General features: G+C 40.6%; 1 protein-coding gene across 1 annotated transcript; it reads right to left on the bottom strand.

The window, feature by feature from the left end:
- Positions 1-41710: 41710 nt before the first annotated feature.
- On the bottom strand, positions 41711-51208 carry C1QL2 (complement C1q like 2; the record flags this gene model as incomplete). The annotated part of the gene is made up of 2 exons (XM_083353234.1): positions 50399-51208; positions 41711-41890 (listed from the first exon to the last, which is right to left on the bottom strand). Exons 1-2 carry the CDS (start codon positions 51095-51097, stop codon positions 41711-41713), a joined length of 879 nt encoding a protein of 292 aa, XP_083209360.1. The 5' UTR covers positions 51098-51208.
- Between the last annotated feature and the right edge of the window lie 20881 nt (positions 51209-72089).

Genomic DNA, 72089 nt, shown 5'->3' with positions numbered 1-72089 from the left:
AGTTCCATCTTTCAGAACCATGACAATAGATAGCTTTTACTGAGAGAACAGACAGAATAATCAACCATTCAAAATTTCACCTCCTTGCTGTTCCTTCAACACCACTGTTTTCTAAGATGCATAGCCCAGTGCTTCTCAGCTTTCTCAGTCTGTAGCATGGGAGAAATTGAGGAGTTAAAACCCAGGTATCTTAAAGTTGCCAAAGTTGAGAAACATTGGCATACCCTAAACAAGTATAACATTTGCAATTACAACCTTCCTTCCTTCCTTCCTTCCTTCCTTCCTTCCTTCCTTCCTTCCTTCCTTCCTTCCTTCCTTCCTCCAATCCATATTGGTAAGATTACTAAAACTGTTATCAACAAAGTTCTCTTACGCTGATGACTTGGCATTGGCATATAGCCACAAGGACATCGAAGTTACAGAAGGTGTACTTACACCCGACCTTACAACTCTTTTTTTGAAAAAAAATTAACTTTTCTAACCTGTAAATATGAAGTGCTTTTAATTCTGTGTGTGACCAGCCATACGCTAAATAAATACTAAAACTGTGCCATAAATGGAGTGTGACAGCTTACAAATATTTCACTACAAGCCAATGACAGAAAAGATTATTAAAAAACATGAAAAAAATGTCCTGAGATTGGACCAAGTCAAAGATCTATGTTCTCAAAAAGGTAAAATGAGCCTTGGTGGAGCAGTGGGCTAATGCCTCCTTAAGTAACACCAGCTGCCTGCAATTAGTGCAGGTTCGCATCCCACCAGGCTCAAGGTTGACTCAGCCTTCCATCCTTCCGAGGTAGGTAAAATGAGGACCCAGATTGTTGGGGGCAATTAAGCTGACTTTGTAATAATGCCGCTTGGGGTGTGTGTGAAAGCCCTAATAAGCAGGCATATACATAGAATGAAGGCTACTGCTAAGCACATTGATTTGTGCTTTAGATTGTAAGCCGCCCTGAGTCTTCAGAGAAGGGTGGGATATAAATGGGATTAAAATAAAATAAAATAAATAAATAAACCAGATGCAGAAAGAAGGTGGCCTTTCCCCCCCCCCTTCTGTTCTTTCCTAACAGCTGGAATAGGTATGCACTTCCAATTCTGGAAAAAAATACACTGCCACTGAGACTACAAAACACCGTACACCTTCCAAATTGCCGTTTTGCCTGCTGTCATTGGACTTCTCTCTTTTCATCTTTCCAATCAGTTTAGCTGCATTACATGAAGTACATTATCAGTCAATCAATCTGCAGTGGCCTGCTTTTTCTTAACAGTGCAACATCTGTCTCACTCATGTACAGACCATGAAAATAAGATGAGCAATACAAACAAAGCTCTTTGGGAGCCAAAATAAAACATTAAAACAACCGTGGTTTTTAAAATGTATATTTTTTCAAAGTGAAACAAAAGAAAATGCTCCGGAAATAAACTGAAAACCTATACTGCATAAAATAATAAAATAAAATAATAGGGAAGGGAAGGAAAAAGGAAAGGAAAGGAAAGGAAAGGAAAGGAAAGGAAAGGAAAGGAAAGGAAAGGAAAGGAAAGGAAAGGAAAGGAAAGGAAAGGAAAGGAAAGGAAAGGAAAGGAAAGGAAAGGAAAGGAAAGGAAAGGTTTGTTGTTCAGGAGATATTGTTTCTCCATCTTACAGGTGAAACTTGAAAAATTAGAATATCGTGCAAAAGCTCATTTATTTCAGTAATGCAACTTAAAAGGGGAAACTAATATATGAGATAGACTCATTACATGCAAAGCAAGATAGTTCAAGCCGTGATTTGTCATAATTGTGATGATTATGGCGTACAGCTCATGAAAACCCCAAATCCACAATCTCAGAAAATTAGAATATTACATGCAATCAATAAAACAAGGAGTGTACATAGAACAATATCGGACCTCTGAAAAGTATAAGCATGCATATGTACTCAGTACTTGGTTTGGGCCCCTTTTGCAGCAATTACTGCCTCAATGCCACGTGGCATGGAAGCTATCAGCCTGTGGCACTGCTGAGGTGTTATGGAAGACCAGGATGCTTCAATAGCGGCCTTCAATAGCGGCCTTCAGCTCTTCTGCATTGTTTGGTCTCATGTCTCTCATCTTCTCTCATCTTCTCTTGGCAATGCCCCATAGATTCTCTATGGGTTTCAGGTCAGGCGAGTTTGCTGGCCAATCAAGCACAGTAATCCCACGGTCATTGAACCAGGTTTTGGTGCTTTTGGCAGTGTGGGCAGGTGCCAAGTCCTGCTGGAAAATGAAGTCAGCATCCCCATAAAGCTCGTCTGCGGAAGGAAGCATGAAGTGCTCCAAAATCTCCTGGTAGACGGCTGCATTGACCCTGGACTTAATGAAGCACAGTGGACCAACACCAGCAGATGACATGGCTCCCCAAATCAACACAGACTGTGGAAACTTCACACTGGACTTCAAACATCTTGCAGTGTGTGCCTCTCCATTCTTCCTCCAGACTCTGGGTCCTTGGTTTCCAAATGAGATGCAAAAGTTGCTCTCATCAGAAAAGAGGACTTTGGACCACTGAGCAACAGACCAGGTCTGTTTTTCTTTAGCCCAGGTAAGACGCTTCTGACGTTGTTTGTTGTTCAGGAGCAGCTTGACAAGAGGAATATGACATTTGAAGCCCATGTCCAGGATCTGTCTGTGTGTGGTGGCTCTTGATGCACTGACTCCAGCCTCAGTCCACTCCTTGTGAAAGTCCCCAACACTTTTGAATGGCCTTTTCCTGACAATCCTCTCCAGGCTGCGGTCATCCCTGCTGCTTGTGCACCTTTTTCTTCCACACTTTTTTCTTCCACATAACTTTCTATTAATGTGCTTTGATACAGCACTTTGGAAACATCCAACTTCTTTTGCAATTACCTTTTGAGGCTTTCCCTCCTTATGGAGGGTGTCAGTGATGATTTTCTGCACAACTGTCAGGTCAGCAGTCTTCCCCATGATTGTGATTCCTACTGAACCAGACTGAGAGACCATTTAAAGGCTCAGGAACCCTTTGCAGGTGTTATGGCTTAATTAGCTGATTAGAGTGCGACACTTTGAGCCTAGAATATTGCACCTTTTCACAATATTCTAATTTTCTGAGATTGTGGATTTGGGGTTTTCATGAGCTCTAAGCCATAATCATCACAATTATGACAAATAATGGCTTGAACTATCTTGCTTTGCATGTAATGAGTCTATCTCATACTGTATATTAGTTTCCCCTTTTAAGTTGCATTACTGAAATATATGAACTTTTGCACAATATTCTAATTTTTCAAGTTTCACCTGTATTCATGCAATGCAAAGCCTATTCCTTTTTTTCATATACCCCTCCCCACTTCTCCCTGACCTCTGTAAACAAGCCAACAGAGTTTCACTTTTCATTACCTATTATGTGTGGTCTAACCAATTGTGGGATGGAAGATATCCAAAAATGTAGAAGCTTTTTTATTCACCTTTGGTTTTGAGCAAGGAAGAAAGCATTTGTGGCATAAAACATATGGCCATTCTCTGCATAGAGTGGTTGACCAATCATTGTTCATTGTTATTATTCATAATCATTGTAATAACACAAGCTCTGGTTAAATACCATCCTTGAGTTATTATGTATGTGTGTATCTCTAAATCACCAACAAGACCTTTGATGGGAATAGTCTTATTCTAAACAGACTGAATAAAAACGGTGATGTCCACTCCACAAGGTAACATGTCTTGGATGCTGATTCCCCATGAGGACTAGAATCATGCTTTATTGTGATAAGCCACAGTAACAGAATCTTGCAAGTTTCCCTATGTGTTCCCTTCTATCCTTCTTATACTGTATCTCAGGGAATCTGGAGGAAGCCAGTCTCTTTCTAATATTTTCCTATCCTCAGGGGGTAGGGAGGGAGGGAGAAGGGAGGGGGAGGGGGGACTGTTAAAGATAAAATGTATGTTAAAACTTTTCAATAAAAAAATATTTTCCTATCCTCCTGGGCTTAATGTATCCTTCTTTGGATGTCCACTCCAAAGTCATGTCCATAGGTCTCTAACCTAAATATTTCCCCTTTTGAGAGTAGTAAAACTGCAACTCCCCTTCATACAGGTAGTCCTCAACTTACAACAGTTCATTTAGTGACCATTGAAAGTTACAATGGCACTGAAAAAAGTGACATTATGACTGTTTTTCACACTTATGACAATTGCGAAACTGGAACTCCCCTATATACAAATGGTCTTCAACTTACAACAGTTCATTTAGAGACCATTCAAAGTTACAATGGCCCTGAAAAATATGACTTACAACAGTTTTTCAAAATTATGACTGTGGCAACATCCCTGAGGTCATATGATCAAAATTCAGATGCTTGGCAACTGCTTCATGTTTATGATGGTTGCAATGTCCCAGGATCAGGTAACCACCTTTGGCGACCTTCTGACAAGCAAAGGCAATGGGAAAGCCAAATTCACTTAAGAGCCGTGTTACTAACCTAACAACTGCAGTGATTTTCACTTAAAAACTGTGGCAAGAAAAGTTGTAGAATGGAGCAAAACTCGCTTAACAAATGTCTCACTTAGCAACAGAAAATTTAGGCCCAATTGTGGTCGTAAGTCGAGGCCTGCCTGTAGTCCCATGTTTCCTGATCAATCCTGATTCTCAACGAGAAGAACGAAGCCTCCGTTCTTCAGCTGGTCAGTCGGGCAAAGGACTGCCGCGCATGATAGCCGTGACATAATTATTCTACTGTACATTTTAAACGGAAGGTTGTTTTTCTTTCCTCGTTGCCTCCTAATTCGTCTGTGGGGGCTGTTTTGATGCAAGGTTAAACAAATTATCTGAATTCTTGACAGTCCTCTTCCTGCCATTTCCCCATTAGGCACTTCTGCCAGCATAGAGGCTGCTTAGTAACAACCATCAGATCTCATTACTGTTGCATTCCGATTGCCGGGAAGCTGGCAAAGGCATTGTTAACTCCCTATACACTGCCCTGCTCCTGCTGTGGCCACATGTAGGAATCAAGACAGTAATAATAACTCCACTCGGCATTTACTACCCAGCCCGTGGGATCTATATTTTGCCCCCACCCCGGCCTCTTGTCTCCATGGGCAAGGACAGCATGCTTCCAGTACTACCACTGTCTCTTTGCCTGATCCAAGTGTCAGCTAATCTAAGCATTCAGCTTGATTAAAGAACAAGTGGATGGAGCTCTCCTGCCTTTATTAGAAGGAGTCACTTGAACTGATTATCGGGAGCTCCATTTCAAGAGAGACCACAGAGATCAGGGCATGTCTTTTATCCTGCTGATATTCTGCACTCTCCCAATCAAGCATGTCCACGGTTATAAATCAGCCCGTGTGAGATAACTGGATAGCCATCGCATAACCTTTTGCAGCTACTATTTTCAGATGATTATAGGACATTGAAATAAGCTAATTTGTTGGGGGGGGGCAGGCAAAGGTGACTCAGGAAGGTTTTGATGAATTCAAACCCAAAATGGTTCTCGGTCATAATTTGAGCATATCTGGTGATCCTGTGTAATCTGCATCTGAGCCCTAACCCTCATTTTGGGTAAAACATCAAGAAAAAGGTTCAACAAGTAATGCGTTTCATGATGGTCGTGGATTGGTTGAAAACATGTGTTGGGGCCTCATCCGGATCCAAAGATTTCCTTGAATAGAGGGATCTTCTTCTTCTTCTCCTTCTCCTTCTCCTTCTCCTTCTCCTTCTTCTTCTTCTTCTTCTTCTTCTTCTTCTTCTTCTTCTTCTTCTTCTTCTTCTTCTTCTTCTTCTTCTTCTTCTTCTTCTTCTTCTTGTGCTGTGGCAGGGGGGCTGCTTGTTGGCAAAGCAGTCCCCATTTGGCTCATTCCGGGGCATCTTCAGGGGTGATGCTCATGCATTTCATGTCCTCCTGGATGAGATCCATCCACTGTTTCTCAGTCCCTGAATAGAGGAATCATTTGGCAGTAAATGGTTTGACAAAAGACTGTATTTGGGTGTTGAGTCTCAGCTGAAGCTGAAGAAAACTTAGGATCTATGTCTAAGGTTTAGGAGGGGGCAACCTCCATTGGCTCAACAGCTAAGGAAGGCCTAGTGTATATGGTACATTGGAGATACCCATTCAGACTGCTATCAGGCCCTGACCTTCCTTCAGAGAAAGGGCTGGTGTCAACTCTACAATGAACCTGGCTGCAGCCACTTTTTTCGTACTGGGTTGCCACAAGAAGGGGAGGAGGGGAGATGGTATTTCTGGTAATTTAAACATGAGCAATTCTTGTGGGAACCAAGGCCATTCCCATGCCAGAAAGAAGGAGGAGGATCGTTGAGTCAGAAACCCACCGAGGTGTTCTGTTGGGTAGCATGAATAGAGGGATGGGAATTGTTACATTGTATTACTTTGATTATTGGAGGGGAAGTTTAGATCTGGTTTCACTTTTGACCATGCCGATATTATGTATCCAATAAACATGTTCTTTGAGGAATTTTCCTGCCTCAGAGTTCTGATTTGTTTGGTCTCTGAACCCTGACAGCTGGAAGTATTGGTTCCCTCTGGGGATAGTTGTGGCCTCAGGACTGCTCATTTTGCACCCTTGCCATGAAGGTTTATGTATCAACAGCCCACGAATGGCCAAGTCTGTCCTTTTTGTGAAAGCTTGGAAGAATCATACAAAAAAATTGATTAATGCTCAGAAGAATGCTCATTATTATTTTTTTTAAAAAAAAGTGTAACTGGGAGGCAATGTCTTCTGCAGTTTTAATCTCATGAATCTCAATTGCTGCTTAACTCATATGTCTGTAAAAATAAAGCATGGATTGGGGGCAAAAATGCCGCAAGCCTTCAGTGACCTCATTCCAAAGAAGCAAAGCCCCAGAGAGCTGTTATTACGTTAGTTCAGGATCTAATCCATCATTTCCAGGTTCATTTGGGGCAGGTTTTTAGGAGTGAATGTGAGGGGACACATTTATGCATATCAATCAGTCAATAATAAACAGAACTTACTCACAAACTGATGTGGCATAAAGAAAAAGAAGATAATTTTACAGAATTGTCCTGATGCCATACTGGCTAGGAAGAATAAGAAAATCTTTGATATAATAACATACAGCAGTCAAACATAATATTTAACTTTGGCTGTTTTCAAGACCGCAACAGTGGCCAGAGTAGAAAACAAGTCCTACTCATATTATGTCATGCAGATGCTTAATAGCAACCTGGACAGTAAGTAGCTTGTCTGAGGTCATCATTTGTCCAAATAATGTGTGTTCTGCTCACCTTAGAGCTTCCCGATTATTATTTATTACTATTTTGCTAGAAAGCACAGAATATGGAAGAAATGCAGATAAAGTATTTGAAATGGGAATTAAATTCAGATTTTCAGGTCAAAAAAATAAATCTCCCCTTAGCCCTTTGCCAGTTTAATTCAAACCCAAACAAGTGGTGTACAGGTGTGGATATTTGCATGCATGCACGTGCAAATATGCTTACACATACCATAGTCAAGGAAGAAAGAAAGGTGAGAAAGCAGGGAGGAGGAGGAGGAGGAGGAGGAGGAGGAGGAGGATGACTTAGGAAGAAAATGGAGAATTCCATGATTGTTATCCCACTAAAGGTAAAGGTAAAGGTTCCCCTGCACATGCGTGCTAGTCGTTTCCAACTCTAGGGGCCGGTGCTCATCTCCGTTTCAAAGCCGAAGAGCCAGCGCTTGTCTGAGGACGTCTCCGTGGTCATGTGGCCGGCATGACTAGATGCCAATGGCGCAAGGAACGCTGTTACCTTCCCATCGTAGCGGTCCCTATTTTTCTACTTGCATTTTTTACGTGCTTTCGAACTGCTAGGTTGGCAGTTCCACTACCCCGCTACCAACTAGAAAAGAATAGGAGAGAAAGCAACACTGAGCAAAGACCTGCATTAACAAGGAGGATCTTTGTGGGTGGAAATTTGGTTGCAACCACAATGCCTGTATGTCCTGCACCTTTGTAAGTAGTCTTCCCAGACCGGAACTTGTGAATGTCTTATCTGAGTTTTCTCCTTTCTTAAATGTCACTGCATCATTCTACTGAACTTCACAATGCTCTCCTAGCATCCCACCACACCTGAATGTGCCACGCACAGTTTTTAACAGCTCCAGTATCCTGAATGTTTAAGCATGTCAGTAGATGTGACAGGCTTCTTGCAGAGCCAAAGGGAAAAAAGAAAACAAGCAGGTATAAAGCATGCATCTGTCCCCTTCATCAGCATGCATGAAATGCATCACAAAACACTGCCTCCATGCTAAAGAGGCCAAAGCACAGGAGAAGAATTGCTCCAATTAATATTGATAGGAAGCACTTTTGACATGGATAAAGTGCAAATCAACATGACCCATGGGGGAGGTGATTAGCAATGATGATTGTGTCTGAGGTGCAGTATTCATTGTCTTAGGGGTCTTCAAGATAACAAGTCTACAATAAAAGATGCCAGATTCTATGACCAGAATATGCAGATTATGTTTCAATCATGTATTCTATAATGGAAAATAGCTGCCTCCATCTACATCCATAGGCTCCATTTTGAAGGTCCAGTTCACAGTATAAAATGAAGGATTAGATGCCTGACAATTCCACCATACATGTTCCATGTTGTGCAAGTTTCTAATTCTTATGGATGTTGTGACCAGTCTACTTATGATTTCTAGCATTCTAGGCAAAGAAGGGTCTTCTTCCCTAATGGGGCTCTGCAGATCTTCAAAGTGCTTTATTCTGGTGAAGATTCAAAGAAACCTCCTGAAACTGCTTCCCCAAGAAACGTGGCCTCCTTCTAAAAGTAGAGCAACCATTTGTCTTAATCTTGCTGACTTTACTTACCTTCTTTGACACTTGCTACAATTACAGCAGACTTCTGCACAATTGCAGTGTCTGCTCAGAGGTTTCTTTGGGCATTGCAAATGCTGAAAGAGGCAAAGAAGAGATTTCAAAGCAATACGGACCACCTATCCCAACGGCACTTTTTCAAAAGGCAACTGGACTTTCTGTTTTTCCTTGAAGATGTTTCACTTCTTATCCAAGAAGTTTCTTCAGTTCCAGAACTAAAGAACTGAAGAAGCTTCTTGGGTGAGAAGTGAAATGTCTTCAAAGAAAAACAAAGAAAGTCCAAAGTTGCCTTTTGAAAAAGCGCCTTTGGGACATGACTTGGATGATTGAGAATCTCCACAGACATACAGATCACCTAGCACCTCATCAGGCCCAAACTTTGTCTCTTTTGAGATACAAGGACCCTTCACACATGAAGTGCTTTATGGAAGTGAATCAAAGCGGTCTTGTTCCCTAACAATAGTTCTCAATTTCCTGTGAACATCGAAAGACTCACCAATGGCCTATCAGATCTTGGTATACATTTTTCCCTGGGTTTTCTGTCATTTACTCAGATAATATTAGGACAGATTATCTGATGCTGTAGTTTATCTAGGTGACAGATCAAACTTGCTTCTATCAAGTCATCCATGTGCCAAAGAAGTAGTATCATTTCATGCTTCTTTTAATAAAACCATTATTTTGCTTCTAAATCATTCTGTGTAATCTTATAAGCATCTGATTGTGTCAGGACCCCTTCAAAGTCATATTTTCAGAGCTCTGCCATTCTGACAGGAGTGGGGAGGTTTCACTCTATTGGAAGGGGGGCTCACGAATGTATTTCCTTGACTTTGTTCTCTCTCTGCCTTTTGATGTATCACTTTGAGTGTGAAGAGGGGGAGAAATGTGCCAGGGGCCACCTGCCTTATCTCTGAGCCATTATAAAAAGAAGACACAGTGCCTGGGAATCATCTCTTATAGTTCTGGTTCCCATAACAATTTCACACCTGTGGATTGGCTGAAGATGCACTCGACAGTTGGACATTGGGGAGGGGTTCTCAAAAGGAAACATTAACGTAACAGTTTGCGTGGGAATCCCTCAGATCTTGCCTTGCCTTTCTGCTTTCACTGACTCTTAATAAAAGTTCCTGTTTGAAACAATGCCTGTTTCAGGAGTTCCACTTTCTTGGGAGTACTAGCTGAGGCAGGACCTTACATTTTGTATCTTCAGTGAAGGTATCTAACTACACCGTCTTTGGTCAGCATGTCTTTTATCCCCTTGGATTTCTCTAAATATCAGGGACTTATCCAATGATTCTTGCCTTTGCATTGTGTGTCCAAAATAGTTAAGCTTTAGCTTCATTATTAGTGCTTCCAGTAAGAAAGCAGCCTGGCTTTCTTTGTCTATTATTGATTAATTTCTTGTTCTTGCAGTCTAAGTTATTTACAATTTCCTCCAGCCCTACAGTTCAAGGGCCTCCATTTTTCTTTGTTTATCCTTTCTGATAGTCCAACTTTATTGTCATATGCTACAACCTGAAAACCACCACTTTTATTTGCAATGCAATATCTCTACACTCCGTATTTTGTCTAGGCTTGTCATTGGCTTTCTCTCAGATAACAGATGTCTTTATTTCATTACCATCTCTATGAATTTTTAAGCCTAGGAGGACCACAACTGTTCACTTCTTTTCCACCTATTTACATTGGATTGGTATTGTTCGGCAATATATTTTTAAAGAAAATATTGAACAGTCACTTATCTTTTGCACTCTCTTCTTTCTTCTTAGCAAAAGATCCCTTAAGCCTTCAAAATATTACCACTAACATATTTGAGATTGTGGATATTTCTCCCAGAAATTTCCATTCCAATATTTTAGAGATTCTCAGTCATCCAGCTCATGGTTGTCCCAAAGGTACTTTTTCAAAAGGCAAATGACTTTCTGCGTTTTTCCTTGAAGATGTTTCACTTCTCATCCAAGAAGCTTCTTCAGTTCTAATGCAATTCTAGTGCAATTCAGGTGATCCTCCACATGACAACTCTCAGAAAGAGTGCTAATGACCAAATGACTGCAAGGAATATAAATCCTTCCATTCTTCACCATTCAATTGGAACTGAAGAAGCTTTTTGGATGAGAAGCGAAATGTCTTCAAGCAAAAAAAAAGAAAGTCTAATTGCCTTTTGAAAAAGCACCTTTAGGATTCCTATATTTCTTTAGTCCAATATCTTTCATGATGTATTCTGCATATAAGTTAAATAAATAAAGTGATATTTCCAACCTTGGCATACTTTTTCCTCAGATTTGAAGCATGAAAAGGCTCCATATTCAGCCATTTTTTTCCTGATCCTGACATATATTTTTTTCAAAAGGAACATGAGGCAGTCCAATATACCCATTTTTAAGGTTATTCACAATGTTTACTGTTTACTGTTTATTAAATTTGTATACCGCCCTTCTCCCGAAGGACTCAGGGCGGTTAACAGGGCATATATAAATAACAATACAAAAATTAAAAAGGAATTAAACAAATGCCCAATTTAAAAAAAGTTACAATAACAATAAAACAATAAAAGACCCATTAAAAAACCCTAACATTCCCCATCAGGCCAGACCAGCTAATTCAAATAAGTGGGTCTTCAGCCCGCGCCGGAAGGAGCGAAGTTCCAATGCCATCCGGAGCTCAACCGGCAGTTGGTTCCATAACGCAATGTGTAGTAGTTAAGGGTTATTCACAATGTGTTATAGTTTCAGAGTCAAAAGCTTTTGTAGAATCAATAAAGCAAAAAAATGAGTTTTTGGAATCCTTTGCCTTTTTATTGCCCATTCGTTATTAACAATGTGATTTCAGATATATTTGCCTCTTCTAAATCCAGCTTGTACTTGTGGCAATTCTTATTTCATATATCATGAAAGTCTGGATGATAAAAACTTGAGCATTATCTCACCAGCATGAAAAGTGTAAGAATGCTCAGGCTACTGAACAATAAGTGTAATTCTTCATTAGCCTGTGCGTTCGTTAGTACTGCCCTTTCTTCAATCAATCAGAATAAAGCTGGAAGAGACTTGGAAGTCTTCTAGTCCAGCCCCCTGCTCAAGCAGGAGATCCCATACCACTTCAGCTAGATGGCTGTCCAGACTTTTCTTAGAAACCCCACAACTTCTGAACTGTTCCACAGATTAATTGTCCTCACTGTTAGGAAGTTTCTCCTTAATTTCAAGTTGCTTCTCTCCTTGATTAGTTTCCATCCATTGCTTCTTGTCATGCCTTCTTATGCTTTGGAATATTGGTTGACTCCCTTCTTCTTTGTGGCAGCCCCTGAGATATTGGAACACTGCTTATCATGTCATCCCTCATCCTTCTTTTCTCTAAACTAGCCATAACCAATTCTTCATATGTCTTTGTCTCCATCACCTTAGTTGTTCTTCTCTGCACTTTTTCCAAAGTCTCAACATCTTTTTTTTTGTTGTAAAACTGGATGCAGTATTCCAGGTGTGGTCTTAATAAGGCTTTATAAAGCGGTACTAATATGTTCACGTGATTTTGATTCTATGCCTCTGTTTATACAACCAAGGATTGTATTAGATTTGGGAGCCTGCTTGATACTTCTTGATACTACAGTGCAAACTGATCTTTGATTTATTTTTTTTACAAGACCTTGAAAACTGCTGTTTTCTGTACCTGTTTACAAACTGTAAGCAGCATTTCACTTATAATTTGCAAGGTTTCAAACAATTTGGCAGGTATTTTAGTGATATTTACAACTCCATTATTGGTAGTACTGTATTTATTAGAGCCCTAATATAGTTATAGAGACATGTTAGCATCACTGAACTTTCCTTTTGCCTCTGATCACATCAGCAGCTGGACCTCCGAAATCCAGCCATATCATAATCCACTCTCATTGCCAGAGAATAGAATAGAATAGAATAGAATAGAATAGAATAGAATAGAATAGAATAGAATAGAATAGAATAGAATAGAATAGAATAGAATAGAATAGAATAGAATACTTTATTGATCAAGTGTGATTGGATACTCAAGGAATTTGTCTCCTGTGCATAAGCTCTCAAAGTTTGTTTTGCTCTTCCCCAGCAGCTTTTTGGATACTCTTGAACTGGGTGCCTCATCTTCCAGTAACAAGTTGACCTTGCTGTGGTTGTGAATGTTCATTTGGCTTTCATGGCAGACCATTGGAGCAAGTTGTATTTTCATTCTCCAGTGGATCGTATTTTGTCTCAATCTTCTTATGTGATTTGCCCATCATCAGTGACTCTTGTGGGAATATTCATTCCCCACAGTATAACTCATAAAGTCATTGGGATGTGCAAAACTCTTCACTCCTAGTGATAATGATCCAAGAAAGACCCTCAACTTATTAATTGGCATATAACATATTGCTATACACAGGTATTGGATTGAGAATTTCATGATATATTTAAGAAAAATAGAACCTAATACCAGCAGTAATATAATTAAACTGGCTTCCAAAACTCTAGATCAGGGGTGTCAAACTGCCAGCCAGTGAGCCGGATGCATCTTAGCAAAACCATGCCCATCCCATTGCCAGCAATGGCAAAAAAGTCGCAATACATCGTGACACGTCACATGACGTTGTGAGTTTGACACCCCTGCTCTAGATGATCTCCCATAGGAACTTCGTGTAGATGCTTAAAAGGAGAAGATATTTTTTTTAAAAAAGGCTTTGTGGGATCTCTGATGACATTAGAACCTGAGCAACACACCAAGGCCCATACTTGTCAAATGGCCCAATAAGAAATTATAAGTGGTAGAATAGGAGACTTCTAGTCTAGGACAATTAACTGGCAGTGCAAATTGTAGATGGGCACATTGGCATGGGCCATCTTAAGCTATTGTACATTGACACTATGTCACCATCATACTTCAGTTCATGGCTTGAGCAGAGCCCCCATCTTATAGCTCTGAATTCTAGAACCAACATTTTTGCATCGTTCCCAAATTCATAACAGAAGCTTAGGAAATGTGTCATACTTTTAGCTTCCTGTGCCCTCCTTTTTAGCTACTGGTTTGTTTTCTCTGCTAGTCAGATTATCACACAGCATATGTTGAAATATGCACTACTTTATTTTAAACTTCCTGATAACATTTAATTACACTTCAGCTCTGCAGTGTCCTGCCATTAGCAGGGCATATATATTTTTAAAACAAGTTTTATTGGTTTTTCAGTTAAAATCTACATATTTAGAAAGCATCATGATGACTGGGCAATCAGGGATTCAGTAACAGAGTTTTCAGTACATAATTCAGGTTACATTACCAAAACATCCTTCTCAATTTCCCTTAACATTTCATACAACCAGTTTAAACTAATAAATTTCTAGAAATAGCATGGTCAGTTGAAAAATTTGCCAATTCAATTTCAATGAGATATATCTATGTCCTGTTATTAAAGTTTACCTAATTTTAATTTTATTATTCAAATTTAGCCTTTAACATCCCAAATAATATTCACAACCCAAATTTCCTTTATTTCATTACAGCAAAAACTATAGCATCTAACATGTACACAGTGGCTGAGTAGCTATGTTCTACCTAATAAACACTGTCTGTTTCACATCCTAATACATCACATGTTACTGACAGGACCACAGCCTATGTTTATCAATCTACAACTATTTATCCACAACCAGATTCTGTTTTAAATTTTAGCTAATTCTTAGTTCTTAAATAGAATAATCAAACATCTTTTAACATCAAACGTGGGATCTATAAACCAAATTTCCATTATGTCAGTGCACAAATTAAAATGTCTAAAATAAGCCTAATAGATACATAAATACATTCTAGTTCTATCTCATAAACATTTTCTATTTTGAATCTTGATAGATCACTGATAACTAAAAGGACAGCCTTTAATGGTTCTCTAAGAACTCACTTTTTAAATCTAACTCTGGATTTTTTTTATTTATTTATTTATTTTTTTATTTATTTTTTGCCAATCAGGTTTCCAGACCAAGGCCTTTGAATTGCCAGATAGGTCTCCCTTTGCTCCAATACATATTATTTGAATCAAAGGAGGCCATCTAGCCATCAGTGGTCCACAAAAACCAAACCATTTGTAATCATTATGTTGTTGCCCTGTTCTAGTCTCTGTATTTGCTCTAAAAAAAATTTCTTCAGTTCGGTTTGGATTTCTCTTCATCTGCTTTAAATAGAGAGTCTTATCCAATTTTGTAATTAATGCTTGGCTATCCAGGCTTTCAGGAAACTGTCTTTGTTGATCTTCCACGTCCTCTATATTAACATCACTATATTGCACATTAAGTTTCCCATAGTATGTTGTTGGTCCTTAAGGTTATTTGCCATAGTGATAGTTCCTTGTACTTTTAAAGTTGTCGGTTCTTTGGATAATTGTTGCTTATATTCCTCTGTCTCAATAGTAATATCTTCCAATTTTGTTATATTCTGAAGTGTAAATTCTTTAGATGCAGTCTGGGTTTCAATTTGTGACTTAAGGTTGGCATGTAAATTATTAAATCTGGAGATAGACATCTCAGTGACTCTGTAGATTGTTTCAAGTATAAGGTTATAGTCAAGTGAGGTTTGTGGCTGATCCTTCTCCATTTTGTAATAATTATAAATAGTCCTTGGTGGAGGCTATTTTTCAAACAAAAATCAGTAAGAGTCCACCTTCACAAGTCTAAGCCAAATTCATCTCCAGCTGTTTCAGGTTTTTATCTTAATGCCAAGGTCAGTCCAAAATGTAAGCAAGCTTGTTTGACAATAGTATTCACTAGATATCCCCAGAGTACTTCAAATCCTTTTCAGACAGTATGTTTTTATTTATTTCTTCTTTTTTTGTCCCCTTTTTTAGACTACCGTATTTTCCGGCGTATAAGACGACTGGGCGTATAAAACGACCCCCCAACTTTTAACATGATTTTCAGTCTTATAGAAGAGAATTGGAAAGGAGGACGAATGGGGGCAATGCAGGACAGTTGAGGCAGCATCCCCGAGGACTCCTTAGGAGCCAGGGAGCGATGCTGCCTCAAGAGGGAAGAGCCTCGGGCGGGAGCTGGCAGGGCAGTCCTGCACACGCGCGCACTCCCCAGCTGCTAAGGAGCAGCCGGGGAGTGCGTGCGTGCGCAGGACTGCCCTGCCAGCTCCCGCCAGATGCCAGACACTGATTTTCCGGCGTATAAGACGACTGGGCGTATAAGACAACCCCCCAACTTTTGAGGTGATTTTCATGGGTTAAAAAGTCATCTTATACGCCGGAAAATACTGTAATAAGTAGAATAGTCCATTTCTGTAAATATGGGAACTTTGGGCCAAAAGTAGAAAGGCAGTAAGTCTAATAAATCAGTATAATTTAGTAGAAGGCTGTTTCTTTTCTCTCCCAATGTAAACAAAGGCCACTCTTAAGGACGGTGGGGAAAAGAAATCCCTTCCCTCTCTCCTCACAGGGGGAAGCAAATTCAAGAAGCTTTTGGCAGGGAAAGTAGACAATTAGGAAAACAAGAAGGCAATTCTCACCCAGTTTTCAAGTGTTTTCAAGTGCTTTGTTGTGCTTTTGGCTTCAGCAGGAAACGGCTAAATGATGGGCCATGGGAGTGGCCTATCCTTTCTTCTTCAGTTCTGAGAGTAGCTCCAAGCCGACGGGAGGGCTGCCGCCCTTCTACTGCCGACTGGAAAGACCTTTCCCCCGCTCATCACCCCTCCAGGGTGACTTTCGACCCCTTTACAGGGGGCCCCTGATGAAGAAATCCAGGTGACACGAGGAGCAATTCCCTCGCACGTCTGGGAACACTGAAAATCCGGAACCGGAAGCATCAGGGCATATTTTTAAAGAAACATTTTTGAAACCTTATCACTGTTTGATGAACCCTTTCTGAAATCTCAAAGTTCAGATATTATCCCATAGCAAAATAATTTAACACAGCAACAACTCTTCTTCTCCAACCCTTCTTTCACTACGTGTGATATTTTTCAGTGAAACCAAGATTGTAAGTGACCTCAAGAAATAAATTAGAGGGGAGGGGGAGAAGAAGAAAAAATACACCACTGAAACTCAAAAAAAAAGATGACTGAACATTAAAAGATATTTAAGGACTAAATGAGTGGAAGTGGCCATAGAAAGCCAATGTTGTCTGCAGTGGCCCAGCATAACAAAATATTGGGGGAAAATGTCTTCTAGTCTCTGGACTACTCCAATTCAAACGTCCATATAATCAATACTTTAAAATGGCATTCAAGATCCAGAATCAATGTTACAATAATGACATACTGTTTGTTTTAGTCATAAAGTATCATCCTGTGCAAAAACAACTGTGATAAATGAAACAGTGAATTTATATACATGGCAGCAGCTTCCAGTGTAGACCAGTTTGGAATTATTTATCTTGTGTCTTCTTAAAGCCATGCATGGACCAGAATAGTAATACTCAGAATTAAGGTTCTTGCCAGAACTACTTGGGGAATTTATCCACTCCTTTTCTGTACTATTCATCTAATGTTGTCTCTTGCTCACTATAACTCTACAAGCAAATGGACATGACAATTGAATCAAACAATCAAATGCACACCAAACCCAAAGCCTCAAATCTTTCAAAGAAAAGATCCTGGTTAGGAGCAGGAGAAAAACAATAGATTCACATTCAAATTAATGCAGCTGCACAATGAAGTTGAGCAGCATCACCAAGGAATAGACTACCAGTCCTGGAATAACTTGGAAGGATTTGCAAGGCATGAATTACTAATGCAATTGAGTCTGGTTTCACTCTCATTTCAGCCCATGTCATTCCCACATTTCTGTTCTGCTCTGCAGAGCTTCTGGAAAATGTCATGCTTGAGGGAACTACTAATGAAAAAAACCCATCTGATGAGCTCTCTCTCTCTTAATTTTTCTCATTCAGGGCACCCATTTTTGCCTATAAAACATGCAGGTCTATGAACCATTTATATTCATGCTAAGGAAATATCCATTACTTCAATTGTAAAAGATATAGATATCTATTATCTATGGTCTATGGACTTGAGAGTATTTCTCTTGCTACTAATATTGTTCCTTCCTTATAAATGGGAATGATGCCATGTTTCTCTTATACCAGTATATACTTTTAACCCAATCTTGGGCTATATTAAAGATGTAGCATTCACATTTCAGTATAGACATTTGATCATCTCTACTGATCCTGCTAGCAAGTTACACAACATTGGGGATGTAACCTGATCACATTTGATGTTATAATTTTACAGTGTTGGCCAAAGCTGTTGCTCTGTACGCTGCCAGTTTTGACAGTTTTGTGATTCTTATGTAGCCAATGACTCTTCAACAGGCAGATTAGTTTTAAGATGCATTAGGCATCATAGATATCACTTGCTTCCATGTTTTTAATGCTTGATATTTGTCATCAAGATCGTACATCTGTGCCAAGCAAAGCCATAAATTACTGGCTCCACCTTGCTGGTAGGAATATTCAGATCCTCAAAACCACTGTCCAGTTTAGCTAAGCGCTTTTTAGGGATGCTGTCCCTCTGTTTGTTTTTAAGAATTAAAAAAAATGAATAAATATTCATCAGAATTGGTAGGTAAAGAAGAGGAATGCACTTCTTCAAACTGCACAAGACAAGTGAAATCTCTTTTACCCCTTTGTTTAAATGCTAAAAATGCTGGCATGCTTTTTAATCCTTCCTTATAAATTGCCAGCAAAGGAAAAAGTTGCTTTACAAAGAATCAAGTGCTGCAGATTTTAAATTTTAAATTCTTTTGAGGGAAGCCTAAGAATAGATGTTGCTTGTGAATAGGAATCCACTCTCAGGGGATTTGTCTTTTCAAGCTCTTTTATATTCCTACTAGCTGGATTAACCTTCTACGCCCCCATTCCCAAAATGACCTGGTGTGCTGCTTGATTGCACTCCTGACATCAACATTTGCTTCCTGTTCCCTGGTCACCTGATTTGGAAATGTTCTCTCTAAGTCATCTATTTATTTATTCTGCACTGCCTTGTCTCACTATCAAAGCTGACACCAGTCAGAGCATAGAAGAACTCAAAAAAATAGTGCAAGATTGGAAGACGTGGAAACACCAAGCCCATAGAATCGCCAAGAGTCAGACACAACTGCATGGACATCATCATCACCTTGTCTAGTTGTATCTTAAAAAGGGATGACTGGGGAGAGCAGCTGTCTTGTATTCACTAGATTAGATTCTTTTTCTATCTAGTCCTTGTTTGTCTACACCACAGGTCTGCAACCTGCGGCTCCGGAGCCACATGCAGCTCTTTCAGCCGTCTCCTGCGGCTCCCAGTCCTCTGCTATGTGTACTCCAAAAAAAAAAGTGAGACTAAAAAAGTTCAACCAATCAATTCAAATATGCAGGGTAGGTGCATATCTCGCCTTGGCTCCACTCTTCAGTCAAACTCTGTTCTGCGCATGCGCGCATGTACTCCCATGCGCACACATTTTTTGCGGCTCCCAGTTTTTCCTTTTGTGAGGGAACCGGTTCCGAGTGGCTCTTTCACTGTTTCAGGTTGCTGACCCCTGGTCTACACCGATAGGCAACAGGTTTTCAAGGTCTCAGGCAGAACATGTCACATCAGGTGTTTTGTGAAGCTTTTACCAAAATTGAAAGCTTTTCTACATAAAGCAGGTGCTTTGCTTGCCATTGAACTGTCTCAATAAAGGAGAATATTTGTAGCTCAGGGTTGAAATGAGGGGTCCTTGGTGTTCTCTGAGCTTGGTTGTTTTCTTGAAGATGTTTCATTACCCAAGCTAGGTAACCTCATCAGCACTGAAACATCTGCAAGAAAACAACCAAGCTCAGACAGCACCAAGGACGCCCTCATTAAGCTGTCTCACCACTGCCACAGTGCTAATATGAAGCACCTCTTAATGAACTGCTTTCTTCCTTAAACTCGGGAAATAGAATTCAGTAACTCTGAGCAACCGGTTGCCAAGAGCCATGGAAATGAATCCAAACACAACTGGAGACGGAAGCCATGATGTGGTAACCTGTGACAAATATAAGCAAGCATTTTTCAAGATGCATTTTTTACTCTAAGACTCAATATCCAGTGCTCCAGAGGATTTGGCCAAAGACCTAACTACTGCAAACTGTCAGTGGACCCATTTGTAGGAAATCTTCATCAACAATTTATCATCTGGAAACAATTAGGAGTTTGAGTATTAAATCTCAGGAGACAAAGGCACTTGAAAAAGAGAGCAAGCAGATTGTTTAATGTTTAAAGTCATTTTTATGGGCCAAAACAAGCACATTTGTAAGGGAGAAGGATATTAATGCTGCTTGCAGAGCAAGAGATACTTATCCTTTTTACAAGTCACTCACTGCCATTGAAAAAGACTAATAGATCAAAATGCAACTAATAAATGAATGTTCAGATTATTGTCGCATGGATGTGTTTGTGGCTGACAAAATCCATTATTTTCCATCCTAGGTATTATGCTAAAAATCTCAAGAATATTCTACAGTGGTCTGAGAAGATGCATGTTATTACTCCTTTTTAATCCCATTTATCATGTATAGTGAAAACTATAGGCAATAACTTGCAACACTGAAGCTATGAACTATAAGTCAGGCAAAGCAGCAGCTAAAATTACTATCAAATTAATTTATTTTACATGCCAATTAATTCTGTTAGGCTAGCAAAAGAACTGTAAATGACTGATATACCACACATATGGAATATTTTTAAACATCAGTGTTGCAGCTATCGTCTGTTAGCTGCCTGTATAACAAAGAAGTGAATTTGGGGTAACAGAAATGCAATATATTCTGCAATTGTTCCTTTATAAAAAAAATAGTTTATTTTCCTGTTTACTGAGAAAAATACATGTACATAAGGAAAGATAAATAATTATAATGGGTGGCATAAAGAAATGCCATTTTATTGCTAGAAATTTTCCTTTGCTCACAGAATGGCGATGCTGACCATTCTAAATAACTTTCAGAAACTGGAAAGCTCTCTGCCTTTTCTTCCTCCTCCTCCTCCTGCTCCTCCTCCTCCTCCTCCTCCTCCTCCTCCTCCTCCTCTGGTTAAACTCTAAACATAGGATCTCATGCCTGGGACTATCCCTCCACAAAGATAGTCATTGCATTGAGTGGCCAATTTAGAGAATTTTGACACAAGGACACAAATTAGTACCCAAAATAGTATCAATCCTTAAATGTGGATAATCAAGTTACACCTAGTACAGGGGTAGGCAACCTTGGCTCTTTTATGACTCATGGACTTCAACTCCCAAAATTCCTGAGCCAACTTCTGGGAGTTGAAGTCCATGAGTCATAAAAGAGCCGAGGTTGCCTACCCCTGACCTAGTACAACTCTGTCTGCACAGATATTTCAATTGCTCCACCTGAGAACCTTTTTGATGGGATGCAAGGAGCAATCCTTCACAAAGTGATACAGCAGTCATCGTTAGAAACAATTAATATTACAACAGCTTGATCTGAGGGAGAATGTGGGGTTGCTTCTGCTCCAGCCAGCTACTCCTAAGCCCCAGTGTATCCTTTCCTGCATTCCTGCATTTCTGCCCTCATTACTGTCCAGTATAGAGCCCATAACAGAAACTGGTACTTCCCAATTGCATTAGCCTGCTAATAAATACAAGGCAGCTTTCGGATGGTGGAAAGGTATAAAGTATAAACATCTGTATAAAAAAGGTATAAAAATCTGAGATGATTTCCCATGGAAAGTATTATACTTTACATAATACTTTCCATGGGAACTCATCTCAGATAAGCTATACATTTAAAAAAAATGTCCATAAGGGAAACCTAAAGCAAGATGCAGTGACAACATCAAGTATTGCGGACCCAACTGGCAAAGGAAAGCTCAAGACCGTATGGGTTGGAAACATGTAAAAGAGGCCTCCATCCTGCAGTGGCTAGACAATGGCTAGAATGATGATGAATGATGAAGCTATACAAGAACTCCTTCCTCGCGAGTGACAATAGGCTCTTCCAAATGGCCGTATTAGTGTGCTTTCCACCAGCCCTTATGTTAGCCAGTTGTCAACCCCTGTTTTGCCACAGTAACAAAGTCATCAAATGGCCCTATCTTTACTGATTTAATGCGGGTCAATTTCTGGAAAGAAATTGGTGGATTATCCTGACCCTGTTTACCTTTTTGTTCACCACACTGTCATCTGCCAGCCAGAAAAGCAAACACCAATGACTCTCTTGCAGGGGCGTCAAACTCGCAACGTCCCATGACGTGTCGTGATGTATCACGGCTTTTTCCACATTGCCGGCAATGGGGTGGGCGCAGTTTCGGCATGACACGTCCAGCCCACAGGCCAGGAGTTTGACACCCCTGCTCTATTGTGACTGTAAGCAAGCATGATGAATTTAGTTACCTGTGCTATTGCCCAATTAACAGGTGGCAGGTATACAAGGAAGCATAGGGTAAAACAGGAGGGGGCTCCCTTGAGGCACCTATTCATCAAGTACATGTGGCATGTCAATTAGTTATTTCCAAACATAAAACTTGCAGAGTTCTGAACAAGGAATAAACCTATGATCAGAACTAGCCCTTCAGACAGGTAGCAGGTGCATAGAATAGCTGCAGGGTCAAATGGAAGGAAGCAGTAGACTACAAGCAAGCTTTTGTCCTTGATTATACTTAAGTGAGGATAGTGCTGGCAGCAAGTGTCCAATAAGTCCAGCCCTCATCTTGGCATCCCCTAGAGCAGAGGTAGGCAATCTTGGCTCTTTTATGACTCGTGGACTTCAACTCCCAGAATTCCTGAGCCAGCCAGTCATAAAAGAGCCAAGGTTGCCTACCCCTGCCCCAGAGGTAACAAAAGGATGGTCTTGGAGAACATATTGTTGTGATTGACACATGGGTCCACCAAACCAGAAATGACCTATTTTAATCATTATTTTTAAACTTGAACAAAGACCAACAGTAAGCAGCCGCCGCTAAGGCTTGGGAATGAGACAAAGCAAAGTCATGAGAATGTGCCTAGCAGGAAAAAGTGGTTTGTTGTTGTTGTTGTTGTTGGTTGCGAAGTCGTGTCCGACCCATCGCGACCCTATGGACAACGTTCCTCCAGGCCTTCCTGTCCTCTACCATCTTCTGGAGTCCATTTAAGTTCACGCCTACTGCTTCAGTGACTCCATCCAGCCACCTCACTCTCTGTCATCCCCTTCTTCTCTTGCCCTCAATCTTTCCCAGCATTAGGCTCTTCTCCCGTGAGTCCTTCCTTCTCATTAGGTGGCCAAAGTATTTGAGTTTTAGCTTCAGGATCTGGCCTTCTAAAGAGCAGTCAGGGTTGATCTCCACTAGGACTGACCGGTTTGAGCGAGGCCCAAACCAGTAACAATGGTTTCTTCTTTCCCATCACTGAACAGAAGTAGAATATCCAGTGTTTTCAGTATTGCTTTTATTTTAAACTCATTTACTCTCAACATATTGTAGCAGATTCAAGGGCATACAAAGAGTTTATAGTTGTATGTTATGTGTGTTATGCAAACTGCAGTTCCAAGAGTAGTTTCATCTGTTTAAATAGCACTAGAAAAACTATATGCTTTCCCCAGCACAATTATCCTCTTTGTCTTTTATATTTACCCTGATAAATGTCATTAATACATACAAAACTGTCCTAGATCTCCTCCTTCCTCTCTCTCCCTCCCCAATAGACCCCATTTATCTTTTCTAGATAGATTCATTGAAAGGTTTGTTGTTAAAAGTAGTCAACTGTAGCAACTTTTACTGAGTTTACAGATTGCTCTGGACTTTGAAAAGCATGTAGCAATATCTTCCTAGCCCTGGAAGAGTTAACTGGGAGTAGTGTCTCTTTCTTATTCTGTGCTGCAGTATTGCATTACAGTACATAATGTCAATAAGAATTCCTTGCTTTGTCAGATATGGTGGCTTCAGTGTTAATGAGACTTTGCATTTTAATTGAGCACAAAAGAAGCACTGCAGACTATTGACTTGATTAACACCAATATTCTTGTAATGTTCCTACCCAAGCCAAGCCCTCCTCAGACAATTAATTTAATGTGGTAGCTGATGCTAGTTGATGCTCAGATCTCTTCAGAACTCCAAATCATGGTGGGATGTAATCCGGAGGTCTCCAACTTGGTGCCCTCCAGATGTGTTGTCCTTCAAACTCACATCATTTCCATCCAGTATAGTCTTTGGACATGCCAGCTGAGGATTATGAGAGACTATAGACCAATACATTTACAAAGCAAAGTATCATATAGGGAACAGCATATTTAAAGAGATTTTATTCTGTAACAAACAGTACCCAGTAAATAACTGCTGTTCAATTGACCTATAGAAATAGAATAGAATATACTATAAAATAAGATATAAGTATGTAGTTATCAACTGGGATTATCTAGTAGATCTGTGAGAAGATCCAAGTGAGTGATTTAGTTCAAAGGAAAAATAATCAAATCACTCCTCCAAATTGAATTTTGAATCTATGGGTGTGTTCTGATTGGGTGGGGGTGTGTTCTGAGTGGATGGGCTGGTCTCAGCTGCCAGCTCCAGACCTGAGCTGGTGAGTTGTGCTGCTTTTGTTCGGCTTCGTGTTTGTGGTGGTGCCATGTTTTTATAGTGTGTGTCAGTTTGCTTATTGTGTGGTTTGGAGGGGAGTATACGAAATCCCATGCACCACCTGCCCCACCACATACATCGGACAGACCAACAGAAGAATAAGTGCACGCATTGAAGAGCACAAAAACTCACTCAGAAAGGGAGAACAAACTTCATCCCTGGTCCAACACTTTGAAGCCACGGGACATGAAATTGATTTTAAAAAAACCAAAACTATCGCCAAAATTGAACATTTTAACAACAGAATAATCAGAGAAGCCATTGAGATAGAAAAACGCCCCCACAGCATGAATAAATGAGATGATACCTCTCGCCTACCAGCCATTTGGAAACCCGCCTTGATTGACAGACGAGGCCCAACCACCAAGAATGATACCAGACCTAAACTCATGATAACATCACATGACATCACCACCACACAACCATTCAAAAAGCAAATCCGAACCCACAATGATAACGAGGCACAACCACAAAACAGAAACCTAACTACAGCTGCAACATCAGCCACTTTAAACCCCTCCAAACCACACAATAAGCAAACTGACACCCAGTATAAAAACATGGCACCACCACAAACACGAAGACGAACAAAAGCAGCACAACTCACCAGCTCAGGTCTGGAGCTGTCAGCTGAGACCAGCCCATCCACTCAGAACACACCCCCACCCAATCAGAACACACCCACCATTCAAAACACACTCCCACCCAATCAGAACACACTTGGTCCCCCACCCAATCAGAGCACACCTCCACCCACAGAACACACCCCCTCTGGCAGTTTAAAAAAGAGGAACAAAAGGCCACATGCTTCTCCCAGAAGAAGGAAGCTAAAGCCACCAGCCTGATGATGACGGATGGGATTCCGTCGAAACGTTGCGCCTACACCTTTAGTTCTACACGGGAAAAAACCCGAATAACCAAAGATCCACATACAAACACCCGCGAAAACCGACGTTTTGACAAGATCCCACTCGTCATCTTCAGGCTGGTGTCAATTTTCAGTCCAGCTTTCAGTATATGGTAGGATTTTTCCCTAGGCTTTTGAGATGAGAAACATTTGCCATAGTGAAAGATGTTCCACCAAATTCAGATCAAAGTTCATATCTAGAAAGCAAGAAACCAAAATCTTCATAGAGAAGGAAGTTTTGTTGATTAAAATGAAAACAATGTAAATTGTACTCTTGCTAATATGCAGAACTTATTTCCCCAAACTCCAGCCTCCTTGGATTGGGTTCAGACTTAATCCTAGTTAAAGTAAGCTGATTTTAAATTCATGAGACTTAACTCTAATCTATTCTGTTTTAGAGCTAATCCTTATTCCTGCTTGTCCCAGCACAAAGATGAGTCACCTACAGTTTTGGGAGGGTGGGAATAGCCCAGACTAAACCTGGAAGTGGGAAGGAAAATTCCACCTAAATTTTCTTGCTGCACATCAAAGTAGAATGGACTTCCGGAAGTGGCATCCACACAGAGAACCGGTTGTTCACGTATTTGAATCCCACCACTGCATGAATGGCAGAGGGAGAGACTCATTGGAATCCACCAAAGTGGGGCCTTCTTAAACACTGTATAGATAGGACACCTGCCCATCGTTGTGGCTCAAGTGGAGAAAGTTGAAATCCAGAAAAGGTTTTCTTCAGCTAGACGGTGTGTGAACAGGAGACGAGCAGCTGAAGGCTGCAGTGCAGAAAAGCCCTTACATTTTGATTCAATCCACTGAAATTATGAGGAACTTATTTCAGAGAACTTGCTCAGGAAAGCAATTTCTGCTGATTTTTACCAAAAGGCTAAGTCTGCCTAAGATCGTAGTTTCATCTTGATTAATAGCAACTACTCCTCTGTGCAAAAGGAGCATTTTTCTAAAATTCATTTTACCAGGAAGTACAAACAAATGAATGGTTTTGTTTTGTTTTCATTTCCTAAAATGGCTAAAACATATCCACTAATGGTACCATTGTGTTCGATTTCTGTTTGCTCCGAGATCATCCATCTTAGCTAAGAAAATATTTTGATCTAAATATTAGAAGGCAGGAAAAATTTCCTCTTTCGTACCCACATCAAGCAGCGCTCCTGATTATAATTTGCATCGCCAATTAAAGCCTTCCCAGGAGTTCAATAGGGAGGAGAAAGAGGAGACTGCCAAATACGCAATTAAGAAATAACTTAAAACCTTAGACACATTTGGACAATGTGCATACGTAAATCCAGTAACCTTAAAACCTTCAGTGTGCTTCTGAATGGAGCAGAGATGGGGGAAGAATTGTCCCTCACATTTTTTTTCCCTTGTTAACAAAATAAAGACAGCAGGTGGTTCAACAGAAGCAGACAAGAAGTCTCCCAATACCAGTTTGATCTCGTGTTCAAGGCACCAAGCTAGAAACTGGCAGACCATGAGTTCTAGTCCTGCCTTAGCTGTGAAAACCAGCTGGGTGAATTTGAGCCAATCGCTGTCTCTCAGCCAAGTTCCCCTCACTGGGTTGTTTCTGTGGGGAAAATAGCAGGAAAGAAGGAGCATTGTCTGTATGTTCGCCACCTTGAGTTATTTATAAAAATAATAAAGGCAAGATACAAATAAATTTAATTCATTAATTAATTATTAAATTAAAACCACAATGAGAAAGTGTTTAGATAGGCTAATTCCTCAACACAGGTGTGTTTCTATCTAGGCATTCATTTCCATCCAGCCCCTCATTGTCTGCACAATGATAGAAAAAGTAATCCAACACCATTTGGATAGGAGCATCAAATATAGAGAATCTCTAAGAAAAAGTATTTGGTTTCAGGCCAATGAAATGAACAGGATTCTGGGAAGATGCTAACAGTTAAATTGATAAAAAGAAAAAAAGGTGTTTGATTATTTCTTTACTTACTTACTTACTTACTTACTTACTTACTTATTTTCTGTGCAGATTCAGCTTAGCCTGATTCTGAACCTGAAGCAGTGTATCATTAAAACTTGAAACCAAGAGAATCACAAAGGGAGAGGCATGAGGATCCTTAAATCTTTGTTCAGTTCTTAGATAGGCAAGAGACAATAATGTTGTTGAAAAAGACCCTTAAAGAGGATATTCCAGCTACAGGAAATGTAGCTTCATCATGTAAATTAATCTTGCAAAAACCCAATATTATTTTGGATAGCAATAGCACTTAGACTTATATACCACTTCACAGTGCTTTACCGCCCTCTCTAAAAAGCTTACAGAGTCAGTGTATTGTCGCCCAACAATCTGGGTCCTCATTTTACTGACCTCAAAATGTTGGAAAGCTGAGTCAACCTTGAGCCGGTGAGACTCGAACTGCTGGCAGCCGGCAATCTGCAGAAGTAGCCTGCAGTACTGCATTCTAACCACTGCACCACCACACTCTTATCATATTATTTCAGGTTATCAACTCATAAATATTTCTCAGGGATGAGATATAAGCAGTTAAGTAAATATTAAGGTTAGCAAGATTATAAAAGAAGCTGAAACTACTTCCGTTATCCATATGGGACCACTAGGCTTTCTTCTGTGACGTTGAAATAGGTTTATTAAGCAATTTACAGTACTTTACATCTCTCGCTTTAAAATGCACTCTTTATTTCATTGTGTGAATTCTGTGCCGTCCTAAACCACCTTTGTAACCTTTTGACGTGGTCTTCCATATTTTAACCTGTAATAGAACTGTGCTCTCATACAAAAAGAGAAAAATTGCCTTTTGCTTCAAATTATTTAAAGACACATGCTGTGCATTGATGTCATATGTCCTCAGGGAAGTCTGAACGCTTTAAAAAAACAACAACCGAACTCTTAAATGTATCTAGTAAACTGCTAGGCTAATGCTTTAACTAAAACAGAGATACACAAGGGGATTTTTAAAATATAGAGCTGTCATTCACAACACAGTTTTGCTTGCATGGGTTTTTTTTCAGGCAGACTCACTAAATGTTATATACAAAGGACTCGGATGGGGCTCCCCCATTGTATGTCCTCAGCAACTTCCTAGTTTCCATTTATCTGCTTGATACATACCTACGTCTGTACTCTAAACCCCAGTCCCAAAATCCTGCTACGTAAGAGTTTAAATATTCTCAGTATAAACAGCTGATTACTGAGCAATTACAAAAGGACAGATTCATCTGCAGCTCTTAACAGGCATATTGCTGTATCAAATGTTGGAAATCACTGAGGAAAGCAAGTCTCTCTCACTTGACGTCTTCCCCTTGGGATTTTCAGAATTCCACTTATACAGAGTCAGAAAGTCCCTTACATAGTATTTAATAGGCAGCACTGAATATGGAAAAGAATCCAACTAGCACTAAGGTGGTAGGCCAGTGAGTTTGCCAATTGTAATGGTATGTGAGAATGGCCTTGGAAGATAAGAAGAAGAACCACAGACTAGACAACCATCATGCAAAAGACATCTCAGCCCAAGGAAATAGAGGGAACATGGGGAACCTCTCAGAAATTACCCTCCATAGTTTCATTTTTATTTAAAACATTTACATAGCTCTTTACCTTCTAACCGACTCTGATAGATTTCTGGAAAGCAGAAGGAGGGGAGAGATGCATTCACAGGCTTGCAGGATGCTGTTATTGTAATATTACAATAAAGGTAGTGTACTCTTGGTTTGTGCTGCTTGTCTGAAGTACCTCCAAGGACTGTTGCCTTGTATACCTGTAATCTAGTCGTGCATCTCTCCTCCATAAGGAAATTAGAAGACTGTGTACTCTTTTACTTCAACTCCAGGTATGCCGATATTTATGTTTTGATCACAGGGTTTGAAAAAAAAATAGTAATGCAAAATAAAGTTGGGGAGGACCAGTTATGAGCTTTTTCATCTTTGCCAGTTGTTGCCAGTTCTGCCAGGCTGTTGGACTTAGAAAGTATCTGTGAGGATCAAGACAACCAGGAGTTCCTTACTAAGGAAGTAGCAGAGAGTTAGGAATTCAGAAGAATATGGAGAAGCAACGCAAGATAAGGGTTGAGAGCCAGTCCAGAGACACAGAGCAGCTACTTAGCCACTGTCTGGCCTTGCCATAGATGCAAAAGGATCCTTTTTCATAGATGCAAAAGGATTCTCAGGCGGCAAATGTATTAGAAGAATAGGAAGAGGGGGGCTAAATTTGAATCTTTGCTTATAAATTACACTTGGCTGACACTTTATTGAGCAAATGGATAACACAACTTGAGTGGAGAGAACATTTGAAGTTCCGAAGAGGTTACTTTTTACCCAGTGAAGTATTTTGTCTAAGAACAAGATATGCAAAAATGCAAGTAATCTAAATGCAAGAACATACTTCTTGAACAGTACGTAACATCTGAAGTTTCTGCTTCAGATTTTCCTTGGAGATTTATTCCAACAGCATCATGGAAGTGACTTTGCTTAGTGGATTTTTCTTTTCTTCTCTAGCATACTATCAGCCTTTTGTTTGCTTTACCTGATGGTAGAAAACAGATTTTCTTTTTTAACCTATTAAATGTTGGAGAATGCCCTGTGGACATGTGACTCACAAAAGGAGGAGTGTGAATCAGTAACAAATGGAGTCTCTTCTGAATTATTAGTTTGGTATAATATTCCCATACCTATCAACTTAGTCTGATCCAAATCGAACACCAAAAGGGAATCCTGATTTGAACAGAATATATTTAGTGTATATATTAGATGATATCTCTTTAGACTGAGCATTGAAAATATGAAGATAATTATTGGATACTTAAAGTAAAATATCACATACTATTTCCAAAGAATTAAAAACATAAAGGTGTTTTCTGAAATATACTCAAAAGACCAAAGTTTAAAAAAAAACCCTAAAAGCATTATTCTCGTTACTTTTACATAAACTTTCAAGGAAACACTTAGAGTGGGTTCTCACCAAGATAACACTGTTGGATTTCATAATGTTGTTTTCTTATTGGATATTGCACCCAAATTATTGGTCTGTGAATCAAACTGGATTAGACACAAATGAATCCCATTTTACTACTAAGAATCATAAACAGTTGGCATAGCTTCTGTTTTAGAAGAAAAGTTTTTTCTGAAAAAGAATATTGTCCTTAGCATTTATTGTCTCTGCTCACTTCTTTACCCACAGACTGCAAAAATTTTATTTACTTTATTTATTTTATTTATTATTTATTTACAAACGTATCCAATTTATACAGCCATCTATTTCACCAACAGCCACTCTGAGTGGTGCACAACCATCAGATAACAAACAGCAAATAAAAACAAAAATATAAAATATAAAAATCCTAATTAATAAATACCAAAAGAGCTAAAAATGCAAACTATAGACCAGGAAGGATGAAAATGGCCACCTCAACAATGGAGCCATCTGAATAATAGACACGTGCACATCTGTATGGTTCATTTTGCATGAAGAATGTGCACAGAGAGAGGGGGGGACATACAGCATTTAGACACAAGGATACACTGACCTGGCCTTGGTCATAATGGCCAACTCAGTTGGTGGCTGAGAGATGCTGTGTCTTCCCCACACTATCACAAAGAGCTTCTGGGAAGAAGAGAAGCAAGCAACAGGGAACCAAGAGATCAGTTGTGTAAACTCTTATCAGAGTAGCAATAAGCATTTTTGTTGCTTTCCTAGGGGTAAACCAGCTTCATAATTAGGGCTTGGATGATCAGTTGAAAAAGAGATACCTGGCCAAGATGGTGCAAGCTTCATTCTGACATTGATAATGTGCAGATATATAGATATATAGATCGGGGCAGGGTGCCACCACAAGCTTGTGACTTCCCATTGCCTCATCAATCCATCATCCATTTAACTACTGACACCTTGGCAGCAGCTCACCATCAACCATGCATCTGAATTGCAAGGCAACGGTTGCACCAGGGAATACAGATTGGAAAATCTAAGATTCAAATGCGGTTAAGTATTGTGAACAGCAATTCCCTCGCAAGGTATCTTCATTGCCCTTTTGCCAAGGGGGAACAGTCGGGTCTTTTGTTAGAAGTACAAATTGCTCCTTAATACAAAAGGATAAAGCAACTCCTTAGAATTCCTCCAGGCTCCCTATAATGCTGCCGCATGTCAATTTTAATTTTTTTGAAATTTAAAGTGAGGGCTTTGTGCCTAAGCTCCGACTTGTCACAAGGAGGAGTGGAATAAGTCAGAAAGGATTAGAAAACCTGGTGGGGATTGTGCATCTGTAGCAATTATGCTTCATTTGGATCTCTCAAATCTTCCTTTTCAAGCCGTATTCAGGGAATGCACAACTGACAAGATAGGAGATATTCTTAAGCATGTCAGCACATCCTACATTTGGAGAGGAGTATATTCATTTGTCCCTACAGGAGATAATTGGTTACATAATGTTGAAAAAGAGAAAGAGAGAAAGGGCCATTCTGCATACTAAGTCCATACCTAGGGTCAGAGTTACCAATTTGTATAATCCTGAACTAGCTCAGGATTTATTTATTTTTTAAAAAATCTATTTGAATCCATCAGACAGAGCAGTCAAGGAAAGGTTCCAGTGGGATCAGAAACCAATTTTTGGTTCACTTAAGAGTAGATTGGATTTGGATTCAAATGCAGCTTCAAGAGTAGAATGAGGCCAAATTCCCATATGCATAAGAGAATTTCTGAGGGTTTTCAACCTGCTTCTGGAAATACCTTTGCTGGCCAGTTGCTTGCTAGCAAATGTATCAAAACAAAGAAAACAGGTTTTCCACACGGATAACGTATTTTCAGAATGAATGAACGTTTGACAACCAAGAAAGTATATCATTCAGAAGACGATGAAACATTTGGGTTTTTTAGTTTTAGGATGCTTGAATTTTGTCCTGTGTTTCTAGACACAATCTCACTCGGCGACTTATTCCTTACCTTCAGTCTCCTAGTTGTGAGAAACACCAAACTGACATCATCATTGACCGTGTCGAGTAAAAATAAGTAAAAGGTCTTTTTCCCATTCACATACAGTATGTAGATATTCTGCAAGGTCAGTCAGGACCACTATTTATAATATAGCTCTAACTTTCTCTCTCATTCATTCTGAACTGGAAATAAAAATATGTGTAGGAGAGTGTTTTATCCAGCAGGGATTGCAGTTTATTTATTTATTATTTATTTTATTTATTATTGGGACTTATATGCCGCCCTATCTCCTGAAGGACTCAGGGCGGCTAACAACAATAAAATACAATAATACAAAAGTTAAAAAGAAATTAAATTAATAGCCCCAGTAGAATAAATTAAAATTAAGTTAAAAATTAAAAACATAATTAAAATCCCTGTCAGTCCAGGTCAGCCTGATGGAAAAGGAGTGTTTTGAGGCTGCAGCGAAAGGACCAGAGATCCGGAGCCATCCGAAGCTCAAGGAGGAGTTGGTTCCATAGGGCTGGCGCTCCCACAGAGAAGGCCCTCCCCCTGGGGGTCACCAGCCGACATTGTCTAGCCTACGGCACCCTGAGGAGGCCCTCTCTGTGTGAGCGCACTGGGCGATGGGAAGTCGTTCCCGGCAGCAGACGGTCCTGCAAGTATCCCAGGCCTAAGCCATGTAGGGCTTTAAAGGTAGGTACCAGCACCTTAAAGTTAGGAAAGCTGGAAGTAGCTTGACAGGGTCTCCCTCCTAAGATACTTTCATAGTGTCATTTTACAACTTTGAAATAAAATTTGCAGGTATTTGAAATAACAGAAAATTTTTCAACTCCTGTTTAACAGAATCAAAAGTGAGGTGTGTATGTGCCTATATCACTGAGATTTTTTTAAAAAAAATCTTCAGCTCTCTGATGAAAATGAAGACAGGGCATCTTTCACAAATATAATAATAAATAATATACCTTTGTCTGATAAGCCAAATGGAAACGATAGCATAGGAATGAATCCCTTCCATCTTGATTGAACAACATTGTGCAAGAATTGTATGAGAAGCTTTCAAGTCCAGAATGAAAAACCAGGTGATACCCAGATCCACCAACAAAAGGGTCTGGCACATCCCCTGCTATCTGATCATTTTAAAAGTACAAATATGCTTCCTCGTGGCTCCTTTCCTGTGCAATACTTCACCTTATGGCTGCATAGCCATCAGCTTTTTTATCCAGAGTGCATCTCTTTTCTGATTTCTGCCTGTTTCTGCTTTCTTGCTTGACTTCTGCCTTGAAGGTTCCACTTCCTTATTTCCATTTGTGACATACAGCAATGGCCTGATCACCTCTTCACCATTTCTGTATGGAAATATGATGCTTCCTTAAGGAAGTTGTGAAAGGGAAGCCACCATTTTAAAATGCATCTGTGCATGGCTAATTTGAGAGTTGCTTTTCCCACATGGAGATAGGAACCTTTCGTTATCACTTGGTTATGCCTCTTTGCCTGAGCTTTGAAACTGAATTAGTTACTTCTGTTTGACTCCCTTACTTTAGTCTTTGTGGATTGAAGACTAGCTCCTCCTCAATCCCCAGTTCAGTTTTCTTTTCCCATTGGCCCCATGTTCAGGTTAACAGTTACTCATGGTTAACTGAATCACATTTTATTCAACTGTTATGGTTTTGAACAATACAGTCATAAGTTATTAACACGGACTTGGTTCAAACAACCTTCTTGACTAAGAAGTGGTTAACTAAAACATGCTTTAGTATGGAATGAAACCACAACTATTGGTACCTTTCGATGAAGAACTTTTGCTGTTTTTCCTCTTGAAATGAGACTTGGCCCCAGATCTTCATGCTTCAGGTGTTTTTTATTTATTTATTTTTGCTTTGGTCTTAACGCAGTGGGCCTTATTTTCTCTTTCCAAAAAAAAATGGCCCACTGCCCACTTTTGGAGATTTCTGGTATTACAAATGCCCTTTTTCACCTGCTGTGGTCCCCACCACCTGCTCTGTGCCTGATAGAAATGTATCACACAAACCGCCTTTGAAAATTTCTCCCTCTTCTCTGTGCTCCCTACAAGTCAGTGGAAAAAGAGAGAGCTGTAGGGATGAGTGCTTGGGTTGTGTGCTGCCACCACGTGGCTGTTCTTGGGAAATTACCAATATGCTAATTGGGTCTACCAGTACCTTCCCCCTTTGTGATGTATTTCCTGTCCTGCTCATGATGCTGTATTGGGATCCACCCTTTCTGGGTTGGACTTCCTCCTTCTCCTTGTTCCCTTGTGTTCCATCCTCCATTGTAACATCTGAACACAAGCCATGTGGACAGTAATCCTGTTACTATCTTTCAACCTTAAAGCTCCATCCAGATTCACCTGACCACACCTTCTCTGCTGTAACCACCTTCTACATGCAAAATAAAGGTATTTCAGATGAACCAGGTGCTTTATGAGTTCACTGTCTGGAAAGGGCCGTTAAATGTGACTAAATTCGCTTAAACAGACTAACGTGTCTTAACAAGGAATTAAAATCACGATCACAACGTGTTTGATCCAGAACAGGTTGGGTTCTCAACAGGTCCCTAAAATGTGATGCTGCAAATTACTAGTTTGGAATGGACAATTTCATTAAAAGTAAGTAATCTTCCTTCCCCCCCCCCCTTTGAATTTAGCTCCTGTTGACTTCATGGACACGTCCATGTCACACATGTTTTTGGTAACAACACAGAAGTGGTTGCCGCTACCTTCCAGGTTTTTTTCTCTTTAATCCACCTTTTAGTCCCAAAATGTCCCTCAGGATTCACAGCTATCCATTCAACCCAAAGATGGTTGGCCACATGGAGTCACCAGGTGAGGATTCCTCATTAGTTGACATTAACCATAAGCCGCCTGCAACGTCATTCCATCATGGGAGAAGGAAAAGGCCCAGGAAAAATGAGATCAAAAATGAGATCAAAAAAGAAAAGAAGGTGTGACCTAGTTCAGTGGTTTCAGTCTTGGACTTTTGTCCTTATTAATTGCTATGGGCTTTAAAAGCCAATTACTTCACTTGAGAAGCACACAACCAACATCTTCCTTTCCCCCCCATACACACACACACAAAAACACACACACACTTTTTACTTCCTCTGGCTTAAACATGTTTTTATATTCCTCATATGTAAAAGCAAAACAATCACAATCCTCCTCCAATTAACAAAAAATAAAAGTAAATAAATGCCCTTGTTCCCAGTCCATTATCTAAAACTCATGGAAGTATCTTGTCTACAGTACAAGAATAAAATGAAATTTGCCTCTGTAGTGCTGATGCCCTACTGGGAATAAGATCATCTATCTACACATGTCTGAGAGAGAAAAGGGGAAAAAAAAGGGACATCCCTAGTCCAGGGGTAGGCAACCTTGGCTCTTTTATGACTCGTGGACTTCAACTCCCAGAATTCCTGAGTCAGCTATGCTGACTCAGGAATTCTGGGAGTTGAAGTCCACGAGTCATAAAAGAGCCGAGGTTGCCTACCCCTGCCCTAGTCAATGATGGATTTTTCCCATTCAGCTGCCTTCTGACTATAAAACTGTTTGGATGACATTATGACCAGTTGTGTTAAGAGAACGTATCATCCCCTCCCCAAAGCTGCAAGGTCCTAGCTTGGACAAAAGCCCCATTCAAAGAGAACTAGAATTGTTCAGAAGTTGTCAAGAAGTGCAGCTCAGATGCAGTGGAACAACCCATTTCCCAAAGGTCAAGCCCATTACTTGGAGCAATTATCTTCGATTAGAAGAGATCTACAACCTGGATGAATAAGACAGGGCAATGATAACACATCACATGGACATCATATGGAGGCCAATTAGTTATTTCATCCAAGGATCCACTGATACAGGAGCTGAAATGAATCGGGAACCTAGACTTTCAGAATGCGAACTCAACAGCTCGAAACATTGTATATAAGGCATGCAATATGAATCTACATATTTCTTCCCAATATTTAAATATTTTGCTTTGTCTGAATCAGGATGTAAGCTTTGTCTGTCTGTGTATGTATATGGGTGTTTCTCCTCTCTCTCTCTCTCTCTCTCTCTCTCTCTCTCTCTCTCTCTCTCTCTCTGTGTGTGTGTGTGTGTGTGTGTGTGTGTGTGTGTGTGTGTGTTTGTACCTTCCTCTCATAGTTACTGTAATTCCTGGTGACTTCTGGCACTGTTCTTGACATGATTTCAGTAGAGGTTAGGGTTATGGTCTTAACATCCCCTGTGCTATTTTTTAAAATATAAATCTGAGCTGAGGCACTTGGGAAGCTCTAATCAAAGCTATCACTGAGTCATCCCGTTCATGCCTGATTCCTCTCCCTTTATATTCCTACATTAACAGACAAAGTAGCATAGCAGGTAAAGAGCCCTAAAGTAGCACTGCTAGCTTCTGCAGACAAAGTAATGCTTTGGTTCCTCACATCTCGTATCCATGCTGGCTATTTAGTCCTTTATGGCAGCTTAACCTTGGCGTCTATTTTTCTTTCTCGTCAGAATGTGTGTGTTTTTAAGTCTCCAGTGGCGGAAATGTTCCCTGGGGGCATTATTCCATTGCATTTTTATTTATTTTTTTACACTTTTCCCTTAGTGCTAAAATTACATTAGCCTTCCTTGAGTTCCAAAGTTATAAGTTTCCCCCCTTCACATAATATGGTGGGACAGAGACCTTAGGATTGGGAAAGGCGAATATTGTTTTCAGAAGTCAGTTGAGGGGAAATGGACGAGCAGCACCCAAACTTACGTGTATGACGATATATAATACCTACAGCAATACTGATATAACAAATGTTGAATACTTGAAAAAATATTTACATTTCATTGGTTAGTTTGTGGTATATTAAAGGAACTGTGAAAAATAAAATAAATAAATAATAAAAACAAACAAGCAAGCTAATAAAAAAAAAGGTCAGTTGAGACTTCTATGCACAAAAATGGAAAGATACCTTAATTCCCACACAATGGATGACTGGCTGCAAAAGCTGATGGAATTAGCAGAGGTGGCTAAATTGACTGCTTTAATTAAAGAAAAGAATACAATTAAATTCGTTTGTATTGGAAACTGCTTCTGGACTTTATGTTGGAGGTAGAAAAAAAAAGAAACTTTGATTTTGGGTTTTGCTGATTGGATAGGATTGTTGTTAGAGGAATGGCTAATACATATTAAAAGTTGAGGTTGTATGGTATTGCCTTATTCTACTGCATTAAAAAGAGTCGGAAGTCAATGCTTTTTTTTCTTTCCCCTTTTACCCTACACTTTTCACTTCCCTTTTTCCTCCTCATTTTCCCATCATTTTATTTTATTTATTTATTTATTTATTTTATTTTATTAGTTTTTATAAACCGCCCTTCTCCCGAGGGACTCGGGGCGGTGTACAGAGGAAGGAATGTATACAGATTTTCTTTCTTTTTTAAAAATTTCATATTTTGATTAAGGAATAAAACTTGCTTTAAACAAGGAGACTTCTCTTTGGTTTCTTAAAAATCAAAAACACTAGAACTTACAGACCTTTTGCCAAGGAGAGAACAAAAACAAAAGGAAATGACTATAGGTAGTCCTCATTTAGCAACTACAGTGGGGACCAGCAATTCAGCTGTTAAGCAAAGCAGTTGCTCAGTGAAACCTCGATTGTGCTTACAATCTTATTTTCAGCTTTCTTTTGCTTTACAGAGCTTTGAAGGTCATAAATGCAAGGATTTATCACAAAATTACTATCACTGTCGTAACTGCGAAAGGTCAATAAATGAGGCAGTTGCTTAATGAAAGGTCCATGTATTACATCTCAGTTTAAAACAGAACAAAAGGACTTATCAAAACAAAATGATATGGCAAGAAGGGAGTTGTGCCCAACACATTCCACTCATGTGTAAGACAACCAATTTCTACAATATGGCCTTGAGCGTATACCTACTATTTACAAGGAGAACATCAAGACTTGCTTTGAAGCCCGGAGCTTCCTAGAGAAACAGAGGGCTTCTGGCATGAAATCAAAGGGGTTGTCAAGCATGGGTGTGAGAAGCGACTGCCAAAGGTCAAGAAACAGAAGAAAGCAAAATGGGTGTCAGAACAAATAAGGGAAATTGCCAGGAAGAGACGAGAAGGCACAGCCAAGAAAGACAAAGATCTCAGGAAGAAACTTTAAAAAGAATTTCAGAGAGTTATTAGAAGAGAGTAGAAGCAGCATTACAATGACAGGATAAAGACCCTCTTTGAGGCAGATATGTGAAATATAAATAAATAAAAGTGAAGACATTGAAGATGGAAACTGACATGCAAAAACAAAGAAAATCTTCTAAATATCTCCAACTTAAGATGCCAATGGGCAGGTGGTAATGAATTCAAAGGAGATCAAACAAAGATGAAAGGAGTATATTGAAAGTCTATGCAGGGAGGATGAAAAACATCCAAGATAATTTAGAAGAATTTTCTTCTGACAAAAATGCCTACAACTAAAAGATTACGTTAGATCAGCATTCAGATCCTTACCAAGTCAGATGACTATAAAATTTAATGGGATAGATCTATGGAAATAGGGCAAAGGAATCTGTGAAGTTTTTAACCAAACTATGTCAGTAAATCTAAAGAATCCTATGATAGCCAAGAGTGGGGGGAAATCAGTCTAATATCCATACCCCAAAAAGGAGACTTATCAGAATACGCAAATGATTATATAATATTTCACATGCTAAAAAAAAACAACGCTTAGGATAATCTAATGTGGATTACAGCCCTGCATGGAGAGGGGGATACCAGATCTTCCATCTGGGCTCGAGAAAAGGGGAAGGCACAAATTACATTATTGCTAATCCATGCTGGATAACTGAGAAAAGCAAAGAATAAAGCCAAAGAAGTCAATAAAGCACTTCAGTAATATAAAAAGAACTTCCATTGTGTCAATCATGTCAAACTGCGGAATGTCTTGGAGAAAATGGGAATCCTAGCACATCCCATTGTCCTCATGCATATCTTAGATTTAAGTTAAGAGGCCACAAACCAGACAGAACATGGCAAAACAGACTGACTGCAGATTAGCAAAGGAGTTCAATGTATATGCTGAGTATAAACCGAGGAAAGTCAGAGTATAAGAAGTTGAATGTGGATTTAAAAGCGGAAGTAGAAACATTAATAACCTGCATTATGCTGATGATATTACAGTGATTCCTAAAATGCAGGTGATTTACAAGGTCCAGTACCTTAGTGAAAAAAAATGGAGCTAATATCAAATATAAGCAAAGCCAACTAATAACAACAGATACAACCTCTGGCTGTACAATTGGCAATGAAGTTGTTAAAGTGACAGCTAGCGTTTGCATTTTAGGACCAATTATCACTTGTAAAAGAATATAGTAAGCAGTCAAGAAATACACAACAGGTTAAGAATAGGGCACTAACTTCTGAAAAAGAACAGTTGGTGGTGGGGGGGAAAGATTGACTATGAAACCACAAAAAAATCTAATGAAATACTTAAGACTTTATCAGATAATTTCAAAACAAATACAATAAATTATGGAAATAAAGCAAGACTTGAAATGTAGAAAAACTGACAACTTTCTAAGCTGAGATTTATTGTGACAATAAAACTGAATACCTAAAATGAATTTAAACAAAATACATATATAAAAATCAATCAACCTATAATTCAGAAATCTCACTCAAGGCACAAGTAACCAGGTTCAGCTTATCACAGTTTGGTCACACTACAGAAATATTAACTTGAGAAATCCATTATTCTGGTAAAGATAGAAGAAAAGAGAAAAAAGATGAATAACAACAAGGAGGGTGGGAGTAATTTATAGAAGTGATGGGTGTACTCTTAGAAGAAATGAAGAACCACTTTGAGGAGAACCCAGTTATTCTGTCATGTGGTAGCTAAGAATCAATGCCAACCTGATGAGAAATAAAAATCAGATCACCTGCCCTTGATCTAGATCCTTGAAGGACAGTATTCCATATATTTCTACATTTACATACACATATGCATAAAGAAAGGGACGCGGTGGCTCAGTGGGCTAGGACACTGAGCTTGTCGATCAACTTCCCAGGTACCCTTTACTCAGTGGTGGGATTCAGATAAGTGAACAACCGGTTCTCTGTGTGGATGCCACTTCCAGAAGTCCATTCTGGGCCTGGGCAACAAAAAATTAGCTACCGGTTCTGCCAAACTGGTGCAAACTGGCTGAATCACACCATTGCCTTTACCCCCCAAAAGCCATTGAAGTCAAACAACTCTTTGATGCTTTGGGTCACACCACCAAATATGCATGCTATATAAAATTAAGGAAACCTCATTCAACTTCCCCCAGCCGTTCCTCTTTCCCTTTTACAACGCCACTATAGGAACACAGCAGAAAACCCTTCTCAAAAAAAGATAATTTAATATGAGATTTCCTTTTCTTTTTCTTCATTCACGTAGAGACAGAAGATTAAACTTTGTTAATGTCATCACCCAGACAAGATTTGCATTGCACATGGGTGGATGATACAAATGATATAGAAACATAAACATATATATATACTGTATATATATATATATATATACATGTTCATATATATATAAAACCAAAGTGATTATGCTCACGTTCCCTATATACAAAGCAGTCTAGAAACAGGAATTCTCTCCTATCCTCCAAGTAATAAAGAAAAATAATAAAGTGCAAGGATTCACCCCTTTTTTTACTTTGCCTATTGTGATTTTTGCCTTGGATTCTTTCAAACATACCAAACATACCTAGATTGGTTTCAAGCAGGTGACTGCGATGTGCAGTGATTAAAGGAGGGTTCAGAGGTCAATAGCTTCGGAGCCACTTATTTAATCAGAGAAGGCCTTATAACCCAATAGCAAAGCATTTGTTTTGTCCATATGAAGCTGGAGGCTTAATCACTAAAACCTTTCCAATAGGAGAAATGTCAGACTTCTTGTGAATTTGGAGAGCTAAATTTGAAACTTCTTGACATGCTGATGGTGCAGACACTCGGGTTTCTGTGCAGTGCAATTTTTACAATTAATCTGTCAGGGAAAAAAAACATGATATTGTTGAATCCCAGCACTGATTTTGAAGCACAGCTACTCACTTAAATGTGGCTATACATTTTCATGACATTAAATGGCATTGGCAAAGGTGTTTGAGACTCTCTACCTGGATCAAGGGACTACGTATAAATAAGTTTTACAACCAGGGTTTTATTGGCGCTAGGCTGCCCTTTTCACCACGGTGGGATTCTACATACACGTTTTTAAATCTGTGCTCCGTGAGCGGACCAATCCGTGGTGCCAATTACCCTACGAATCCTTTCTGACCTTTCTTGTCTCTTTTAGTGAGCAACAGAACACAGAGACACACACACCAGTGGCTAGAAGGATGTCACTGTCTCTCTTTCAAATGGCAATCAAGGTACAATACAACTTGCAATGTGACATGACCTGAAGAGCAGACCCCACACACACACCAAAGAGAAGGCATGGCGGGGACAAGGCAATGGACCACGGCTTGGATGCTTGGCTGTCAATCAGGATACAAAAGGAAGCCAGAGAAAGTGCTGTATTTATTGTTGTTGCCTCCGTGGGCTTTGCCTCCATCCAGCTTGACATAAACTTCGTCTCCCGAGTCCAGGTGGAGCACTACACTGTTGCTGGCGTAGTCATAATTCTGGTCCGCATCCTGAGCGATGGCGCTGGCTCTCACCTGCAAAGCACATCATGCCAAGAAGGAAGAGGGGTTCAGATCTCTGTCCTGTAAATTCCCCCACCACTGTCATTGCACCGCTCAACCCTCTTCTCCCTGCCATCAGTATTTTTATTTATAATTAAACCATAATAAAACCACCATAATACAGAGCCATGGAATCGCAATGGGATAGGTCTTATAATTCAATATCTAAGGAAGCTAACCATCTAACTGCTTCTGGTATGGCTGCGATGAGGTCATCCCAGGAGCCTTGAAATTTCCTGAGGGGACATTCTTGAACTTTATGTGTCATAGTTTGTTCCGGTGCACCGCAGTGGCATTGCGGGCTCTCGGCCCACCTAAAGAACTTTGCCTTCAGGCGGCTCCATGTTAATAATAATAATAATAATAATAATAATAATAATAATAATAATAATAATAATAATGTTTTGGGAGGCAACTGCATTCCTGGTTTTGTTGGCTTTCTGTGATCTGTTTGCTTGTGGTTATTGAAAGTCTCCCATCTTAATCACCATTCTTCATCTAGACTGTAAGACTGTAGTATGTTATTCCAAATTGGTTTCCTAGACTTAAGACTGGTGAGAGTTAGAGAGTCTAATATTTTATGTATTGGAAGATCTCTAGGAGTCGATAGCCTGTTTATCTTGCCATCGGCTCCTAGAGATGCTGCTAGGATATCAATCCTTATATGCAAGTCCTGTTAAGCGAACCCAGTGGTTCTTTCCTCCAGTGGCAAAGCCAGGGATCAGTAAGGCAGTGACATGTCCCAGCAGGTCGAATTTAAAGGATGCTCAAACAAAGCCTAAAGTGTTTGAACAAGAACCCCAAAATGGTTCCTGAGTTGAAAAGGAAGACAAAGCTCCAGAGCTACCCGTTTGCATCAAATTGCCTTACTCTGATCCTCCCTTGATATTAATCTCTGCCCTTGTCTCCTACTCATATCTATTTCATTTCCATCACAGCCTCCCCCTCTTTTGACTCCTCTTTAATCTTCTAGCCAACTGTTTCTTAGGTTTTGCTCCATGTTCATTCCTATTAATAATCATTTCCATCATGCTCCGGGTGGCCCCCGACCTTCGCTCCTTCCGGCGCGATTTAAAAACTTATTTATTTGAACAATCTGGCCTGGTCTGATGGGTTTGGGGTTGGATTTAGTTTTAACACAGTTTTATTATTGTATTATATTGGGCATAATTATTTAATTCTTTTTATCTCTTTTTAACTTTTGTATTTATATTTTGATATTCATTGCCCTGTACACTGCCCTGAGTCCTTCGGGAGAAGGGCGGTATAAAAATTTAATAAATAAAATAAATAAATAAATATTCTTTTTTCCCTTAATCAGCCCTCTGAAAAAAGAACACCGAATGTGACAGTAGAAGACATGCAGCTTAACCTCTTTTCAGGGAAGTATTTCTTTCACTTGTCCTTCTGCAACCCATCCTGGATCTTTGTTAAAGTCTTCAGTGACAAGAGATTCTCTAATGTCTCCCAGTCTTCTCTTTTCCACCTGCTTCCCCGAGCTGGCTTTTTAAATCCCCTTTCCCTTGCTGTCTGCTTCTCCTCTTTCAGCACCATCATTTCTATCTATTACTCCATTGTATTTGGGCTTTCCCAATTTTATCTCTCTGTTAATCTGGCTCTCCTCTTTTTATTTTGACTGCTTCCTTCTCTCCCTCATATTTTCAATCCTTTCAGTTTCATTTCCTAATTAAGCATGACTTACTCTGAAGAGGTATTTATGGTTTATTTTAAAGTTTTCTTGCTGCTTCATCCAATCGTCCTATTTACGACAAATCATAGCAATGCAAAAGACTCTACCCCAGTTTTCTGTATTTCTTTATGAACAAATTAGTTGGTACCTTTCACTCCTCTGAGCAAAATTGGAAACAAACGTGCTTTGCTTCATTTTGCTAATTCCAGGGCAATTCCTTAGTTAGCCTTTTGCTTCTTTAGTTACATTTCTCTTGCAATAATCCAAAAATCCAATACCAATGGTGCATTAATAAGGTGAGAACACTTATCTTTTTTGCCTTTTCTATAACCAGCTTGACTATGCATGAAATCAACTCTTGGACTCCACATCCTCATGCCAATTTCTTTTTCTCGATCTCCTCTCTTGTGCCTTTTATTCTCCTCCTTCCTTATAACCAGCCTCATCATCACTTTCCAGTTCCCCACATTTCATTCTCTGCACCTCCTCATGTGCACATCAGCCCACATCCACCATAACTGATCAATAGCTCAAGCCATTATGTGATGGATTTTCTTTCCTCCCCCCAAATTAATGCCATCTGCACCCCTAATTTTCATCATCCTGCCTAACCTAATCTAGTCTTCCTAAAGCTAAAAGAGACCATCAGTCCAATCATAAAAGTGTCATAGCAAGTATCTGAATGGATTCACATAATAATCCCCAGAGGAATCACATCTTTGTAGGGGCCAACCACATCTATGTAGGACTTTTTGTTATCTAACTCTCTCTCTAGCAACTGCCTGGACAGGTCTATGTTGTTGTTTTGACAACATTTTTGGAAGTTCTTACGTTCTTCCTAGGGCTGAAATTGACTAGAACACCCAGTTTCCCTGTTTCTAGCCTTTAATCACTGTCACAAACTGACTCTACCAGTTACTGTTTGTTGAATTATGGTCAGAAACAACTATAATTTATTAGATGAATACAGCAGGGATTTTCCTTTTGCCTCCAGGCACTTATGCAATGTATGCACAAACATACAATGAACAGTTGAAAAGCCTGAGATGTTGAGAATGAACTTCATTCATTGGTTGCATCACAATCCACATATACTCCCTGCCTACCTGGTGGGCTTTAGGGAGCTATCCATGGTTCTGGAAAAGAGTTTATGGGAATCTGCCACAAAACCAGGCAAAGCCATAGAATAAGCCACAGGTGTAGAGATTTATAGGACGTGACTGAAAATGATGGGAATATCCCTTTCCCCCATCCTCTGTACTGAAAGCATTTGTCAGTTAAAAAAACAAGATGATGACATTTTTCCATTCTTGGATCAAAGAAATATGCACACACACACACACACACAATACACACATACAAATACACACAGTTCATATCAAAATCTTACAATGATCCAGAAATAATAATACAGGATATGATACTGCACAAAAAAAGAAGTTAGTGGCCATGGGAGAAAGAAATCTTATGACAATAAAAGTCAGATTAGTAAAGTTCATTGAGAAGTACTAAAATTGTTACAATCAGCATTTATAGGATCTACCATGAGTAAGAGATGACGTTTTATAAAAAAAATATAAGACAGAGACTATTATGAAAACATTAGCATAGCCCAGCTCACCTATGTCAGAGACAGTTCAACTAATGCAACAATATTTTTATTCTTTGTTCATAACCCAAGTAACTAGGGTGGAGAGGTATATTGCTCTCATACTATTTATACTATATGAGCATGATGGTTGATATTTATTGATATCTGTATTTCACTGTAGTCCAAGCTTGTGGCCATCAATACACAAATCCAGAAAATAATTTTTAATCCCACAAAACCTCTAAAATTAAAAATGTTCTAGGAAATGAATGCTTGGTGGGCAAAAGAAAAGATACTGGGTGATCTCAGGCTTTCGACTGAAGTGACTGTCCCTGGCATGGAGAGAAAATAATTACTTCCCTTTCAGTCTATAGCATACCCTGAATACACAATAATAAATGAATGGCTTCCCTTTCTTCCCAGCTCTGTGCTTTATTTCCTTCAGTTCCACTCTGGAGTCCAAAGAATTGGATTCAGGATAGAAAACTCATTAACGCAAAGCTTAGGGTCTTGGATGATGGACTCCAGGCCTTCATCATCAACAACAGCATCATATTCACCGTACAATTATAGATAGAGCCCCAATAAAGTCAAATTTAGGGTCTCTATCACAGAATGGAATCCCAGAGAAAAACCTAAAATTCTAATAATTGGTAATAGTGGTTCCCTGTCTAATTTGGCTAGTGGCTATGTAATTTAAAGACTCTTCTTTATGTACAGAGCGTGATTATGCATCATCATGTGATAAAACAGGGGTGTCAAACCCGTGACGTCACGTGATGTATCATGAGATATCGCAACTTTTTTTCCATTGCCGGCAATGCGGTGGGTGCGGTTTCGGCATGACACATCCGGCCCGCGGGCTGGCAGTTTGACACCCCTGTGATAAAGGGTTAGATTTGTTTAGATCCTTTTATACGAAGGTGTGTTTTTGTTTAGCCAAAGCAGTATAAAACATTTGTAGTTAATAAATAAGCAAATAAACAAGTACATTTGCCACAAGCGTTCAACTTATTGGAGAAATATATGAGGCCCTTTCTAAAAGGAGCAACATTGGACTTCTGGGGAAGAAATGGTGAACTGAAAATGGCTCCTTTAAAAATGGAGCTGAAGACTCCTTATTCAGGAGCAAGCAAAGCAGATCAGCTCTTTGAAATTCCTGTCCAGACAAGGAGATGACTTGGATCACTCACAACTGTACAGACAGTTGCCCCTCATGAGGACACTGTGGGATAGAAGCTGTGGGTGCTCTTAAGAAGTTGTGGGTTTTTAAGAAGAGATTGGGCAGCCATTTGTCTGAAATGGTATAGGGTTTCCTGCTTGAGCAGGGGTTGGACTAGATGACCTCCAAGGTCCCTTCCAGTTCTGTTATTCTTTTATTCTTAAAGATATATCCAATGGGTTTAGAGCTCTTGGAGACAAAGGAATACCATCTCCACCTAAATTGTGGTCAGAGCCTTAATGGACACAGAGTTAACATATTTCCTTTCTAATCACGTTTGGAGATTGCTTATTAATTGTTTTTCAGATATTAGGAATCTTCATAACAACAAATTTTTATAACACTTGGTGAGTTTCCTTCAGTCCTTAGTGAAAGCTTAAAATGCAAGTTTAACGACTTTTTTTTTTAGTAAACAGCAAAAGGGTGATTAGAACTTTGATTTTGGAAAGTTAAGAACTGACTAAGGATCCAGATGGATTTAGAAGAAGAATTTGTTTTGAAATTAAATATAACAATCCTTCCCATGGGAAAATGCTGTTGTTTTGAATTCTAAAAAAAAAAGAATGGACATAGAAAGTTGGAAGATTATATTTAAAGGAAAAGAACACTTAAATTTGATTTACTAATGCACAGCGAAGCAAAATAATTTAACACTGGAGGATATTTCTGAACAAAGGATCCATTTTAAGAGTGTCTGCCACTATACATAGATTATAATGGAAGATGATATGGAAGAAGAACTAGTTTTGAAAGTGGATTTTAAAATGATGGGCTACAAGAAGTATGAAAAGATTCTACACAGGGTAAGCAAATGAAACAGACTGATGTCATAGTAATTAAAAGGGATATATACAAATAATAAACCAAAAGATTGATCTAGATAACTTTTCCATATTGGATTTACAAAAAAGACTTGTTAAAATTTTTAAGAATTTTGTGAGATGGTATAAAGAAAAAAAATTAAAAGAAATCAAATTCAAGGATATTATTTGAAGTGATTAAATATGTTCATTAAAAGTAAAAGGAAGGAATTATATTTGGTTTATTTGATCAAGGTTAAAATAGATATGTTGGTCTCTCTGGTAATCTTTAATGGACTTTTGCTGACATCTGAACTGAACAAAAAGGTTTTAAAGATTTTTTTATAGATAAGAGATGAGATATTGAGAAGAGATCATTTGTGGTATTTTAAGAGAAGCTGCTAAGTTGTTAAAATTGTTTATACTGTGATGAAGGGGAAAATATTTCTTTATATATATATATATTCTTTTCCTTCACTATATATTATTTTTTTCTTTCAATTTTATTTTTTTTATTTTTTTTCTGCACTTATTTTTTATTTTTATTCTTTTAGTTTTTCAGTTTGTATCTTTAGTTGTAATTATTATACAAAAACAAAAGCCATAATATCAGCCTGTCTCTCCACACATTATCCACCTGCTCTCCTCTACAAACAGTAGTAAAGGAGCCGTCCATCCACCTCTCTCCATTCAGCATTCTCATAGGGTTACTGTGATGGAAGTAAAATGGAGAAACCCGTGTACTATAAGTTACCTTGAATTACAAGAAAAAAGGCAGAATGTTAAACAAATAGGGATTGCCAACATCCCAATGTGATTGTTCTCACAACTAGGGTACATGGCACACTAAAGCCATAGACATCTTACAATCATAGTAATCCATGCAGGAACTGTAAAGAGAATTATGTTTACGTTACTGTGTTACTCCTAAATGTTGCTCCTGGAATAAGATATATCCATTAATGAATGGCTATATTCTTGGGGCAAGTGTAACATCTGTTCCAGATTTTGCGGATTCTTAACTGGATTTGTAACTGCCTTTTAAATAAAGAATTGTCTCTCAGGTGGCATCAAGAAATATCTCACCTCCCTCCCAATCCCCCACCCCCACCCTAACCCCCCAATCCTGCTCTCTTGTTTGCTATTGCATGCAAGTCAATAATAAACAGTCATTGATAAAAACATCCCTAAGTCTTAAGTGCCACATTTTGCTGGAAAGGATTCTCTGCTAAAGGATCCTTCCCTTTCCTGATGTGAGTATGTCTCCATCCCCAACTTAGAGGTAAGATCTGGACGAGCAAACATCTCCGTGAAAGAGCCTAAATGACTTTTGCTACAGATTAGTTTGACTGCTTTCCATCCAGCCTTGAATCAGCAGAAATTACATCTGCTTCAGGGTTTCTACTGTCAGTTCCTATCCTCTACTAATGTCTCTGACATCTCTCCAAGGTGAAGTGTGTCAGAGCCTTACAGGTTTTTGCCTATCTTGGTCCTGTCTTTGGACAATGTTTGCAGTGGGGAAAGAGTACTTCAGCATTTATTTGGCTAAGCCTGATTCATCATGGGCTACAGACAAGATGAAGGCAGTGACTGCAGAATACTTCAGGGTGTGCCTGAATCACGGGCACACAGAGAAAACCTCTTTCTCCAAATTCACAAATATAAATGGCAGAAGTGGAAAGAAAGATATGTGTAATTATAATGCAGTTACAAAAATTATTCTATAATTTTTATTGGAAGTTCTATAAAGTTGGAAGAAACTTCCAATCTTTCCTGGTCCAAATCCTGATGAAGTCGGAAAGCCACTAGTACTACAATGCTCTCCTTGCTTAAAAAACCCCAAAAGAGCCTTGGTGGAGCAGTGGGCTAATGCCTCCTTAAGTAACACCAGCTGCCTGCAATTAGTGCAGGTTCGCATCCCACCAGGCTCAAGGTTGACTCAGCCTTCCATCCTTCCGAGGTAGGTAAAATGAGGACCCAGATTGTTGGGGGCAATTAAGCTGACTTTGTAATAATGCCGCTTGGGTGTGTGTGTGTGTGAAAGCCCTAATAAGCAGGCATATAGATAGAATGAAGGCTACTGCTAAGCTTGTAAGCCGCCCTGAGTCTTCAGAGAAGGGCGGGATATAAATGGAATTAAAATAAAATAAAAAATAAAAAATAAATCTTTCTAAAGTGAAGTCTCCCTAGTCCCATTCTGGAGGGAAGCCCCCCTGGGTGGCAAGTTAGGCACTTGCTCTCCTTGAACTGAAATTGTCCCGCCAGGCAGCATTCCCTCATTCCATTGGAAGGAGATCCTGACATTTAAAGAAAAGAAGGGAAACTTGGCCTTCAAAGATGACATTTAAACGGGAAGAAGGGACTCAATTATTCACCTGAAGGAAGAATAGCTGCATACACACGCACACGCACACACACACACCATAAAAATGATTTCTTGAGGATTTAACTACATGTGACATTTAACATATAAGTAAAATACTTGGATAAAACTGCAAGACTGTGAGAGCACCTGTAAATAAAGTCACCCATTCAGAAGGATAAATAAGGAAAGAAAGTTGATCTCTCCTTTCAGTTACCTTAATCTTCAAATTATAAGGAGCAACATTGCAAATTCTCAAGATCCAGCTGATTGGTGATTTGGGAGTCTCTTGAGTCAAAAACTCCCCATCGTCAATGGCCATATTTTCTACTTTTGGAATCTTATGGATTCCCTTTAGACCAAGAGTTCCGGCAGCCTTTTTACACATGCAGACTAGCTTTTCAAGTATTGATTTTTTTAAAAAAAATGTTTTGGCATGGAAACTGAGATTGAAAACAAGTTCTGCTGTGCCTGTGCCAAGAAGTTCCAACCTGGATTTCATATTGCCACGTGGCTGAATTACTCCCTTTCCCCCACCCAATAAGTGTCAGATCTCAGGTTCTGCCAGGCAAGAGGATCTGTCCTCACCTGCCTCCCTTTAGCACGTGGGGACTCAAGCCCGGAGCCACGCCCCCCCGCCCCGCCCAACAGGTCCGTCTAGGGCAGCGTTTCCCAACCTTAGGAACTTGAAGATGCGTGGACTTCAACTCCCAGAATTCCCCAGCCAGCATAGCTGGCTGGGGAATTCTGGGAATTGAAGTCCACGCATCTTCAAGTTCCTAAGGTTGGGAAACGCTGGCCTAGGGTTGCACCCACCTGCCCGTTCTTGCAGAGGTCTGCCCACATGCTGGTGCCGTCACCGCCGCGCATGAGGATGTGATAGGTGAAGAAGTAGATGCCGCGCACCTGGCAGGTGAACTTCCCCGTGCCGGGCTCGTAGTGGTTCCCCACGTTGGTCACCACGTCGTCAAATTTGAGCACTTCGTAGCCCTCGTGGGGGCTCTTCAGGCCCACGTAGAAGGCGATCCTGGGGCCGCTGAAGACAGCGCTCAGCGCGCCGGTTACCTCGCCTCCCGGCGGCGGGCTGCTACTACCACTCACGCCCGACCCGGCTACTCCCACGGTAGTCGCTGCTCCGGGCGGTCCGATTCGGGACATCGATAGGCCCGGGAGTCCGGGCTTCCCCGAATCCCCTCTCTCTCCAGGGGGACCCCTCGGGCCCGGTGGGCCCGGCTCCCCTGGAGGCCCCCTTGGTCCCGGCTTGCCCGGGCGGCCAGGATCCCCCTTGGGACCCGGGAAGAAGGGCGGCAGGGGGGAAGGCGGATGGGCGCTCAGCTCCTGCAGGGCCTCCAGAGCGGCGGTGCTCCCGGGACGGCCGGAGGGCCCGGCGGCCACGCTGCTGGCGCTGTAGGGGTCGCAGATCATGCGGCAGGTGCCCATCATCTCGTAGTGAGCGCGGGCGGCGGAGGGCCCCTGCAGCAGGATGGGAAGGGCGATGAGCAGGATGAGGCCCATGGCCAGGGCGATCCCGACGGCGGCCACCAGACGCTTCCTCCTCTGCCAGAAGCGGGCCACCAGCGCCAACAGGTCTCCCTTGTCAGGCGAGGGAATGGTGGCTTCTTTGGACGGCGATTCTGCCTGCGGGGGTGGAGAGCGGCAGAGAAAGGGAAAGGGTCACGAAAGAAGCCTTACTTTCCACCCGGGCTCCTCCTCAGAGGGGAAGAGAAGGGAGAAGGCAGGAGGCGGCGGCGGCGATGCCGTCCATCCCTCCGGATGAGAGGAGAACCGGGACGGGCTGACACAAAAGCAGCCGAGCAGAAGCCAGCTCCCTCTTTCCCCCCCCCACTCCTTCCACCTCAGTCCCCCCTCCTCCTCCTCCTCCTCCTCCTCCTCCTCTTCTTGCCGGCTTGCTCCCTTGACTCTTTCCCCGGGGTTGCGGACCGGACTCACGCAGCCGCTTCCCTGACCGATCCCAGCATCCAATCGCGCCGCGTTCCAGCTCCAGCGGACTGGCGAGCTCCCCGGCAGGCGAAGCTGCGCAGCGACGCTCCCGCTCGGCCGGTTCTTTAGATCCTCCTCCTCCTCCTCCTCCTCCTCCTCCTCTTCCCTTCCCCCCACAACCCACCCCCACCCCGCCACTTTGCACGGCCGCCAGAACACCACGTCCCCCCTTCCCTTCTGCTTCAATAAGGAGCCAGCAGAAAAGAGCCCCCTTTTTGCCTCCTCCGAGGCTTTGCGCTCCTCCGGGTTCCCTCCGGGATCCCCCAGAAGTTCCCTCCGCCCCCGGAGAGGCTTCGTCCTCCCTTGGCCGGCGGCGAGATGCTCGTCGTCGAGGGCTTAGCGCAGCCGACGGCCTTTCCCGCCTCTCTCTCTCTCTCTCTCTCTCTCTCTCTCTCTCTCTCTCTCTCTCTCTCTCTCTCTCTCTCTCTCTCTCTCTCTCTCTCTCTCTCTCTCTCTCTCTCTCTCTCTCTCTCTCTCTCTCTCTCTGCCACGACTCTCCAACCGGGGTGGTGGGGGGGGGAGAGAGTTTTCCATGGGGCGGGATGGAGGGCAGGATGGAGACGCTCCCGTCAGCCTTCCCCCTCTCGCCGAGGGAAGGAGAGCCCGGGGCTGCTTGCGGGAACGGCTGCTTTCTTTCTTCCTTCTTGAGCCATTCCGGAAACTTTGGGCCTTTTCTTTTCTTTCTCTGGCTTCTCTCTTCACTTCTTCTCCACTACCCCCTCTTTCCCCCCCCCCTCAATTTGCCTCACCTCAACCGGCTCGCTCTCTTCCTCGCGCTCTCCCGCTCCCTCTTCCTCCGCGCACCGGGTAAATGGGCTGGACTTGCAAAGAGCGCATCGTCCTAAGGCTGCTTTTCTCTGAACGTCGCCCTGGATCTGCAGGAAGATTGGCTGGGGGGGGAGGGAGGGGGGAGACCGGCTGTCCTGGGGAGCTCCGAACCTGCCCTTTGTGGCCGCGACGTCTCTTCTTCGCTCTGCCGACTTCGACGGAGCTTTTTTCCGGCTAACCCGATCTTGACTCGCCTGTTGCGCAAAAGGCAGCCGTGTGGGTCGGTCTGAAGCTAGGAGCGTCGCGCCAGCGCAAGACATTGATTCGTCCCCAAACCCTGTAGAAGCCTAATGAGGAACCGCCTATACAATCCGACACAGGTTTACCTGTAAGGAAGCTTCTCTGAATCCACTGCGGCATGCATCTGAACAGAAATGCGTACAATTGCACCCCGAGTTAAAAACAAGTGTCAAAACAATTCAGGACTTACCAGGACTGCAGTGCCTCTAATACCGGGGAACCAGAGAGTTTAGGTAGCTCCTTAGCCAAATCTTTCTCTCCATACACTGCTGGGATAACTAATTGCCGACTCTCAGCATCTTTAGCAGGTCACCCCCTCAGCAGAGCCACAAAGACCAGTGTGTTTTTGTTGTGGCATGGCTTGCTCTAGTCTAGGCAAAAGCCAACTTTGTGCCACAAGTGAGAAGCATGCAGCTCTTTGGAAATCTGATAGAAGAAGATGATGTTAGATAGATAGATAGATAGATAGATAGATAGATAGATAGATAGATAGATAGATAGATAGATAGATAGATAGATAGATAGATAATAGGTGGATGGATGAACAATACTAGAAGGAAATAATGATCATTTGATGATGGAGAAGCTTAGTGCTGAAGGAACACGAGTATGTCCCTGTTTATTCCTCTACCCCTGTTGCTTTGGGGAATTAAATTTATTTGCTCTCTGTATCATTGCTTCCCTCCTCCCATATGTGATTAATCAGCAGCAGGCAGCTTCGTTTTGCAGCATATTTTTACAGCTGCTGCAGCAGTTCAATTTAAAATGCAATGCAATGACAGAAATTGCTGCCAAGGATCCTGTTGGCCACTGGTACACTAGAAGTCTGGTTGCAATTACTTGACTTCTCTACGTGGGTGAAACAGCTTAGATCCAAGGAGTGTAACTTCACAGATGCAAACAGCCTCTTGCTGCTGTGCTGAAATTATCATGCAAAGAAGAAATGGCCCCCGTAGCACATTTCTCCATATAGTTGCACACATCCATTGAGACAATCTTGTTCCAGTGCAAATAAATTGTATAGAAAAGTTTCATGTCTCCTCCAGCTTTTTCTTCTGCCTTTATTTGATTTATCACTTTGTTGCTTGTATGTATACTGAGAGCTTATGCACCTTTTGTGTCCTATCACATTTCCCCAATAAAGCTATTCTGTTCTATTCTATTCTATTCTATTCTATTCTATTCTATTCTATTCTATTCTACTCTACTCTACTCTACTCTACTCTACTCTACTCTACTCTACTCTACTTGAAGAAAGCTGTTTTACATCTGATGCTCAGGAATTTAGTAGTCTTCCAACAGGAAGAGGAACCACATGGGCACAGGATGTCCTGTTGTTTGGAAATATAAGAACTTAATGATTTAGTAGTTAAATTATTCAAGTTTTCATTTTACTTTAGATATTTATCTGAGAAAAGTGTCTAGATTAAGTTGTAAAACCATAAAGTCAGTCCCTGCTTACCACCTAAGAAGACATTATTCAAAAGGGGGGAAAACATGAGTGGGGGAAAGAAAATAAGAAAACCAATAATTAATTTTATGTAGGAATTATAAAATAGTTGTACTATTATATGAGTCTGAGAATACCTTTTTAATGACAAACGATCAGCCCTTTTATCACAATAGCTGGAATGGATACAAATCCATGGGAGACAACTTACAGCAGCTGAATACTAGCCAAGATTGACCCTGCTGGGATTCCAAGGATAGACAAGCTTGGACCTTGCAAATGTCAAAATTCTGTGTAAAATGTCCAATTGTGACTGATGTTAGAAGGTTCTGAGCCTAAATTTGGAAAATGCTAGCTTGTTACTTTCACCTGAAAGGTTTGTTAGCATTTCATCTCTGTTGTTAAACTTCTCCCTTTTTATTGTTAATAGCTTATCCTGTTTTGCTGTGTTGTTCATTGTATATGCTGTTTTTGGCTTTGTCACCAAATATAACATATTTAATATTCAGAGGGCAGAGGCATCGAAACCTATTGAGTGAAGTGACCCTGATTCACAGAAACTGACTAGGCATGACAAGGCACAGCCAGGCAGCAATGACTAACACTAGCATTTTCCCCAAAACTTTGGTCCTTTATATATTCAGTCATAGCCAGTGCCTTGCAAAACAATTCTCCTGGGTATTTTTCCTACAGCGTCAAGGTCTGAATGCAAATGTCTCATCTGTCATTGCGCATGCCTCTCTCCAGGACTGTAGTCTCCCTGGCTTTCCCTGACGAGGGAACTTTTGGCTGTAGCATTTGCCAGTTGGGAAAAATGTAGGCAGGAAATTCAAAGAGACTTCAAGGAGATCCCAGCAGTAGCCTTCTTCGCGACCTCCCATTCTGTGCAGGGAAATGCAAGTGAAATTTTCAAGCACCTGGAGAAGAAGATAGCACAGAAGCCTCTTTCTCAAGGGAGGAAACATCTGATAAATGATGATTTCCACAGTATTAAACAACCGTGAGTTGAAGATGCAACTTACCTGATTATGGTAGAATACAGATTACTTTCTAAATCAACAGGCAGCAAGACAGAGGCTCCCCGAAAGGCCTCCTTCCACCGTTTAATTAATTTTTAATATTGTTTTAATCATTCTTGCCCCTTGTAAGATTTAACTTTTATATACTGTTTTTATGTTTTAATATCTTACTGTACTCTACCAGAGTCCCTCTGTGAGGGTGATGGGGGGGGGTTTCCAAAATGTTATAAAATAGATAGATAGATAGATAGATAGATAGATAGATAGATAGATAGATAGATAATAGATAGATAGATAGATAGATAGATAGATGATAGATAGATAGATGATAGATAGATAGATAGATAGATAGATAGATAGATAGATAGATAGATAGATAGAAAATAGATAGATAGATGATAGATAATAGAGATGAAAGAGAGAGGGGAGATGGATGAGAGAGAGAGAGATGATAGATAGATAGATAGATAGATAGATAGATAGATAGATAGATAGATAGATAGATAGATAGATAGATAGATAATAGAGAGAGGGGGATGGATGATAGAGATAGATAGATAGATAGATAGATAGATAGATAGATAGATAGATAGATAGATAGATAGATAGATAGATGAAAGAGAGGGGGATGGATGATAGAGATAGATAGATATAGAGATGATAGATAGATAGATAGATAGATAGATAGATAGATAGATAGATAGATAGATAATAGGGAAAGAGAGAATTTTATTTAATTTATTATTTTTTCTGTTTAAATATTTCATGATTCTTTTAAAAAATAAAAAATCTAAAACACATTTGCTGTGTTGAATTAGCTGAACATGTGCAGAAGTTGAACACATGCACTCAGGCCTTTCAAAAATGTTGCCTCCCCAAGTGTGATCTCCAATGTTTGAAGGTTAGAGCTAGAATTAGGGTCAGAAGTGTTGGTCAGCAACACCAGATGAAGGATTTGCAAAAGAGAATTGATAGGTGTGGGAGTTTACATAGTTTGTCATGGATGCAGTTCCCCCTTGTATATTATTTACATTATTAAGTTTGGGAATATACTTATGGCACACTTAGATTTGATTTCTTGTTTCTTGTTTTCCTGCAAAATTATAGAGTAAGGCTTGGTATTTAGCTAAGTTGCCTGCTTTTGTCAGATTTGTCACATTTTGTGCCTGAAAAAAAGCAAAAAAGAATTCTAAATTAAGGGCAGCATTAAGAGGCATTCAAGACTTTGAATCTCCTAGTTGATGATGAAATTTGACAATTTCCTGTTTGTTCAAGAACTGGAAATCTTCACTCATATACCTGTTCATCGATTAACTCTACCATCAAGACAAACCAGGTTAGGTGATAAAACGACACCTAATAATTTCATGACTGAGCGGATTGGTATTGCCAAATCTGTATAGCAATGTGGCATTGTGATACAATGGCTGCATTAAGTCATTTCATCACTAGTCATAGCATCTTCTGGCATCAAGAGCCATGGTGGCGCAGTGGTTAGAATGCAGTATTGCTGGCTAATTCTGCTGAGTGCCAGGGGTTCAATACTGACTGGCTCAAGGTTGACTCAGCCTTCCATCCTTCTGAGGTCAGTAAAATGAGGACCCAGATTTTAGGAGACAATATGCTGATTCTGTAAACTACCTAGAGAGGGCTATAAAGCACTATGAAGTGGTATATAAGTCTCTTGCTATGATCTTGTCATCGTTGTGCTGATAAAACTATAATAAGAACAAGCTTTAGATCCTCTTAATGATGTCTGAATTATGCTACAAAGTCATGAACAAGCTTGTCTAGTCAGGAAGAGTACTGTTAAATCAAAATCTTTGAATGCTCAAATTCTAGGTGCAATCATGACATTTTGAAACAAAATTCCTACCATTCTGGTTAAAAAGCACTTGGTCAAAAATCTCTTTTTGATGTGTCTGCCTGACCCTCCTATGATCCACTCTTAGACAATCCTGAAAAATGGAAATAATTGATTCACCAGATGTGAAGCGAGCGGGGGACGATGGATGGTGATGATGGGAGCACAGTTCCATTTGTCCCCATTTTTGTGCTGAAAAGAAATCAATCTGCTAATTGTTTTGATTTTTTTAACGATCCTAAAGGCAGGCTCATACATAATCAAAGGAAGGCAAAATGCCTGAAGACTGGATAAGTTTAGAGCTGGATATAAACAGCATTCAAATCCATTCTTAGTTCAAGCAGCACCATGATACCATAGAAGTTCCTTGAAAAATAGCAGTTTCTTTCCTTATTTCTGTTAAGAGTTTCTACTTTGATTTTTCCAATAATTTACTGTATGAAAGTTAGCTTATACTCTGTAAGGGTATAATGTCCCCCCACCTCGCTTTTAATGAGGATCTATGAAAAAAAATACATTGTCATTATTTTCCTAGTAGCACGAATAAACTTGTTTGCAAACGAGTTTTGTGTTCCTATTATGTCGTCCTGTCCACGTTTCCTTGGCCAACACGGAAAGTTATATTTCAAGGGTTTGCTCCCAAATAATCATATATAAAATTGCAACCTTCCTAAATTCCCAGTCAGATCACAGACAAAACAATATACAGTACATACTACCAAGTCCTCGCAGAAAATCTGCCAAGACAAAACATTGCATTTGTAAAAGAATGCAGTCAAATGATCAAGGTAACATGAATTTGCGCATGTCCAAGATGGCTCTCCGCTGGCTTTGAGCTTTTTAGTACGGTACAGTTTTCGGCTCTGCTGGGTGGCCATGGGGCTTTCTGCTATCATTTTGCCATCTACTGCCACCCTCCATTGTCCCATGTTACCGTTACCGTTTTACTCTATATGCCAGCGTATACCTCTGGAGAACTTTACTCACTGCGAGATTCCCCCCTCTCGTAGGAGTGTCCCATCTGTTTTAAAGAAGATCTTTCTTGATGACGGGCTATGGGACCCTGAGAGATGGCATGCTGCAAAGAGGGGTTTGATTTCTCTATTTTGTTTAATTCTTTTTTAATCTTTGTATTCTATGGTTTTTTTTAATTTTTTATTGTTGTGAGCCACCCTGAGCCCTTAGGGAGAAGGGCGGCAAATAAATTTAATTTAATAATAATAATAATAATAATAATAATAATAATAATAATAATAATAATAATAAAGCAAAGATGCAAAAGAAGGGGTTTTTTTGTGACCCTTTGAGGTCCAGGGGCACTGTATGACTTTGGAGAGGGTGTCATGGGTATTGTAAAAAAAAAATGGTCATCCTGGGAGAGGGTTCACTGTTTCAGAAAATCTATGCGGTGTGGATGGTCCTCAAAAAAAAGTTCCTTTTTTCAGAAGGCAATTTGTGAGGTTGATTTTCAGGAACCTAAGGAGGAGAACCTAAGGGATGTGGTGGTTCAGTGGGTTAGGACGCTGAGCTTGTCGATCAGAAGGTCGGCAGTTTGGTGGGTCGAATCCCAAGTGCCGCATAACAGAGTGAGCGCCTGTTACTCATCCCAGCTTCTGCCAACCTGGCAGTTCGAAAGCACGTAAAAATGCAATACTGAAAATACTTAAGACTTTATCAGATAATTTCAAAACAAATACAATAAATTATGGAAATAAAGCAAGACTTGAAATGTAGAAAAATTGAAAATTTTCTAAGCTGAGATTTATTGTGACAATAAAACTGAATACCTAAAATGAATTTAAACAAAATACATACCGTAGATAAAAATCAGTCAACCTATAATTCAGAAATCTCACTCAAGGCACAAGTAACCAGGTTCAGCTTATCACAGTTTGATCACACTATAGAAATATTAACTTGAGAAATCCATTATTCTGGTAAAGATAGAAGAAAAGAGAAAAAAGATGAATAACAACAAGGAGGATGGGAGTAATTTACAGAAGTGATGGGTGTACTCTTGGAAGAAATGAAGAACCACTTTGAGGAGAACCCAGTTATTCTGTCATGTGGTAGCTAAGAATCAATGCCAACCTGATGAGAAATAAAAATCAGATCACCTGCCCTTGATCTAGATCCTTGAAGGACAGTATTCCATATATTTCTACATTTACATACACATATGCATATAGAAAGGGATGCGGTGGCTCAGTGGGCTAGGACACTGAGCTTGTCGATCAGAAGGTCGGCAGTTTGGCAGGTCAAATCCCGAGTGCCGCATAACAGAGTGAGCGCCTGTTACTCGTCCCAGCTTCTGCCAACCTAGCAGTTCGAAAGCACGTAAAAATGCAAGTAGAAAAATAGGGACCATTACAGTGGGAAGGTAACAGCATTCCATGCGCCTTTGGCATCCAGTCATGCCAGCCACATGACCATAGAGACACCCTCGGACATGCGCTGGCTCTTCGGCTTTGAAACGGAGATAAGCACCAGCCCCTAGAGTTGGAAACGACTAGCACACATGTGCGGGGGAACCTTTACCTTTACCTAAGGAGAAGAAAGAGATGGGGTTTGAAGTCCGAAGCCATAGAATCTATTTTGCTTCCTTTCTATTTTGATTTGACAAAATGCTAACCGAGAAGGGAGCATAAAGAAGTCTGGAAGTCTTCTAGGGCAGCTCCTGGCTCAAGCAGGAGAAGGCTAGAAGAAAAGTGAGTTGGCCAAGGAAATGAATGTCTGGCAAAAATGAACATCTGAGCTTCAAATGTTAAACCAAATGCCGCTTCTACAAAACATAACCCAAGTACCCCTTTCATAGAAAAGATAAGAATAGCTATTATCACTCCACCAACTTGGACAGATGGAAAATACCGGCTAAAATGTCAGGACGAAGCACTGCATATTCCTACAAGTTAGACAAGTAGACACATTATAACTACAGGCAGTCCTCAACTTACAACAGTCCATTTAGTGACCATTCAAAGTTACAACGTTACTGGGGGGGGGGGGAAGTGACTTATGACCATTTCTCACACTTACAACTGTTGAGGCATCCCATGGTCATGTGATCAAAATTCAGACCCTTGGCAACTGGCTTGTATTTATGACAACTGCAGTGTCCTGGGGTCATGTGTCCACCTTTTGCGACCTTCTGATAGGCAAAGTCAGTGGGGAAACCACAGTGATTCACTTAACAACTGTGGCAAGAAAGGTCACAAAATGGGGCAAAACTCGCTTAACAAGTGTTTCACTGAGCAAGAGAAATTTGGGGCTCAGTTGTGGCCGTACGTTGGGGACTGCCTGTATAGTAGCACTTCATTATGAGCTGGATTTAAACCAACAACATTTAGGAATGAATCACTAAGGCAAAAATACTTTCTTCGGGGCGCCTGGATGACCCAAAGAATGAAAAACTGATTCAGTCATTTGGGAGTATTGGAAGAACATCATAAATCACTCGGGCTTACTTTTTCTTTTTTATTGTAACCTTGAATGTATCCAAGATTTGGCACTCAGACCTTGCCAGAGCCTGAAATCCGTTACCCAACCGGATTGCAGACCAGACATTGGACGATCCTGAGGATTAATGATGTGCAGGCTGGAACACACCTCTTCGCTCTCAAAATGACATCCCTGGGTGTTCACTGATGAATCGGTGCTGATGTGAAAGGCTAGCCAGCTGCAGATGAAAGGCCCTCGCTGGTGACCTCTAGCCACGGAGATCACCGTTCATTGCGGGTTAGAGTCACGTAATTCAGCTTAAAAGATTATTTGTTCTTGTTTCTGCCCTGACTCACTCATATTTGCCTCTGGCATATTTTTGGGGAAGGGAGGGATCACTTGCTGTCAGAGATGCTCTTTGCTAATGCAAAAATGAAAGGCAATGGGGATTGGGCAGCAATGGTCTTTGGGAGAGCTATAAAGCATGGGTGTCGAACTTGCCATGACACGTGACATGTCGTGACGTATTGTGACTTTTTCTGCATTAGTAGAGTTGGGGTAGGCACGCCCTCTGCATTATGCAACTGGCCCGCAGGCTGGCAATTTGACACCCCTGCTATAAAGGATACCTGGTCCTATTTACAGGTAGTCCTGGATTTACAACAGTTCATTTAATGACCATTCAAAGCTGTTGTTGTTACTTGCAAAGTCATGTCTGATCCATCGCAACCCCATGGACAATGTTCCTCCAGGCCTTCCTGTCTTCTACCATCTTCTGGATTCCATTTAGGCTCACGCCTACTGCTTCAGTGACTCCATCCAGCCACCTCATTCTCTGACATCCCCTTCTTCTCTTGCCCTCAATCTTTCCCAGCATTAGGCTCTCCTCTAGTGAGTCCTTCCTTCTCATTAGGTGGCCAAAGTATTTGAGTTTTAGCTTCAAGATCTGGCCTTCTAAAGAGCAGTCAGGCTTGATCTCCTCCAGGACTGATCAGTTTGATTGCCTTGCAGTCCAAGGGACTCACAGGAGTCTTCTCCAGCACCATAGTTCAAAGGCCTCAATTCTTTGACGCTCAGCCTTTCTTATGGTCCAGCATTCACTGCCATACATTGCAACTGGGAAGACCATAGCCTTGACTATACACACTTTTGTTGGCAGGGTGATATCTCTGCTTTTTAGTGTGCTGTCTAGATTTGCCATGGCTTTCCTCCCCAGGAGCAAGCATTTTTTAATTTCTTGGCTGCAGTCCCCATTTGCGGTGATCTTGGAGCCCAGGAAAATAAAATCTGTCACTACCTCCATTTCTTCCCCATCTATTTGCCAGGAATTGAGAGGGCCGGATGCCATGATCTTCGTTTTCTTAATGCGTTCAAAGTTACAACGGCACTAAAAAAAATGCTTACGAGCATTTTTTAGACTTACAACTGTTGTAACATCCCCACGGTCACTTGATCAAGATTCAGACGCCTGGCAACTAACTCGTATTTACGAGGGTTGCAGTGTCCCTGGGGGGGGTCAGGTGATCCCCTTTTGCGACCTTCTGACAAGCAAAGTCAGTGGGGAAGCCAGATCCACTTAACAACCATGCTACTAACTTAACCTGCAGTGATTAGCAATTATGGCAAGAAAGGTCATGAAATGGGGCAGAACTCACTTAACAAATGTCTCAGCAACAGAAAGTTTGAGCTCAGTTGTAGTCATAGGTCAAGGGTGAGGGGTGTCATGATAGCAGTGTTCCAGTATCTCAGGGGCTACCACAAAGAAGAGGGAGTCAAGCTATTCTCCAAAGCACCTGAAAGCAGGACAAGAAGCAACAGATGGAAACTAGTCAAGGAGAGAAGCAACCTAGAACTAAGGAGAAACTTCCTGACAATTAGAACAATTAACCAGTGGAACAACCTGCCTCCAGAGGTGATGAATGCTCCAACACTGGAGGTTTTTAAGAAGAGACTGGATAGCCATTTGCCTGAAATGGTATAGGGTTTCCTGCCTGAGCAGGGGGTTGGACTAGATGACCTCCAAGGTCCCTTCCAACTTTATATTATTATTATTATTATTATTATTATTATTATTATTATTATTATTATTATTATTATTATTATTATTATTATTATTATTATTATTATTATTATTATTATTATTATTATTGGCTGTGTGTATTTGATGTCTGGGTTCCATGGTTCTAAGGAGGTTTATTTTAGGTCCCAAAGGTGGAGGAAAAGTTTTAGTTGTGGGAGTCAGTTCTGCTCAAATCAGGCTGAGGGCAACATTAGCAGTGAACCTGCTAAGACATTGCCCAATTATATTGAACATTATAATTGTTACAACTGTCCTTTAGTTATGCTACTTAGCCCCATGTTTATATTTTGGGAAGCATCAAAGCCATGTTATCAATTCTAAATTGCCAGCAAAAACTTTCAGTCTCATCATTTAGTGTCTGATTTTTTGGGGTTTTCATTGAGAGACATCTCAAATTGAAACTATGGGCACCTGCCTGTAAAATAACTCTCTGTCATGAAGCTACAGTCCTCTCATTCACATCCCATCATTTCTCCAAAGAGCTCCCAATAGCCTCATTATTGACAAGGCTGCTCCAAAGCCATACAGGATACTGCATATTCGCAGAAATTGGAATCCAACTTTCCACAATCTAATAGACTGTCCTTTCCCATCAGAGATGTGGAAGCTATAGTCCTAAAAATGATGCTGAACTACAGTTCCCAGCATCCCTCATTTTTGGACATACTGATTGCAGCAGGTAGGAATTCATAACATCTGGTGGAATGACACTCCTCCACTATTTTAAACTAGCTTTCCTGCAGGTTTTCGTCTGGGTTAGTCTTAAAAGAGCCAGATGAGCATCACAGCATTATTAAGCATATACTATTGTCTGGTTGATATCAATCTTCAGCATAACAGTAAATAAGGGTAACACTCAGTGATACTGGTAGAGGGAGGGAGGAAGGAAGGAAGGAAGGAAGGAAGGAAGGAAGGAAGGAAGGAAGGAAGGAAGGAAGGAAGGAAGGAAGGAAGGAAGGAATGGTCTGCCCATAGAAGGATTTGTTGTGGTTCAGGGTCAGCCTGTGGGTTCGGCAGTTGGGTCGGACGATTCAGAGGAGGAGGAGGGGGGTGTTGGAGAGCTTGCTGAGGATAGCCTTGAGGCTCCACAGCGCCCTCAGCCAGCCCCTTCCCATCTGGTTACGACGCAGACCCAGCTGTGTGAGCCTGACAGCGTGGATGAAGATGACCCACAGCTGGCCCTGTTCAAGGACGCCCGATGCAGGAGGCAGTCAAGCAGGAGTAAACAGAGGAAGGCAATGGGGCACCTCGGAAGGAGGCAGAGAGAAGCCATGCCCTGAACTGTATAAAAGGTGAATGTGTGGGAGGGCTGGTTTGCTGAAGGCAACCGTTTGAATAGCTCCTGTTTCATGGTTCGTGTTTGCTCTGTTTGCTCTGTTTTATGTTAATAAATTTGGCAGGCTTAGTTCCAGCCTCTTGCTGTTTTGTAAAGGGGTTGTCCCTGCCTTTTCTGCAGGGCCGGTAGTAGGCTGGTACAGAACAGGATTCTAGAAGAAAAGGAGAATCAGACATACTCGGTAAATGAACTGCCCAAAATTCTGCTTCGTAAACACTCACAAACATTTTTACCAAGATCATCTCTGTGCATGGGAATTGTCGGAAGTGATTTTCAAGATGGCTCAAGCTGCTAAAAACAGTCAAGCATGTCAATCCCTTTGTTTCACTGGTATTGTCTCATTTGCTTATATCACTACAGCCCTCTGTCCTGATTAGGAATGTGGAATTTCTGTTTAAAAGGAATGTTCCATTAATTGTGTATAAAATGAGTGCATCTTGCTTTACAGAACCTCAACAGAAATACATATAAATAATGAAATTGTTCCGCTAGCTAGAAAAACCCCTTTTTTTCTTACATTTCTCTGAGTAAATAATGGGAGGGAGGGAGGGAGGGAGGGAGGAAAACAGTGGGAAAAGAAAAAAAAGAAGAAAAAAATCCTCACAATTAATCTCACGCATGGCGTCATTTAAAAGTATGCAATGACTAATTGCTCCCATGCTGGCTAACATCCTCTAACTGTCTCTGATTTGGGGAATGAGATATATGTGCATTCAAGACCAGGAAAATGTAGAAAGTGTGGCAGCTATATACTTGCTTATTCTGAAGTGAACACCTTCTGGGCAATGTCGCAAAACTTGTACCTTTAAGATTATTACAAGTTAGGAATCTAGTCTGTCCAATGCTGTTTAAAATAAATCTAAAATGTTTTCTCCCACTTGCTCTCAGTTTCCTCTGTAGTGATTTTCCTGTAGATTGCCAGCTCTGATTGCAAGTACCTTTTCTTTAAACCGCTTTGTTAAACAGCCCTTAAGGTAAAGGTAAAGGTTCCCCCGCACATGCGTGCTAGTCATTTCCGACTCTAGGGGCCGGTGCTCTTCTCCGTTTCAAAGCCGAAGAGCCAGCGCTTGTCCGAGGACGTCTCCGTGGTCACGTGGCCGGCATGACTAGACACCAAAGGCGCACGGAACGCTGTTACCTTCCCACCGTAGTGGTCTCTATTTTTCTACTTGCATTTTTACGTGCTTTCGAACTGCTAGGTTGGCAGAAGCTGGGACGAGTAACAGGCGCTCACTCTGTTACACGGCACTCGGGATTTGACCTGCCAAACTGCCGACCTTCTGATCGACACAAAAATATATACATACACACATACACACACACACACACACATATACAGTATGTGTGTGTGTGTGTGTGTGTGTATATATATATATATATATATATGTGTGTGTGTGTGTGTGTGTGTGTGTGTGTGTGTGTGTGTGTGTGTGTGTAAAGGTAAAGGTTCCCCCGCACATGCGTGCTAGTTGTTTCCAATTCTAGGGACCGGTGCTCATCTCCGTTTCAAAGCCAAAGAGCCAGCGCTTGTCCAAGGACGTCTCCGTGGTCATGTGGCCGGCATGACTAGACGCCAAAGGCGCATGGAACGCTGTTACCTTCCCACCGTAGTGGTCCCTATTTTTCTACTTGCATTTTTACGTGCTTTCGAACTGCTAGGTTGGCAGAAGCTGGGATGAGTAACAGGTGCTCACTCTGTTACGTGGCACTCGAGATTCAACCCGCCAAACTGCCGACCTTCTGATCGACAAGCTCGGCGTCCTAACCCACTGAGCCACCGCGTCCCTTTAAACAGCCCTTACTAAGCTTTATTTCATTCTTGTCATAGAAACTGTTGCTGCTTGCATCACCTTGTGTACTAGAGGGGTTCTCTATTCTCTTCAGCTTTATGCCAGCCTCCTTAAGAGGTGCCTTTAATCTTCTCTTTCCCAAACACAGATGCCCTGTCATTTCTTCAAACCCATCTGGAATAAAGAAGTTCCTGTATCATTTGAGTCATCCTCCCCTACAGCTTCTGTACTGCACTATGAAATTTCTATGTAATAATAAGGTGAACCGTGCTGTCGATAATATTCCAAACAGGGCCGTGTTCATTTGATGGGGGTTTGGTTGTTGGTTTGATTTGGGTTTTTGTTTTTTGTTTTTGTTTTTTGTACATTTAAGTTATTGTTGAATCTTGGTAACTACCCTGAATGGTCCGTGTAGTTTTCTTGGCAAGAGTTTCTCCTGACAGAAAAAGATGGGCCAAAATGGCCTCCTTCCTAGGGCTGAGAGAAAATGATTGGTCCAAGGTGTTTATCTAACTTTGTGTCCAAGGCAGGATTAGAACTCACAGTCTCCCAGTTTCTCTCTCTTTTTTTATTTTTAATGTAATTTGATGAAGAATTTTGATTATAATGGGTAAAAACTAATATGAACTAAACTTACAGAAAGCAAAGAGAATAAAAAAGATAAAAAGTAGAGGAAAACGCAAAAAGAAAAGGAAGAATCTAATAAAGAAAAAGAAAAGAAATATATTAAGAAGTGATTACTGACCTTTATCACAATAAGTAAAAAATCAATTTAGTAATTCTTTTCCCAAAAAGGATTACAAACTGATTGCAACCTTTTCATCCTATATTCCATCTCTTATCTATAAGCAATCCATACATAAACTTTTCCATCCTGATGCCAGCAAAAAGTTCATAAAGGGTTGCTACAATTTTTATCAAAACAAAGTTTTATTTTAACTTTGATCAAATAAACCAACTCCCAGTTTTTAGCCTTGTGCCTTAACCACTACACCACACTGACTCTTGATCTTATGTACAATGAGAATATATTTTCAGGGCATGAAAAATAGTTTTTCAAGAGACACCAATGCTCAATGAAAACTTAATAAGAATTATCTCAGAAAATCTATGGAAATGCATTTTTTTCCTAGGAAGTGCACTTAGGGTACTTTGAACTAAAAGCCAAGAGAATTTTTAATAGTCCAACAAACAGCCAAATGTTGGTATTGCTACATCAGAGAAAAATAAAAAAATATTTTTATAAAAACTACAGTTTTTTAAAAAAAACTAGATTAATTTATGTAGCAGAGGAAAGGGAAAGTTTTCACATGATTATATTTCTTTATTCTGTTGATATATTCACATTTATGAATCTGATGGCCTCAATATTTGTTGAACTGTAATATCTATCATTCTCAGTATGTCCAGTTGTTGTACAAAATATCTGGCATGTACCAGGTTAGTAAAGGCTGCATTAGAGATGCAAACATTTTGTAAATATAATTTCTGTCCTACACCTTTACAATCCCTGCACTGTGACTGAACTGATCAAATTGAGAAATGGAGACATTCTCTTTGAAATCACCAGCCACTTTCTTTTCTATATTTGTTTGTTCATTTATCAACTGAAGGAAACAGGAAGTATGGTAGTGATATAATGGCTCCACCAGACACAGTAAGGGTCCATTTTTCCCATTGTGAGGTACTTGGAAAGGGATATCCAAGTATCATTAAGTATATTTTGCTCATCACAGTGTTTCTCAACTGTGACAGTTTGAAAATGTGTGGCCTTCAACTATCAGAGTGAGGGCTAGATCCACCGTCTATAGGCCACAAGGTGCTCACCCTTGCTCTAAAATTAGTCTTGTTCAAAGTCATTTTTATTATCTACATATAGCATTTAGATATAACTTCCTATGTCACAGACATTTCCTCATCAGTCCCTATGGAATGTATTTGAAATTTCATTTTTCCATGAAATTTGTCATAGCTTCTTCAGGATCAGAAGAACCACCATCATTCCCACCTGGACATACAGGTAGTCCTTGACTTACAACCACAATTGAGCCCTCCAAAATTGCTGTTGTTAAGCGAGACATTTGTAAAGTGAGATTTGCCCTATTTTATGACCTTTCTTATCACAGTTGCTAAGTCAGGGGTGTCAAACTCAATTTCATTGAGCGCCACATCAGCACTGCGGTTTCCCTCAGGGGGGTGGCTGGGTGTGGCCAGGGTGGGCGTGGCCTACTGGGTGGGTGTGGCTGGAGTGCGTATGGCCTACTGGGTGGGCATGGCCAGCTCTACAACATTTGTGTCAAGGGTGCCTATGGGGGCCTGGGCAGGAGTGGGACAGATCTGAGGGTCTCTGGCAGAAGGAGATGGACCAAGGCATGGTCCACGGGAGAAGCCTCACTGTTCCTCTCAGGCCATGGGGGGGGGCTGGATGGTGGCACGGAGGCCAAATGCCTAGCCCAGCCCTCAAGCACCCACGGCACTAAGCCCAGCCCCACTTCCCCAAGGGGGTGCCCAGCTGCATTTACCTCCTCCTCAAGGCTGCTGCTGCTGTGCTTGCTCTCCTTAGCCAGCTTGCTCATGATGGGTATGAGGGCAAAATCAAGAGGGAGGCCCATTCCCTCTCCATGTAAGGAGACCTGGCTTTGTATCCAAAGCTTCCTTAGCAATAGGGAGACCCCCCAGGATAGGCCAGGAGGAGGGGGCAAGGGGATGGTGAAAGGGCAGCAGGGCAGGACTAAGGTAGGACTTTCCTCAGACCTTCCCTCTCCTTCCTTCCTTCCAAAGAACAGAGTGGTGGGAAAATATTTGAGATGAGGGAGGGAGAAAAACAGGCAAGAAACACAGCTGGGGAAGTGTCATCCTTTGTGAGGAATGAAGAAATGCACCATTGCCTGGAAATGGCCAGCACATGGCCCTTGCCTACTTCACATATCCGGCTTGGTGGGCTCTATGGAAGGGGGGGATGCCATGAGTAGCGTGAGAGTCAATGTTACCTGCACAATGCTGCCCAGCCCCTAGCCTGCCCAGTTTTGGCAGGTAGTGGGGTGCTCTACTCACAGTGCCGAGAGGCTTAGCTGGGTGGCATGAATCTGAAGAGAAGCACAATGCTGGCCAACCCCTAGCCTGCCCGAAGTAGGCAGGGCCATGTGTTGGCCACTTCCAGGCAGTGGTGCATTTCTCCATTCCTCACAAAGGGTGATACCTCCCCAGCATGTGCCGAGGGGGCAGTGCCGATGCGGCAGGGGCTGGTCCCTTGCTGTTTCCAGATGGCCTTGTGGAGCTAAGACTGAATGTATTTCAGCATAGATGACCACCACAAAATTGTACATTGGCTCCTGGCTGGCCTGGGCCGGGGCCAAGACATTGGGGGCCGTTCGCTTACTGTTTCCAGGATGGCTTCGTGGGCCACATGAAACCACTTCACGGGCCACATCCAGCCCCCGGGCCTTGTGTTTGACATGTCTGTGCTAAGTGAATCACTGCAGCCGTTAAATTAGTAACGCAGTTGTTAAGTGAATCTGGCTTCCCCATTGACTTTGCTTGTCAGAAAGTTACAAAAGATGATCACATGACCCTTGGGATCTTGCAAAGATCGTAAATACGAACCAGTTGCCAAATATCTAAATTTTGATCAAAATGACCATCAGGATGCTGCAACTGTCGTACGTGTGAAAAAATGTCATAAGTCACATTTTTCAGTGCCATTGCAACTTTGAACAGTCACTAAATGAAATGTTGTAAGTCGAGGATTACCTGCACTAATTTTTGCTGAGCTTTTATTTTTCCCTTTGTGTTTCCATAAGATTCCAACATGGTTGAAATAGAAAAGCCTTGGTTGCAGATATTTTAGGGCTTTAAAGATCTTCAACAGGGCTGTGGAAATTCTCTGGAAGCAGCTCTTTCTGGATTTTTAAAGCAGTGAAGTCTTTTTCCAAAGTCACACAACTGTTGCAGAGGCTCTCCTGTGCTGTGTTGATACGCCTAGCCACTTCACTTTGCCTCCAAATGCCTCAGTTTCTTTTCCTCCTATTTTCTCATTTTTCACATGGGTCATGAGCGATGGCAATCAAATTGTTCAGACTGTTTTTTCTCAACTAAGGAAAGGACCACTATGACAAAGATTGAGGGACATTAACCTAGACAGGGCACTTGAGAACGTAGTGTGAGGATCAATTCTGCACTTGCAAAAAAGATGGATGGGAAGACATTTTTAAAAAGGAACAAAGAAACTCAGATAAGTGGATTGAAATACTAATACTGACTATTGCAAGATAGCAGACCAAAGAGCTCTTTTTTTAATCATTTTATTTTCACAACAGTCCCGCATTGATGCTATCCATTCTTTCTGAAACATTAGTAGTAGTAGTAGCAGCAGCAACAGCAGCATTACTGTAATATTACTACCATAGTAATAGTAGTATTTTTAATTGTTGTCATCTTCATCTTTTCTTCCTCTTTCGCTTTTTCTCCTTTCTATTGGACAAAAAGCTTGCAGATTCTATGACAGCAGTGGATTCTGCTGTTCTATGTAGTCAATTAAGATTAAATGTACTTCAGTAATTCTTCAAAGTCCAATATAGTATTGAAACTGTAAATTATCTTGCTGGGTTAGATTTATCATTCATCTAGTCCAATTCACTTTTATGTATTGGCCAGCTATGGAAACCCACAAGCTCAACTACAACACTTTGCAGCCCAGCTAGCAAGTTGTAGCTCAGTCATATCCAGAGGACCATAGACTGTGTTTATTCCTGTGTTAGAATATTAACTTATTTTCATCTATTATCTCAGTAGGATTATTGCCATATTAAAAATTATAATTCCATAATCCACATAGTAGCTTTCCTTGATTTTCTCTTCTTCCAATAATATTCTCTTTTACCAACCTTAAATTAGTACATTTCTTAGTATTTTGATAAAAATTGAATATAAACATTTTTCTAGTATTTATACAAGTAACAACAACAGCAATATAAGTCTTCTTTCCTAATTAAACTTCTTAATTACCTTGTTGTAGATCCTGTTTTCAAAGTTCTTATTTAGATTTGTTTTCCCCTCGGTGTCAAAGACATTCTTATCCGTTAAGATTTTCTCAGAGTTAATGACACTTAAGTATCTAAGTCTTTTTCCTCATACAAGCCATCCCAACAGTTTTACATTTCTCACATCTTAAAAAGAAAGAAAGAAAGAAAAAGAGAGGGGGGGTGGAAAGGAAGGAGATACTGTACTATACTGCTTGAAAGACATATCCCTCTTAAGCTAAAATACATTTATATCATTACACTTAAGTATCTAGAACATTTCCCTCATATTAACCATCCCAACATTTTTATATTTTTCATATCATAAAAAATACTATGTTACTTGAAGGGCCCATCTCTCTTAAACTAAAATTCATTTACAGTATATCCAGAATTTCTCTATTTCTTTAACCATATTCAAACAAGTGTTTAATCCTTAGATGTTCCATCTGATAAATCCCATCCTCTAATTTCTTGATTCTAAATTTAGCCTTTTTTTTTCCAAGCCTCTTTCCTAATCGGTATGCTCTGCTGAAGCAAAAAGTCTTCCTGTAGTCTTGTAGATGTTGTACGTGCAAGAGACAAGTCAAGTAAAACATCTTTATGGGAAGGTTTCACCCATTCGTGTTCAATGAAAATCTTTTTCTTTCCTTCTCTCTTAATTTCTCTTATCATTTTTTGTCTCTCAAGTTCTCCTGACAGCTCTATAATCCATTTTATAATCCATAAGTCCTCAGACTTATTTTCCAATCTTGTTGTTCTTCCAAAGTTACTAGATAACTAACGTCTCAAACTCAATATTTCCACATATCCTCCTTTATCAGAACAGTGCAATTCAAGGTATGAACACACGGCCATCACACTGGCTTCAAGAATCAAAAGCAGAAGAAATACATTCCTTTATAGTTTATAGATGTTTTACATATATATATAAAGCAAACATAAAAGAGTGGAATATACCTTGGCAAATCAAGGCAAGACAATCCAGTTGAGGGCTGTGGAACTGATACTGCCTTTTCAGTGTTGAAAGAGGAAAATATAGTATATGACTTTCAAAAGTGTCAGCATCTCTAATTGCATGCATGACTCATGAAAGCTGATTATGCTTTTCATTCTACTCTTAATCAGGCAGCTGAAAAAGGGCATTTGGTCCAAATCTAAACCAGGGGTCTTCAAACCTGGCCCTTTTATGACTTGTGGACTTCAACTCCCAGAATTCCTCAGCCAGGCACACTGGCTGAGGAATTCTGGGAGTTGGTCCACAAGTCATAAAAGGGCCAAGTTTGAAGACCCCTGATCTAAACCCATCACCATCCCCTGAACAATGACAATTTGGCTGGAAATCAACACCTGTACCTGTATCTTTCCAATAAGCAAAGAAAGACATGCAGAAAGTCCCACAATGCACATTAGTGGCTTCCATGTGCACAGATCAGTTTGGAT

This window comes from Vipera ursinii (genome assembly GCF_947247035.1).
Source record: "Vipera ursinii genome assembly, chromosome: 1".
Classification (NCBI taxonomy): domain Eukaryota; kingdom Metazoa; phylum Chordata; class Lepidosauria; order Squamata; family Viperidae; genus Vipera; species Vipera ursinii.
The sequence above is the reverse complement of the archived record's forward strand: the minus strand, read 5'-3'. Positions and strand labels throughout refer to the sequence as shown.